At 35.9% G+C, this 60,948-nt stretch overlaps 5 protein-coding genes and 1 long non-coding RNA gene across 8 annotated transcripts; 5 read left to right on the forward strand and 1 right to left on the reverse strand.

Moving 5' to 3' along the window:
• Positions 1-9,104: 9,104 nt before the first annotated feature.
• Positions 9,105-12,025, reverse strand: LOC147532992 (protein FAR1-RELATED SEQUENCE 4-like). The gene is made up of 5 exons (XM_086650002.1): positions 11,973-12,025; positions 11,775-11,861; positions 10,955-11,054; positions 10,280-10,850; positions 9,105-10,144 (listed from the first exon to the last, which is right to left on the reverse strand). The coding sequence occupies exons 1-5, from the start codon at positions 12,023-12,025 to the stop codon at positions 9,105-9,107; spliced, it is 1,851 nt and encodes a 616-aa protein (XP_086506128.1).
• Positions 12,026-13,266: 1,241 nt separating this feature from the next.
• Positions 13,267-14,932, forward strand: LOC147532993 (serpin-Z1B-like). The gene is made up of 2 exons (XM_086650409.1): positions 13,267-13,853; positions 13,964-14,932. Exons 1-2 carry the CDS (start codon positions 13,413-13,415, stop codon positions 14,774-14,776), a joined length of 1,254 nt encoding a protein of 417 aa, XP_086506535.1. The 5' UTR covers positions 13,267-13,412; the 3' UTR covers positions 14,777-14,932.
• A 7,801-nt stretch (positions 14,933-22,733) lies between these two features.
• LOC147532994 (serpin-Z1B-like) lies at positions 22,734-25,017 on the forward strand. The gene is made up of 2 exons (XM_086648302.1): positions 22,734-23,923; positions 24,049-25,017. The coding sequence occupies exons 1-2, from the start codon at positions 23,489-23,491 to the stop codon at positions 24,859-24,861; spliced, it is 1,248 nt and encodes a 415-aa protein (XP_086504428.1). The 5' UTR covers positions 22,734-23,488; the 3' UTR covers positions 24,862-25,017.
• Positions 25,018-36,379: 11,362 nt separating this feature from the next.
• LOC147532995 (metalloendopeptidase / zinc ion binding protein) lies at positions 36,380-45,800 on the forward strand. The gene is made up of 17 exons (XM_086649265.1): positions 36,380-37,181; positions 38,082-38,423; positions 38,522-38,662; positions 39,890-40,022; positions 40,119-40,232; positions 40,349-40,422; positions 40,501-40,575; positions 41,811-41,903; positions 42,021-42,081; positions 42,310-42,642; positions 43,063-43,189; positions 43,269-43,368; positions 43,629-43,698; positions 43,795-43,947; positions 44,369-44,464; positions 44,608-44,927; positions 45,351-45,800. Exons 1-17 carry the CDS (start codon positions 37,095-37,097, stop codon positions 45,558-45,560), a joined length of 2,529 nt encoding a protein of 842 aa, XP_086505391.1. The 5' UTR covers positions 36,380-37,094; the 3' UTR covers positions 45,561-45,800.
• A 2,713-nt stretch (positions 45,801-48,513) lies between these two features.
• LOC147532996 (uncharacterized) lies at positions 48,514-49,430 on the forward strand. The gene is made up of 2 exons (XR_015227729.1): positions 48,514-48,712; positions 48,825-49,430. It is a non-coding gene; the product is annotated as an uncharacterized LOC147532996 (long non-coding RNA).
• Positions 49,431-51,694: 2,264 nt separating this feature from the next.
• On the forward strand, positions 51,695-57,446 carry LOC147532997 (putative amidase At4g34880). Of its 3 annotated transcripts, none has more exons than XM_086648556.1 (7): positions 51,695-51,961; positions 54,914-55,142; positions 55,252-55,692; positions 55,774-55,988; positions 56,092-56,328; positions 56,445-56,640; positions 56,721-57,446. In XM_086648556.1, exons 2-7 carry the CDS (start codon positions 55,047-55,049, stop codon positions 57,078-57,080), a joined length of 1,545 nt encoding a protein of 514 aa, XP_086504682.1. In that variant the 5' UTR covers positions 51,695-51,961; positions 54,914-55,046; the 3' UTR covers positions 57,081-57,446. The 3 variants fall into 3 exon arrangements, with proteins under 3 accessions (XP_086504682.1, XP_086504681.1, XP_086504683.1); XM_086648555.1 differs by having other exon boundaries at positions 51,749-53,559; positions 54,598-55,142; XM_086648557.1 differs by lacking the exon at positions 51,695-51,961 and having other exon boundaries at positions 54,843-55,142; positions 56,104-56,328; positions 56,721-57,244.
• The last annotated feature ends 3,502 nt before the right edge of the window (positions 57,447-60,948 follow it).

Genomic DNA, 60,948 nt, shown 5'->3' on the forward strand with positions numbered 1-60,948 from the left:
TCAGATAACTTAGAATGTAATAAATTTAACTGTTAAATATTATAGGTCATTAGATGAATATATTTAGTAATTTTATATTTCTAAGGATCTTTCTACCTTATAGATTCTAGTATAGTAGTATTTTATTTGTTTAGAATGTCTTTTATTTAGAAGTTTGTATATAATTTTATTCAATTCAATTACTTTTTTTTATCAAGTCACCTATCTGAGAGTTCTATATCTTTATGATTCTCTTTCTTTGAAGTGAGAGACTTATCTAATGCTAGCTTTAGCCTCATTTTTAAGTTTTTTCACTCGATTTTTTGTTACGTCAGTTGACATCTGAAGAAGGATTTGCCTAATTCAGTATAATTAACGCGGATATCACTTTAGAACAGATATATTTGCCAAAGATGCATCAAGTTAATTTAGAGGTAATTGTCTTATTCATAAAAAATCACATTATTTTTTCTCGTCAAATTTGTGGAGAAATTTTAGTATGGTGGTCGAGGATTCAGTACTCTACGAGAAACAGGTGAAGATTAGAGACTACAAATATTTCTAGAACGAAAATGGTATAGAATAAGTGTAGGGAGCCCGTCAAATTGGGACTCCCTCCAACCTGTCTACCCTATTTGGGTTAAAAGACAAACACAATTCTAGAGAGAGAAAGTGGTTTAGTGTTTGTCTTCTAACTTAAATGGGGAAGACGGGTTGGAGGGAGTCCCAATTTGGCGGGCTCCCTAGACTCACTGAATGGTATATTATGTGTCAGTTAAAAGAACAAATTTAAATCTTCATCACATTTGCTTCTATCGTAAATATTTCGAGTGGATCACTAAGTTGAACAGTTTTTCGAGGTAATGGGGATTTTTATAGAGAATCGTCATATGTGCATGTATGGGCTAAAATCCGCTCTCGCCAACGCCCCTAAAACTCTACGTCAAGTGGGCTTAAGTATGGTGGCTAATACGTGGACAACTGTTTTTTTTATATGGACAACTAATTTTCGGGCCCGGTGCGAGTCAATTATGCTTGACTTAGTTGACTTTGATTTAATAAGGGGACAACTCCATAAAGTCTGTAATACTAACAGTTACTAACTTGTGGACCATTAACAAAATAATAGTTCAAAATTGAAAACCTAAGTTGTCTTCTTCATCATCTTCTTCTTTCTTCTTCTTAGTCTTATTCTTATTCTTGTACTGCTACTAAAAGTAAACTATAGTTTCTACCACTTTCTTTTATTTTTTATCATACCCTAGATGAATGAAGAAGATAAAACTCATCAATCTCCACTTCCCTTATTTTTTAGTAAACTATAGTTTCTACCACTTCTCTTTGTTTTTTAGTGAACTATAGTTTCTGCTACTTCCCTTTGTTTTTTATCAAACTCTAGATGGGTTTTAATCAAACCCTACATTGATGAGGTAAAACTCTAACTTTTTTAATTTCATTTTGTATTTTCGTTTTAGTAGTTTGAAAGAATACAAAACGATTTAAAGGCAAAAAATCGAAGTGAAGAAGAAATTCCCAGAATTTCGTGGGAAATCTACGAAAATATGCTAGATTTTCGTGACAAGTTTCCTTCTGTCTTGCCAAATTTTCGTAGGAAATCTACGAAATTGGCAAGTCAGTTTTTTTTTTTTTTTTTTTTTTTTTTTTTTTTTTTTTTTTACAAAAACTCAGAAATTAAGATCTCTCGTGTTTTGTCGATTTTTCACGAAGCACGAGCAACTCTACTTGTTTGTACAAAATCTAGGGTTTTGAAATTTTTGATTTCTAGGTTTTAAAAGTTTAACGGGTTTTAGGGTTTTTAGATCTGATCTTTTGTGGTTAGGAATATCCTTCAACAATTCCCTTCCCTTTGTTTGATGTCATAATATTTTTTTAAAAAATTCTCTCTCTAGAATTTTGGGTTGATGATGAAGATGAAGTAGTAGAAGAAGACCAAACTTACTTAGGGTTTATGAGAAAAGAGGGAGGTGTTAAAATAATACATCTAATTCTAAGAGGACTTGAGTGAAAATAATAGAGAGTTGTCCCCTTAGAAACTGGTGTCCATATAAAAAAAATTAATTATTTCGGTTGTCCACATAAGATAGTTGTCCATATAAGAAAAACAGTTGTCCACGTATTGGCCACCTTAAGTATTAGCAAAGACCACAAAGTGGATAACCATTGTGTCCGACCCAAACGACTTTCAAAGTCTAAAATAGGTGGCAACTGGATATCAGAACACATATACAACCGTTACAAAAAGGAAAAAAGAAAAACATGACACAAGTAGGTGTATCTAAATTTTGGTGTGGAATTAGACTTCTTTTTCTCCTTTTCTTAACTTAACATTTAACTAGTTTAATTTAGAGTTAATTCCTATTTGGTCCCCTACTTTGTGACCAGCTTCATTTATAGATCCTTATTTTCTGTAAATTTAAATATGACTCCCTTTTTTGATGTAAATGTCCTAATTACCCTTATTGTAAATATTTTTTCAAAATAAAATAAAAAAGAAAATTTGAATTTCACCTCACTTCCCTCTCCACCACACATATCTCTCCATGTCGCCTCTCTCTCTCTCTCAAACCCACCTCTCTCTCCAACTCAACTTTCTCTTCTCCGACGGAGGTCGCCGACCGGAAAATTTTCCGGCCAACGACCTAATCGGAGAAGACAGAAAGAGAGGGGTGAGGTGGAGAGAGAGAGGTGAGTTTGAGAGAGAGAGGTGAGGTGGAGGGACGTTTCTAAATGTTTTTATTTTAAACATATAAATTTAAAGGAAGGGTAGTTAAGGAATTTATCTTAAAAATGGAGTCAAATTTGAATTTACAAGAAACAGGAGACCAAGAAGGAAGCTGGTCACAAAGTAGGGGGCCAAATAGGAATTAACTCTTTAATTATTAATTTGTTAGTCTATTTGATATGAGATGCTCGTTTTACATGCAACTTTTTTTGAAGAAGAACAAAAACAAGTGGATTCTTAGACAAAATTGATTACCGATGTTACGTTAAATGGTTACCAGTTGAATATCGCCTATAACTCAAGAAAAGACAAAGAGTCCAGCGGGCCAACCTGTTTTAAGGTTACAGGACCACTGAGCCTAAAGAAGTTTGTCACCTAAGCTCATAATCGAGAGGTCGGCAAGATCGTTTAAGGAGCCCTAACTCTGTCATGCCTCAAATACACCCAAGATACTATTAACAAGATTCGTTAACAAGTAAACTTCTTGTGCCCTTGTTTTCTCTATACCGACGGGTTCCTATGGTAACTCGTTTCCTCTCTCAAACACACTATGACTGTATCTCTTTTTCTTTCTTTATCATACTTGGTCGACCTTCCTGACCTTAGTTGGACTAACAACCTGACTTGTTGTCGAACTAAATCAACAATATCAATTAATATAACCATAGAGAGTGTGCTTTGGGCACTCTGCCAGCCGCACCATACTCCAACTCCCTCATAACGGTGGTATCTTTGTCGTAACTCTATCGTCTTCTTTATTCACCACTCTTTATACTTTTGAAAGTGTGAGGCTCATTTTTTTTAGTTTAGGCATCTTCTTCACCTACATCTAAAGTGTGAGTCCGACCGACCACAAATTCTCAAAGAAACGAGAGTGAGACCCACTATTAGGGTTTAGGGAGCGGCAACGAGACAAAGAGAGAACGAGATACAGTGAGAGAGAGGCAGTGAGAGCGATAACGAGCGAGAGGGAGGAAGAGAGGGGGATAAAGAGAGAGGGAGAAAGAGAGGGAGAGAGAGAGAAAGATGCAAATGATGATGGTGGTGGCCGAATTTTGGCGATCGGAAAAATAGATATGAGAGAGAAAGATTTGAAAAAAAAAACATTAAGGTCGCCGACAATGGCAGTTTACCGGGGACCCTTGCCGGAATGGAGAAGAAATGGTCAACAAATTTTTCCCCCCTAACAATTAGAAAATATACAGGTCAACTAAAGTTGACCAATATTTGACAAAGTCTTTCGAACCCCGAAAAAAATTCTGATTTTCCCAATGCGCTAGTCAAAATTAAACTTAAATAGTACATGGGAGCGGTAAAAGGACTCGAAAAATTGTGGTTAGCACCTGAGGGAGGAGATTGAATAAGGTTCATCTTTGTTGACCCCCAACATCGGTTAACACCCAGGTACAAAGGTCTCAGATCCTCCCGTCTGAAATCCAAAGCAAACCTTCGGACTCGGACCAGTCTGAAATCTTAGGTCAGGTCCCGTGACCAATCCGAGAGCATTTTTAATCGTGGTTTTGATCCCTATTATAACCAGAAGGGGAATAAAGAAGATGGTGTGAAACTGGAAAAGATCAAACCGAAGTAGTAGTGCATTTGGAAATCCATAAAGAAAATAGAAACAGTTTCCTAACATGATAATACTACTCTTGGGAAACAAGTCATCTTAATATCCCGATTCTATTAGAATTAGAAGTCTCCTCAAATTAGTTGTTTCCAAATCAATGACAAAGGGGGATTCGATTTCTATTTAAAGGGAAAAGTTGGAACCATGTGTGAAATTGCATTCAGAAAACCTAGTTAAAACAGGTACGTCTACTTAATCCTCTCTCTTTTTCTCTTCCTCTTCCCTCATCTTTGTAAGCTTTGAGAGTAAGAACATCTCCAATGCAACACTCAAACTTTAAAACTTAAAGTGCCACATAGGATTTTTTTAGAGTTTCTCTCTAAAAACCATCTCCAATGCAAAATTCAATATAAATCTCTAAAATGACATGTCAAGATTTATAATAGAGATCCTTAAAATGCCTGTTGAGGATCTTTAATTGGCACATAAGTAAATTGATTAATTTTATGGTTAAAATGTAAGCTTTTCAGGATCTCCAATGGAAAACTCAAAAAAAAATCTCTATTCATCCTGTGTCAAGTTCCAATTGACATTCTCACTCCTATGTGACGAAAATAGATATCCTCAATTTGTATGTGACTCCAATGCAAAACTCTAAACTTATCTTATTTATTTACGTGTCATAGTTATTTTTGTAAATAAATAATAGTTATTTAGAAAATATAAAAGACTCTATTTCTATTAGTTGAAAAACAAATATTGATAAGTTGGACGATTAGAGCTATCTCAAGAGGACACTTTAGAAATAGAGTGTCCTCTTGAGATATCTCGATTCCACCCTCGACACATCATATTGGAAATCCAAATAGAGTGTTACATTGGAGAGAGTTCTTAAGAAATAACTCTAAAAAGCATATGTGACACTCAAAGTTTCTAAGATTAAGTATTGCATTGGAGATGCTCTTAGAGATCCCTAAATGGCCAAGTAGAAAAGAAACCATTTAGAGATCTAATTTTCACACTTGAAACCTAGGATTTTTAGAGTTTGTGTGTCACACTTGAAACCTAGGATTTTTAGAGTTTGTGTGGGGTGTTGCAATGGAGATGTTCTAAACGATCTTGTTAATTTCAAGTACCAAAAACCAGAACCTAACGATTTCTCACCTTCTATTCGCTGATGATTGCATCATCTTCGGGAGAAATTCGATCGAGAACGTCCACAATCTTAAAGCCATTTTATCCTCTTTCTGCTTGGCTTCTGGCCAAATGATTAATTACAACAAATCTAATATCTTTTACTCCAAAAATTCTCATCCAAAATTTAAACGCATCATTATGAAAACTCTAAAAGTCAAATATGTTTCCACTTCAGAAAAATACCTAGGAGCTCAATTGTTCATAGGTCCTCAGAAGACTAAAGTATTTAACTCTATTCTAGATCAAATAGACAATAAATTATCCAAATGGAATCATGCTTTCCTTTCTCAGGTTGGGCGTACGGTAGTTGTTTCGGCCGTAGCAGCAGCCATTCCCCGATATCAGATGCAATGCTTTGCTCTTCCAAAGAGTATAAGTAAACGCATAGCGACTTCTCAGAAGTCTTTCTGGTGGGGAAAATCTAAAGGTATATGTACCAAAGCTTGGTCATATATTTGTCAGCCGAAAAAACTGGGAGGTTTAGGTATTCATCATCCGCATCTGGATAACCAAGCCCTTCTGAGCAAGCTGGCGTGGCGTCTCAAGACTGATTCAGACGCGATTTGGGTGAAATTCCTCAAAGCGAAGTATTTCCATCAATCTAATCACCCAGGCCCGGTAAAAGCATATCACTCCTGGATATGGAAGAATCTGAGGAGGCAGTATGATCTTATAGATAAGCACATTATATGGGAAGTCCATACAGGAGAGCACATTGATATTTGGAAAGATAATTGGATTCCTGGAGAAATCCAACAACTTCAAAACACTAATAACTCTGGTTTAAATAAAGTGTCTGATCTCATTAGTAATAACAATTGGGATGAGAACATCCTTAGACAAACTTTCCCGGATAATATCTGCAATCTCATTAAAGCAATACCGATTCAGCATGAAGGGACAGATAAGATGAAATGGAAGCTGACGCAATCAGGAAACTTCACAGTTAAGTCCATGTACAGGCATCTTAGCTCAACAGACCAATCTCCTCCTTCAGGAGACATTAACTGGAATTTTGTTTGGACTTTACCCACCATTCCTCGAATCAAACTTTTCATATGGAAAATATGTACGAAAGCACTTCCGGTAAGGCAACGCATAGGTAAATACATCGGAAATATTACTAACTGTCAAAACTATAGAACATGCGCTATTATATTGCCCCATAGCTAAGAGAATATGGTTTCACTTTAACATTATTTCTGAACAAATTCCTTCAGTTTCTGAGTGGATCATGTCTTGGCAAAATCAGGATCACACCAATTGTACGATTGGCGATTTACATTTTGTTACTATCTTATGGTTTATATGGAAAATGAGATGTGATCACTGCTTTCAACAAACGGCTTATGACGTAAACAAGGTAATAGAATCGATTAAATCTTTTCCAAAAATTAGTGCAAGTAAAGTGAATCAAGATAAAACTGTCATCTCTAAATGGCAACCTCCGACTCAACCGTATGTGAAAATTAACGTTGATGCATCTTTTGTTAATGTGGTCCAAATAATAGGAACTAGTCTGATTGTACATGATTACAGGTCTAAGTTTATAGGTGCAAGCGTGAATATTGGTAGAGCAAGAAACAGTGAGGAAGGAGAGGCTTTAGCTATTCTGAACGGCATTACTTGGGCAAAAGAAAACAATTACATGCAGGTCATCATCGAAAGTGACAATATAAATCTTATCAAACATTTGAATAACTCGAAGCATCAGGTTCAATGGCAATCACTCGTTCACATTCGGCAAATCAGAAATGTAAAGAAGGAGATGCAACAGGTTAATTTCCATTACATCAAGAGGGATCAAAATACTAAAGCAGACAAGTTAGCAAAATGGGCGCGTCGAAAGGAAAGAGTAAAAAAGTGGAACTGTATCCCGTATTTTCTTCTTAATATGTATTGTAATGAGACTCTGATTTAGTTTAATAATATATATACTTTTAACAAAAAAAAAAGTACCAAATACAAAGAGAGAGGGAGATAGGTGCGAAAGAGAGAGAGATGAGAAAGAGGGAGATAGACAAAAGAGCTTCCTGGGTTTTGAGTACTAATTTTTTAGCACTCATAAAGGCGCCTACCATTTTTGTCATTGGTGCCACCCTAAGTGTTTAGGAAAGTGCCAACTGCAATAATGTTGGGTGCCCTTAGTAGTTTCCCATATATTTTTTCATGCCTGTCAAACACAATCAAATGAATTTAGGGGGATTGGGCTGGACGTCCAAAAGGAGGCCCAAAATGGGCTTGGCGTCCACGGTTGCCCCTAAATAAACGAGAGGTCCAAAATGTCAGGCCGGGACTTAAAATGACGGAAACAACCCCGAAGTTCATCGAATTTACGCCCCGTGCCATTGAAAATGAACCGGGATTTGGCGAATTTTTGGCGCGATTTCTGACTGCTTCGAGGGACGGAAGTGACGTTTCCTGCAAACGGTCACTTCCACATTAACTCTTCCCACGCCGAGTCCCTCTTCCCAGGTAACTTTGGTCCTTCTCAAGAAATTTCTTGATCCAACTTTTTCTTCATCCTTCATCTTCCTCCTGCATCTTCCTCCTTCAACTTTTACTTCTGAAGGGATTCAAGTTTTTTTGAAGAAAAGGAAGGGATTCAAGTCTGTTTGGAGAAAGAATCGACAAGTTTGTGAAGGGATTCAAGTAGGTTTTACTTCTATCTCATCCCCCTAAACTTGTTTGATAAAAGTTTCTTTAATAAAAGTTTTTTGAAACCCTAAAATTTGTGAAAACCTTAACTTTCTGACGCAGATATGGTGATTGATCTTTCTGACAAAAATATGTACTTGACATAACTTAGGAAAAAATATTCTAAAATCCGGGAAAAATTTAACTTTCCGGTAAATAAAAATATGTACTCGACCAAACTTAGAAATTTTTCGGAAAAAATTCCGGGGAAACAAATTATTTCTGGTAAATAAAAAAATTTACTAGACCAAACTTAGAAATTTAACTTTCAGTACATATTTTTACTCAAAACATAACATGCCGAAGCTTGGGCAGAAGATTTTTTTTCCCAAAAGCTTAGAAATTTTTCCCAAAAAAACTTAGAAATTTTACGGAAAATCCACATGTACTGGACAAAACTTAGAAATTTTGTCCCAAAAAAACCCGGAAAACAAAATAGTTTCCGGTAAATAAAAAAATGTTCTAGACAAAACTTAGAAAAAATCCCTACGAGAAAATATATTCTCAAAACATAAAATAATTTTCGGTAAATAAAAATATGTACTCGACTTGACTTAGAAAAAATAGATTCTGAACACTGGAAAAACTTAAACTTTCCGGTAAATAAAAAAAAATTACTGGACAAAACTTAAACTTTCTGGTAAATAGAAAAATGTACTGGACAAAACTAAAAGTTTCATATAATGCATTATGTTCAGGCACAATACACACTAACAAAATATAAGATAATACATGGATTTTTGAGTCAAAGGTCCAAAATACATTAAGTTCGACAAAAGATACAAAAAAAATCAAAGCAGCACTAGGCTAAAATGTGACTCTCTTCAAAAATTTGAAAAGCTCACAACACTGTAAATGCTTTTCAAAGTTGTAGAGTGCCCCTAGTTTTTGCTGCTGATATAAAAACGATTTCAATCACTAAATCGCTTCGTTGCACGAAGCACGGTTGTGATAAGAGAGCTTCTTACACCTACCGCATATCCGCTGCCTCTTTCTAAAGTTTCCAGAACTTTCAATTCTTACAGAACGTGGTCTGCCCGGACGTTTCTTGGTTAAAGGAGGAAGTATCTTGCTGGCTTCCTCAAACGTTGTTGGTTGATCGAAAGATGGGACAGGATTTATGGAATGACTATAAGTCTTACAGTATGCATCCGTTGTAACAGCGGGATCAAAAAAGGATGATGAATCACCTCCATGCACTTTAATACACAATATGGCATGCTCACAAGGGATACCTTGGACTTGCCACTTACGACATGTGCATGTAAGAGCCCCAAGGTCCACAGAGTGACTCGGCATGGACATTACTTCATACACAAATTTACCTGATTGTATGCACTTCCAGCTACAGGCAACGTTGAATCTAGACTGCATTTTTTCGTTGACCTTAGGGCACAAGAAAGAGTCCCAAGTTGCCGACTCAGATCTTCTGGCATTCATCATGTTCATAATTTTGATCCTCAACATATCTAGCATTACGGTTATTGGAAGAACTCTCTCATCCCTTATCCACGAATTGAAGGATTCCGAGAGCGAAGAACATATTAAACCGTACCTTTTTCCTGGAAAGAAAACATCAGCCCAATGTTCCGGATTTACAGAGTGAAGAAATGCATCCACGGCATTGCCACCCATGACTACGAGTTCAGAAGTGTACTTCTGAAAATCCGATATAGTAAGGGCTCTAGCCGCCTTAAACATGAGGGATTGGAAATAGTCCGACTTCTTCGCACCATTCTTTACACGTACATTCAAATTGTTTCTTAGATGCCAAACGCAGAATGAATGGTGCGCGGTTGGGAAAATGTTCGAAACTGCATTTATAATACCATTGTGTCTGTCCGACATAAAAGTCAAAGACTCACTAATATCAACCATTTTCGCCAAGTTACAAAAAAACCAGGTCCAGTTTAGATCATTTTCTACATCAACGACAGCATAGGCGAGAACAAAAAAACCTGCAAAGTACATATTGCAGTACGAAGAACAGGAAATTAATTAATATTTCAGCCTAAATCTTTAGGTTAGGAAATAAAAAAAAAGCCAGTAAATAAAATTGTGTACCGGACGGAAAATATTGGTAAAATACTTACCATCATTGCCATTCTTCGCTACAGCGGCAAGAATGCACCCATTGTATTTCGTTTTCGCAAAAGTACCATCAACAAATATCAATGGGCGACAGTGCTTGAAACCTTGGATGCATGGTCCAAGAGCAATAAATATTCGAACAAAACGGTGGGAATCTTTATCAACTTGAAGATCAATTACACTATTAGGGTTAGAACGTGATAGGGCATCAACATACCAGTTGAGTTTGGCATAAAAATCAGCTTCCTCCCCATAGGCCAAAGAAATACTCCTGTTTCGAGCCTTATATGAATAGTAGTAGCTGAGTTGAATTCCATAGTCTTTCTTGAAAGATCTGACAATGTCTTTAGTACTTTTGGTCGGATTCTCCCTAATGTCATCGACTATTAATAAGCTAACACTTTCGGTTGATAATCTTGGCTTATTCTCTGACATTATAAAGTCTTGACATGTGTGCACAGGGTTGTAAGCTTTTAGAACAAACATTGACCTTGACTTCAGAGGAGCCACAACGTGAATGGTCCAAGAACATTTTGGGGATTTGCATACGCAAGTAATACGATCAAGATCATTCTTCAAATAATTAAAATTGTACCGTGCTTTATTGAATATCGTCCAAGCGCATTTCGAAAAGCGTTGGCGCCTCCAGGGAATTCCTGCCCCAAATGTGTAAACACCTCAGGCCAGCTAGCAGACCTTAAAGGTTCAGCCCTGACAATGGCAGTACATGCATCCTCAACCAAGAGAGAGGAATTTCTTGAAAAATCCCGTAGAAGACTGCACAAAACAAAACTCTTTACTTAGAAAAAAAATTGTTTTCGGATAAATCAGAACAAGAAAAACATAAATATGTACTGACCATATTCTTGTTTACGGTAAACATAAATATGTATTCACCAAAATTTTAAGTATTCATGTATACTGAACCAGTAAATTTTTTTATTTACCGTAAAGTAAGAGATGGTTATAAGTACACAACAAACAACAATATGTAATGACTTCCACACATACTTATTAGACATTTGTTACTCACCCAAATTCTTGTTCACGGTAAACATAAATATGTACTTACCCAAATTTTAAGTATTTATGTATACTGAACCAGAAAACTTTTTTATTTTCGGTAAACATAAATATTTACTGACCATATTCTTGTTTACGGTAAATATAAATATGTATTCACCAAAATTTTAAGTATTCATGTATACTGAACCAGTAAATTTTTATATTTACCGTAAAGTAAGAGATGGTTATAAGTACACAACAAACAACAATATGTAATGACTTCCACACATACTTATTAGACATTTGTTACTGGTTCATGTAAATGGCACAGGTAAATTATTATTAGGTAAGGAAACAGTTTTGTTCCTGGTAAATAAAAATATGTACTCACCAGAGTTTGGATTCCGGTAAATTAAAATGTCTACTCACCAAATTATAATTTTAAGTAAAACAATAACGAAACAGTAAAGTTCAAATTAGTTCCAAACTTACTTATTAGATACGTGATTGTGGTTCATCATTTCAGATGATGATGCAGCAGAAGTAGATGAAGTATAGCCGAAAAAATCACGCTCCAACCTGGATAGAGAGAGAAAATAAAGAAGGTATGAAACGATAATTTAAATAAAAGAAAAAACAAAATTCAATATCCATTGTATACTGTTACAACTAAGTTGAAGTTTGTTTCACCAGAGAGGACGGCGTGCAACAATGTCCCCAGAAAGCATTCCTTCAATATCCATTGTATACTGTAAGGAAAAGCAAAATAAAGAAGGTATGAAAAGATAATGTACAGCAACGAAAAAAAAACCTTTCACTTTGTCTGTCATTTTGGAATGTCAAAGTTTCAACATAGATTTAGATGAGTACTTGTTCATTTACAAAAGGCATTATCATCTTCCTTAAAAGTCTATCATTGAAAACAAAAGAAAAAGGCATTATCATCTTCCTTAAAAGAACAAATGGAATATTCAGCTTCCTTAAAGTCTATCATTGAAGACAAATAGGATTTGCTCATTTAAGAGGCATTACCTGAAAAGGTTGGAAGATAAGAGCAGATTCTGGTTGGAAGATATTAAGACAGTGGGTGGTATAAATAGGTTGGAAGATGAAATTTGAAAACTTTTCAAAGATTTTGAGACTGATCAATAAAGAAAGAGCGGGATCCCAAAATTTTCGCCAAAAAATTTGGCAAAAGGGGGGGAAACTCGAGATTAATGGAGGATAATTTAGAGAGAGAAAGAAAAGGAAAGAAGGAAGAAGTTGTTGGCGCAAATGGAAGGGAGGAAGGATGTGATTGTCTGTGAGATAGGGACGGGTATTTAATGATCCCTCAAAAAACGTGGGAGAGAGGAGGGCTGGGTCAAGTCGAGGGGCAAGAAAGGAAGAAAATAAATAAAAAAAGGTAAACAAATAGTTTCCCTGACATTAGGACCTGCACCTCATTTTTAGGCAACTTAGGATTTTTTTTCCATTTTACCCCCCACTTTTTGGACCCCTGGCTCAAAAATCCATGAATTTATGATGAGAAAACTTGGTTCTCTCACGGATGAAGGGCCTTAAATTTAGTGTTACGAGGTGTTTGCAGTGTCTCATGAAGGGCCTTAAATTTTGAATTTGTTTCAAACTACTAAAATCTTAGGGGAGCCTTGGTGTAATTTTAAGAAAGAAAAATGTGATTTGGCCGGCAAAAAGTGGTTTGAATGGTCCGGACAAGGCAAATTGGTAACATAATGTTGTCAGCGAAATTTGTCTTGTCGGGTTATTTGTGAGCACCTTTTGTCGGCCCAAATAGAATTGTTGTTTAAGAAAACTTATGATTGGAAATTTGTGAAAAAACTTCTCTTGAACCAGCCAAAAACCGTGTAAAACTTGAGAAAGATCAAATTTAGAGATTTGGTTTCATCAAAAAAGAAGTCTAGATATTTGGAAATTCCTAAATACATATTTTGGTAGTTTCCCTTCTTCCTATGATACAAGTCTTGGGAAAGAAGTATCTGAATTAGTGCTAATAGCCGACTCTAGTATTTCTATTTAAAGAGGGAACTAGTCTTAGAGGTTTCAAATTGCATATTGCTTTCCCTTCTCTTTTGTTTCCCTTATCTTCTTGAGCTTTAGAAAAGAGTATTAATGGAGTTAGGTCATGACTCTAGCCGTCAGCCACACAAGAGGAGGAGGAGGAACAGAAAGAAGACTAAAAAAACTTCATCTTGGGAAAATATAGTCAAGCATGTATGGTTGAATGAAGCTAAAGATAACAACTTTGTATTCTCTCCCTTTTCAATCTACTCTGCTCTATCCTTATTAGCTTCTGGATCAGATGGTCAAACCCTAGAACAACTCTTGGGTTTTCTCAAGAGCAAAGATCTCAATGATCTTAACACTTACGTTTCCGAAATCGTTAACTCGTTAGATTCAACCACACACGACGTCACAAACAAAGGCGGTCCTACTCTCTCGTTCGTAAGTGGGGTTTGGGTTGATAATTCATGCACTCTAAAACCTTCTTTCCAAGAAACTGCTACTTCAATCTATAGAGCTAATGCTGAAGCTGTCGATTTCAAAACTCAGGTACGACTTAATTAAGACCGCTTAACTACAATTAATGAATACTTGTCTATAATTTTATTTAGTTTTATTATATATGGTTTGATAATAACTAATGACTTGATGATATGAAGGCAAAAGAAGTGACATTTAAGGTGAACAAATGGGCTGAGGAGAACACAAAAGGCCTAATCAGAAATCTACTTCCGGACCGAGCTATCAATGAAGGCACAAAGATGGTATTGGCGAATGCACTCTATTTCAGAGGTTCATGGAGAAAAAATCAGTTTAATCCATTAAGAACAAAACAATCAAACTTCTATCTCCTGAATAGAGCCACAGTTAAAGTACCTTTCATGACTAGCTGCCTTGATCAATATATTTCTTGTTTTGATAGCTTTAAAGTACTTAAACTTCCTTACAAACAAGCTACCAACTGTCAAAACCAACGCCTATCTATGTATGTATTCTTACCTAATGAGCGAGACGGACTTTTTGATCTGATTAAAAAGGTGGATTCAGAATCAAGTTTCTTCGAAAATCATCTTCCAGAACAAAGGGTTATAACAGGAGAATTTTGGGTTCCAAAATTTAAAATCTTATTTGATTTTGAACTATCAAGAGTTCTAAAGGATGACTTGGGTCTGAATTTGCCTTTTGACAAAGTGAAAGCAGACCTGACTAAGATGTTGGATAGTCCTCCAATGGAAAATCTTTGCATATCCAAAGTCATACACAAATGCTTTGTTGAAGTTGATGAGCAAGGAACTGAAGCTGCCGCTGCTACTTCAGTTGGAATGATTTGTTGTTCGGCGGGGCCGCCACGTTATCCAGTACCTCAAGTGAACTTTGTAGCAGATCATCCTTTCATGTTCATAATCAGAGACGACATCAACAATGTGGTGTTATTCATGGGTCATGTCCTTAATCCTTCCTTAAATTGTTAGTATTTGATTTAATCGTTAATAGAGTAGATTTACTAGTTATTTGATCTCTATAATTGAAGTATTCAAATTATTTTTCGCCTCCTGAAATTAATGTACTAATATAAAGGTTGAGGGATTATGTTTAGATTTCTAATGCAAATAGTACTTCATGAGTAATTAGATCAAATTGCAGTACCAACTAGTTGGAATATATGAAATCAAATAGTTGGATGCTAGTGCGGGATATGATATCATCTGAGTATCTATACACATTTTTTTCAAATGAAACAAACTTCATACGTGCCTATGTATGGATACATCTATTCCTAGAAACTCCATCTGCATGTACACAAAATCCTCGTTTTTCATCGTCTTCTTTGTCAATTGTCATCTTCTTCGTATTCATCTTATGCATTAACATTATTTTTCATCTACTCCCTATTCATCTTCTTCATTTTAATCTTAACATTCATCATCTTAATCTTCTATATATTCAGTGGATTAATTTAAAAAAGTTTGGTAAGATAAAAGAGCAACGGAGTGCTTTTCAACAAGGTGTGTCTCAGCAATTCGGGATATTTAAGAGGCACCATTAGTGAATATGCGCCTTTAACTAGAGATGCCTTAGAACCATAGATCTTTCTGGGAGACTGACACCGAAGTTGTAAGAGATGCCTTAGATCTTTCCCAAAGATTGACACCAACCAAAGTTCTAAAGGCCCTGTGTAATTTTTCCTATTACACACCATGTTTGCTTCGTATCAATTTGGGAGAAAGAAAGAAAATAAAAAAACATTTACTCCAATAGACATTTGCTCCATGAAACATTTTTTCCATAAATATTTCCTTAATTTTTACCGCTTGGTTTTGCTAAGGGGAAAAATAGTTTTCTACATTTCATTGTTCGGTTCACACGAAAAAAAATAAAGGTTTAATTTTCACACTTCTATTTTTCCTATACACCCATAAATAAGTGTTAAAATTGTCTAGTCTCGTTTAAAATTGCTTACGCCAATATGGATAACAAGTATCAAAGTTGTTCCTTCGATTCACTTGAAGCAACAATTGATCATTTCTCCAAATTTCGGCCTTATGAGTCATGGAGATAACAAGTACTTGACTTGGTTTCAATTGAGGAATTAGTGTTCTGTTAGGAAAAATAACCTAATTAACTTGTTCAGGAATATGAAGAGAAACGATGTGAAAGTAAAAGTAGAGACACCAAAATAATTTAACGTGGCAAAACCCCCCTCCAAGATAGAAGGTAAAAAACCACGGGAGCTAGTCCAGAAATCTTCTACTATAATGATAATAATAGGTTACACAATTCTTCCCTAAAGCAATAGGAGATTAACCAATTCTTCAAGATGTGTAGAAAGACTCTTGGATAACAACTCTTCACCAAAACTATGGTGGATAAACTGAACAAAGAAACAAAGAAATAGAAATCTCTTACTCCTTAGGATTTGAACAAATCCTAGATTACCAAAGGTTGAAAGAGATAACCACAAACTAAATTGCTTCACAAGATTAATAATCTTCTTTTCTTCAAACCGATATTCTTCTCTTTCAATCTCTTTTGAAAGAACCACTTCAGAAATCTCTCTTTCTCTGACTTCTCTTTGCTCTGAAAATTGTGAATAATCTCTTCCCTTTCATTCCCTTTTATAATGATAAATAAGGAGGTTTACCAATAGAAATAAGAATTCCTTTTTAGGATTAAAAAATAGAAGTTTCTATTTTTTCTCCAAATAAGGAATAAGGAAAATCCTATTTCAACTAGGAGTCATTTTATTATAAGGATGGACCCCAACAAACTCTCCCTCCCGACTTATGAAGAGGGACCTACCATCCCCAAACCTGCAACACTGCTACATAGCTCATGCTTGCCTTTGGGTAATGGTTTTTTCATCATATCTGAACCATTGTCGTCAGTATGGATTTTCTCGATCTTCAACACCTTGTCTTCAAGAACATCTTGGATCCATTGGTATCTCACATTTATATGCTTGGACTTGGATTGAAAACTAGAATTCTTACTGAGGTGGATGGCACTTTGACTGTCGCAATGAATAACATAATTATCCTGTTTCATACCAAGTTCTTCTAACAATCTCTTCATCCATAACATCTCCTTGCAACATTCTGTAATGGCAATATATTCTGCATCTGTAGTAGATAAAGCTACACACTTCTGTAATTTAGATTGCCATGACACTGCTCCCCCTGAAAATGTAAATAGGTAGCCTGATGTGGACCTTTTGGAGTCTACATCTCCTGCCATGTCTACATCTGTGTAACCGACTAATACTGGCTTATCATTACCAAAACATATACGAGCTTTAGACGTACCTCTAAGATACTTCAGAATCCACTTCACTACTAACCAATGCTCTTTGCCTGGATTAGCAAGAAACCTGCTTACTACTCCAACTGCAAATGCAATGTCCAGTCTTGTACACACCATTGCATACATCAAGCTTCCTATAGCTGAAGCATAAAGAATTTTCTCCATTTCTTCTTTCTCACTTCTAGTTGATGGACACTGATCACGAGTCAACTTGAAGTGACTGGCTAATGGACAACTCACTGGTTTTTTCTTGTCCATATTGAACCTTTCTAGAACCTTCTCAATGTATCTTTCTTGTGATAGCCAAAGTTTTCCAGTTTTCCTATCACGTGAGATATGCATGCCAATAATTTGTTTTGCTGGATCCAAGTATCGAAATACTTGTTTAGGTCTTTCTTTAACTTGTTAATTTTGTTAGCATCTTGACCAACAATCAACATATCATCAACATAAAGCAGAAGTATAATCAAATCTCTATCAGGAAATTTATGAACGAAAACACAATGATCTGAAGTCGTCCTGTGATACCCTTGATCCTTCATGAACGATTCAAACTTTTTGTACCACTGTCTGGTGTTTGTTTCAGCCCTTATAAACTTTTCTTTAACTTGCAAACCAAGTGTTCCTTACCTTTAACTTCAAACCCTGTTGGTTGTTCTATATACACATCTTCCTCCAAGTCACCATGAAGGAAAGCGGTCTTGACATCTAGTTGCTCAATTTCTAGGTTCTTACTTGCAGCCAATCCTAATACTAACCGTATAGAGGACATCTTCACCACCGGAGAAAAAATCTCATCAAAATCAATGCCCTTCTTTTGCCCAAATTTTTCACCACTAGACGTGCCTTGTACCGTGGTTGTGAATTTTTTTCTCCGGTCTTGATTTTGTACACCCACTTGTTTTTAAGAATTTTCTTATTCTTAGGTTTTTCAATCAACTTAAAAGTGTTGTTTTTATGCAAGGATTCAATCTCATCTTGCATAGCTTTCAACCACTGTTGTGTACATCATCTATGGCTTCTTCGTAGCAGTGCGATTCTCCACCATCTGTAACCATCACATACTCGTGTGGAGGATACTTGGTAGATGGTGCTCTCTCTCTAGTCGATCTTCTCAATTCAACTGGTGGTTCATGTTGAACTTCCATTCCCTGCTCAACATTATCACTCATAAGAGCATCTTCATGAGCTTCATCTTCATGATTTTGTTCTTCACCTACATTATCATGCATAACCTTAGAAGAGATATGTGGATCTAGATCAATGAGATCATCACTATGATTCTCATGTTTCTCAATTTTCCAGAAGTCCTCAATAGTTTGATCTTCAAGAAATACCACATCTCTACTTCTAGTAATATTTTTATCGACTGAATCCCATAACTTGTATCTGAATTTCTCATCTGCATACCCTAAAAAGATGCATTGCTTGGCTTTACCATCAAGCTTTGCTATTTGATCTTTAGGTATATGCACAAAAGCCCTGCAACCAAACACCCTTAGGTGCTCATAACTGACTTCTTTCCCAGCCCACACTCTCTCAGCTACATCTCCATCTAATGGTGCTGAAGGTGATAAATTGATCAGATAGCATGCAGTACGCATTGCCTCACCCCAAAAGCTTTTAGGCAGCTTAGCTTCTGAGAGCATACATCTGATCCTCTCCACAATAGTGGGATTCATGCGTTCTGCTACACTATTTTGTTGTGGAGTTTTGAGAACTGTCTGTTCATGTCGAATACCATGGGTTTTGCAATACTCTTCAAATGACCAGATGTATTCTCCTCCATTGTCAGTGCGAATGCACTTTAAAATTTTCCTGTCTCTCGTTCTACCATGTTGTGGAAATTCTTGAAAGCTGTAAGTACCTGATCTTTGGTCTTCATAGCATATGCCCAAACTTTCCTGGAAGCATCATCTATAAAATTAACAAAATACAAAGCACCACCAAGTGTTTTGACCTTTAAAGGTCCACAAACGTCAGAATAAACAAACTCCAAAACACTGGATTTTCTTTTAGATGCATTCTTTTGAAAAGAGACTCTATGTTGCTTACCTACTAAACAATGAGAGCAAGTGTTTCAAAATATACCTTTCATGTTCGGTAAATCTTATCGTTTAACAAGGATTTGAAGTCCCTTCTCGCTCATGTGCCCGAGTCTTCTATGCTAAAGATCAGTGGAAGAATCTTTTTCAATTGCATTCAGTTCTCCTTTACACAGTTTTGCTTGAGTCCTGTATAAAGTACACCACTTCTTCCCTCTTGCTATCACCATTGACCCTTTTGTGAGTTTCCACTTTCCATCACCAAAGTGATTGCGATACCCTTCATCATCTAATACTCCTTTAGAGATTAGGTTATATCGAAGATCTGGTATATGTCTCACATTCTTAAGAATCAATGTACTCCCTGTGCTCGTCTCAATTTTCACCTCTCCAATTCCTACGATTTTTGAGAAATTTAAGTTCCCCATCCTGACTTTGCCAAGGTCACCAGTTCTTAAGATCTAAAGAAATCATTACATGGAGTAGCATGATACGAAGCACCTGAGTCAACCAACCATGTTGTTTCTAGTTCTGACTCAGTCATACTTAAGCAAGTGTCTCCACAACCTGAGAGTAAGATAATGTCATCACCTGACGCAACTGCTGCAACATTTTCTTGTTTTTAATCATCCTTTTTATTTCTTTCTTTGGTTTATTCTTCCATTCACTCTTGTAATGACCCATTTTTCCTCAACCAAAACATTTAACTTCTTTCTTTGATTTTGATCTCCCCCTTGACTTATCACGGTTATGAGGTTTTCTACTTTTACCTCTCTTCTGTCTTTCTGTAACAAGTGCTTCTGAATGAGACTCGTCTGACAACGATTTCCTTCTTGTTTCTTCATTCAACAAACTATCTATTACGTGATTCATACGATTATGCCATCAGGAGTAGAATTGCTAAGAGACACCACCAATGTCTCCCAACTATCTGGTAAAAAATTTAGAATAAGTAAGGCTCGCAACTCATCATCCAAAACTAACTTCATTGCCGAAAGCTGATTTACTAGACTTTTCATCTCATTCAAGTGTTGAACAATTGAGGTTCCTTCTTTATATTGTAATTCTCCTAGCTTTCTGGATAAGTAAGCCTTTTTGGCAGTTGTCTTCTGATCATATAATTCTTCTAATTTCCTCCATAGACTAAGCGGAAGTCTCCGTCGATACATGATGAAAAACACTGGGTTCTACCCATTGTCGATTAAATCTAACAACCTTTCGATCTAATACCTTTCAGTCTTCTTCATCCATCTTCATCGATTTTGTACCGTTATTTTCAATGGGTGCAGCTAGGTCTTTGCAGTATAATAAATCTTCCATTTTTGCTTTCCACATCAAATAGTTTTCTCCAACTAAACTAATCATACGATTAGTATTCACTTTCATATTTCTGAACAATAAATCCAACCTGGCTCTAATACCACTCATTAGCAAAAATAACCGAATTAACTTGTTCAGGAATATGAAGATAAACGATGTAAAAGTAAAAGTAGAGACACTAAGATAATTTAACGTGGCAAAAAATCCCTCCAAGATCGAAGGTAAAAAACCACGGGACCTAGTCAAAAAATCTTCCACTATTATGATAATAATGGGTTACACAATTCTTCCCTAAAGCAATAGGGGATTAACCAATTCTTCAAGATGTGTAGAAACACTCTTGGATAACAACTCGTCACCAAAACTATGGTGGATAAACTGAACAAATAAATAGAAATCTCTTACTCCTTAGGATTTGAACAAATCCTAGATTACCAAAGGTCGAAGAAGATAACCACAAACTAAATTGCTTCACAAGATTAATAATCTTCTTTTCTTCAAACCAATATTCTTCTCTTTCAATCTCTCTAGAAAGAACCAGTTCAGAAATCTCTCTTTCTCTGATTTCTCTTCGTTCTGAAAGTTGTGAATAATCTCTTCCCTTTCATTCCCTTTTATAATGATAAATAACGAGGTTTACCAATAGAAATAGGAATTCCTTTTTAGGCTTGAAAAAATAGAAGTTTTTATATTTCTCTCCAAATAAGGAATAAGGGAAATCTTATTTCAACTAGGAGCCCTTTTATCATAAGGAGGGACCCCAACATGCCTCTTCATATCTTTTGCAAAGTTATAGTTTTAGGCCTTTGGCTGTGGTCGAGTGGTTCAAACACCTTGATGAGAAGAAGATTGAGAAACACCACCACTAAAACTTCGCCAGAGATTTTAATTATTCTCATATACTTCCCCATCTTCTATTTTTTTTATACGACAAATTTAAACACCATAAAATCAGTTTGGAGAGAAAATATATTGGGAAATGGGAGATGAAGAACAGGTGAAAATGAAACAGAAAGAGAAGAGAGAGAGAGGGAGAGAAAAAAAAAGTGTGTGTGTCTCTTCGTGGTTTAGATAAAACCCAGAGAGAAAGCTACTTAAACTCTGAAAAAAGATGTGATAAACACGATAACCGCCTGATTTAAACTCTTACAAGAACAAGCCTAAAGCCCAACTAAACTATGACCTGAAGCGCAACAAAATTAAATATACTTTAATCACTCAGGTTTAATAAACCATGAAATCCACCTCCTCTATTAATCGAACCTGAGACCTCTATGACTTTGGAGTTTGGCATCGACCACTTGGGCTACAAATCCACCTCCCATCTCTCTGTTATTATCTTTCTCTACAAACAGCCAGTCCAGATTTTTCAAGATGAGTTTAGAAGCAGTGATACCCGTAATTTCAGTGAGATTTCCCTATAAACTCAGTGTTCAGAAGCAAAGATAATACCAAGTGAATGAGGGGGTAGAAACTTGAATGTCAATGAACCCTAACTTCATGGCAAGAATGAGACGAACGATTAGGGTTTTATATGCGGTTGTCATTACTTCATGAACTCTAACTTCAAGATTTTGTTTAGCTTCCTGATTTAGTAATGATTTGGTTCTTATGAGCCCTAACTTCAAGATTTTGTTTTGCTTCCCATGATAGATTGTAAACTTGGAAGTTTCTTGATGGGTTTTTGCTTGAATCTCAATTTGCCCATTAGGATTTGCTTGAGATTAAGAGCATCTCCAGTGCAACACTCAAACTTTAAAACTTAGAGTGCCACATATGATTTTTTTGAGTTTCTCTCTAAAACCATCTCCGATGCAAAATTCAATATAAATCTCTAAAATGACATGTCAAGATTGATAATAGAGATCCTTAAGAGGACTTTAGATGATCTTTAAATGCCACATAATAAATCGATTAATTTTGTGGTTAAAATGTAAGCTTTAGAGTTTCTCTTAGATGTTGCATTAGAGAAGGTTTTCTAATAGAGTATCTCTAAATGGCCAAGTAGGAAAGAGACCATTTAGAGATCCAATTTTCACACTTGGCACTTAGAATTATTAGAGTTTTTGTGGAGTGTTGCATTGGAGATGTTCTAAATGATCTTGTTAATCTCAAGTAGCAAATTCAAAGAGAAAGGGAGATAGGTGCGAGCGAGAGAGATGAGAAAGAGGGAAATAGACAAGAGAGCTTTCTGGTTTTCGGTACTTACTTTTTAGCACTCATAAAGGCGTCTACCATTTTTGTCATTGGCTCCACCCTGAGTGTTTAGAAAAGTGCCAGCGGCAATAATGTTGGGTGACCTTCGTAGTTTCCCATAATATCTTCTCATGCCTGCCGAACACAATAAAATGAATTTGTGATGAGAAAATTTGGTTTTCTCACTTATGAAACAGACCCTTAATAACTTCTTTTGCATCAAGTGTAATAAGGTGTTTGCAGTATCTCAGGCAGGCCCTTAAATTTTGAATTTGCTTCAAACTACTAAAATCTCAGGGCAGCCTTGGTGTAGTTTTAAGAAAGAATAATGTTATTTGGCCGGCAAAAGGTGGTTTGAATGGTCCTAACAAGGCAAATTAGTGATATAATGTTGTCTAGATGACTGGATGTGCGAAATTTGTCTTGTCGGGCTATTTGTGAGCACTTTTTGTCGGTCCAAATAAAATTGTTGTTTAAGAAAACCAAGGATTGGAACTTTGTGAAAAAGCATCTCTTGAACCAGCCAAAAACCTTGTAAAACTTGAGAGAGATCAAATTTAGAGATTTGGTTTCATCAAAAAAGAAGTCTAGATATTTGGAAATTCATATATACATATTTTAGTAGTTTCCCTTCTTCCTGAGATACAAGTCTTGGGAAAGAAGTATCTGAATTAGTGCTAATAGCCGACTCTAGTATTTCTATTTAAAGAGGGAACCTAGAGGTTTCAAATTGCATTGCTTTCCGTTTCTCTAATCTCTATCTCCCCTTTTTCTTCCTTCTTCTTTATCCCTTTTCTTCTTGAGCTTTAGAAAAGAGTATTAATGGAGTTAGGTCATGACTCTAGCCGTGAGCCACACAGGAGGAGGAGGAACAGAAAGAAGACTAAAAAAAGTTCATCTTGGGAAAATATAGTCAAGCATGTATGGTTGAATGAAGCTAGAGATAACAACTTTGTATTCTCTCCCTTTTCAATTTACTCTGCTCTATCCTTATTAGCTTCTGGATCAGATGGTCAAACCCTAGAACAACTCTTGGGTTTTCTCAAACGCAAAGATATCAATGATCTTAACACTTATGTTTCCGAAATCGTTAACTCGTTAGATTCAACCACACACGACACAGACGGAGACGGTCCTACTCTCTCTTTAGTAGGTGGGATTTGGGTTGATAGTTCATCAACTCTCAAACCTTCTTTCAAAGAAACTGCTACTTCAATCTATAGAGCTAATGCTGAAGCTGTCGATTTCAAAACTAAGGTACGACTTAATTAAGATCGCTTAACTACAATTAATACTTGTCTCTAATTTTATTTAGTTTTAGTAGTATTATATATATATATATATTGTTTGGTACTAATAATTAATGACTTGATGATATAAAGGCAAAAGAAGTGACAATTAAGGTGAACAAATGGGCTGAGGAGAACACAAAAGGCTTAATCAAAAATCTACTTCCGGCCGGAGCTATCGATAAAGACACAAAGATGGTATTGGCGAATGCACTTTATTTCAGAGGTTCATGGGAGAAAGATCAGTTTAATCCATTTAGAACAGAAGAATCATACTTCTATCTCCTTAATGGAACCTCATATAGAGTACCTTTCATGACTAGCTGCCTCAATCAATATATTTCTTGTTTTGATAGCTTTAAAGTACTTAAACTTCCTTACAAACAAGCTACCAACTGTCAAAACCAACGCCTATCTATGTATATATTCTTACCTAATGAGCGAGACGGACTTGTTGATCTGATAAAAAAGGTGGATTCAGAATCAAGTTTCTTCGAAAATCATCTTCCAGAACAAAGGGTTATAACAGGAGAATTTTGGGTTCCAAAATTCAAGATTTTATTTGATTTTGAACTATCTAGAGTTCTAAAGGATGATTTGGGTCTGAATTTGCCTTTTGACAAAGTGAAAGCAGACCTGAGTAAGATGTTGGATAGTCCTCCAATGGAAAATCTTTTCATATCCCAAGTCATACACAAATGCTTTGTTGAAGTTGATGAGCAAGGAACTGAAGCTGCCGCTGCTACTTCACTTGGAATGGTGTGTTGTTCGATGGGGCCGCCACGTAATCCAGTACCTAAAGTGGACTTTGTAGCAGATCATCCTTTCATGTTCATAATCAGAGACGACATCAACAATGTGGTGTTATTCATGGGTCATGTCCTTAATCCTTCCTTAAATTGTTAGTATTTGATTTAATCGTTAATAGAGTAGATTTACTAGTTATTTGATCTCTATAATTGAAGTGTGCAATTATTTGTCGTCTCGTGAAATTTAATATTCTAATATAAATGTTGAGGGATAATGTTTAGATTTCTAATTCAAATAGTACTTTATGAGTAATTAGATCGAATTGCAGTATACCAACTAGTTGGAATATATGAAATTAATTAGTAATTAGATTGAATTGCAGTATAATTATTTTAAACATACATGTTCTTTATCACTGCTAGTATGAGTCTCAATGTGTCAATACAAATATTTTGAATGAAATTGAATCCAAAATATCATTATGCTCAAAAGAAAACTTTGGAAGTCTGTTAACGTTATCAAACGTTCGATCGCAGTTATAGATGTTATGTCAACTGGATTGCACACTAAATTTACATAAGTTTCCATATAGTATAGTCAGACCTGCAAGTCTTCCATATATGTTTGATGAAGGCAATTGTTTTGTAACCGAGATAAGTGAGCTATCTCATGACCCGTTTAATGGTCGTGTCTACCCGACGAACCTTAGAATTTTAACGCGCCAAACTACTTAGCTTACACTCGATATTACCCGGAGCAGCAAACAACTTCAACATGACTCATTTTAGACATACGTAGTAGGGGTACACGTGGTACGGATAACGGATACTAGTGCACGATATGCTATCATCTGAGTATGTGGTACACTAGGGGTACATTTGTTTTGTTTTGTTTTTGAGAGAGGGGTACATTTGTTGGCTATTTTTCAAATGAAACAAACTCCATACATGCATGTGTGGATACACCTATTCCTAAACATTCCATCTGCACAAATACACAAAATCCTCGTTTTTTATCGTCTTTGTTGTCATCTTCTAACGGTAAGTCTTTGTGAAATAACTCCGATGAGAAGAAAAAAAGAAGACGTTAAGATACCCTCCTGGCCCAACCCTAGACGCTCTAGGAATCCTTTTTCAAACTTGCTCTCATTTTTCAAACCTACTCCCATTTCGAAAAGAGACATCTTCATATTCATCTTATTCATTAACATTTTTTTTCATCTACTCCACATTCATCTTCTTCATTTTGATCTTCACAATCATCATCTTAATCTTCTATATATGCAGTGGCTTAATTTTAAAAATAATTTTTGGGTTCCTAGTCCAAAAATTTACACCTAAACACACATTTAGTCAACCCTAATATTAATATAAGATTTTAAGCCAAAATAATAATTATAATGGATATTTAATCCAAATTGACCCATCTCTATAGAAAAAACAGATCTCTACCATTTCTGTTTAATCATAATACCCTTATAAACTTTTATATAAGAAAAACCCCACTTTTGAAAAACAATCCCCAAAATTCTCTTTTTTTTCTCAGATTTTATCGATTAATTTCAAACTTACTATATGTTTCGCAATATACACGTTATTTGGTATCAATTACGTATATTTCTACAATAAAACACATTTAGTATAGTTAAAGTATGTCCAGATGTCAAAGTTACAGTGTTATCTGTTTATTGATTCTTGTTTTGTTTCATAAATAACGTGTTATTTATTGTTAAAGTTTCATACTTTATTTCATTTTTTTTATGTGTCGTACATAACACATTATGTATCAACAATGTTTCTTCCAAAAGGGAAAATGACTAAAATCCTATTTTCTGGGAAGATTGGATCTTAATCTCTTTTTGAATTTTATTTTGGGCCTAAAACCCGTGGACCCTTTTAAAAGTTAGGTATGAGAAAAGGTCAAGGAAGTGTTTTCAACGAGGTGTGTCTTAGCAATTTGGGATATTCAAGAGGCGCCTTTAGCAAAGAGACGCGTTTAACTAGGGATGCCTTGAATCCTTCCCAAAGATTGACACCAAATTTCTAAGAGATGCCTTAGATCTTTCCCAAAGATTGATACCAAAGTTTTAAAGGCACCGCGTCATTTTTTGTATTTCACGCCCTATTTCCTTCTTTGTAGCAATTTCGGAGAAAGAAAATTAGAGAAACATTTAAGAAAAACAAAGATGTTTTGGTAACCAACCTGGAGAAAATGATACTGCAAGCAAAGTGAGCAACTAAACCTGGAATGAGATTATTTATTAAGAAAAACAAAGTTGATGAATAAGACATCAAAAACATGAATATTGGTCTGTTATTTTCCATAATTACAATTTGATTTGGTTTTATATGGGCAGTCATTTAACCTAATTGTTTTTTATTTAATCCTACATCCTGCAAATGTTCTCCCCCAAAAGACTATGTCTGCCACTTTATTATTAATTTTGAGTAGGAGCTCGAAATAACTTGTTTAATATAATTTACAAGTAATATTCCTCGTGGGGAGGGGGTTAATGTATTTTCTATTTAAGAGGTAGAAAGATTACAACTAGTCGCAAAATAAAAGTAAGGACTAAATTATGTGTAAGTTCGAGTCTACATTAGCAGGATGCACTGATGACAAAAAGATTTGACCTACCACACCTACATGATATACAACCGTGATGCTATGCCTCACATCTCCCGGTGGAATCCTGTTGTGTCGGGCATTGATCTAGAAAGAAAATATAGAATTTAACTTCCTCTCTTAAATCAATGTCCGACACATCAACTGACCGCAATTCAGCCGGAGGTGTACCGGGCATATGGTCATTTATCCATGATATATCCTCCATTCAGTTATATAGTGAAAGGCTGTGCTTTTACCTGAATTGAGGGGGCGGATTGGGCACCACTGCACTAGGCACCGGTCAATATAGTATTGCTATAAATGTTTAATATAGTATTGCTATAAAGTAAACATAACCTAATTTAGTATTTATCCACTCCAATTATGGGGACCCCATATATTCTCATTTACTTACTTTAGTCAGCTTCTTTTATACTATAATTAACATATTAAAGTCTACCAAATCTTGGATTAGGTCAAGTGGGTAAGGATTTTTGGTAGATTTCACTAGATAAAAGAAAATCTGACTGAAAACTAAATTTTGTGTTCGTCATCAGGGTCAGTCATGCGGCCAAGCGAACAAACCCTTACTTCTCACCAGAACCTAGCCAGAGAACTACAAAAGAAAAAGAGGTCCCAACTTATTAAATTTTTATAGAAAAATTATCAAAACCAGCAGGCGCTCTACTCTAGCTCAATCTCCAGAAAGCATATTAGAGAGACCAAATGGCTGAACTTCAACCTAAGTAGAAACATTTTACTTCTTAAAAATTGTATTGTTTTAAAGGCCATCGTTTTGGGGATAAGAACAAAAAAATATATTTTTTTTTGTTAAGGAAACAAAAAAAATATATATAGTACAAAATTTTAGGTGTAAAATTTTGGACAAATTTTTTGTTTCCCTTTCGTATATCCCAAACACCCCTCCACCATTTATTATCTACACTGCTAAGAGTCGCGGAAACTGTCACTGCCAGGACTTTTTATTTTCAGATTTTTCTCTCTCTCCTCCCTCTCTCTCTCTCATACCGAACTCTCGCTCTATCTCTTATATCTGTTAAGTTTGTGATCATCCAACTCAAAACCAACTGGCAATGAGTGGAGATGACCTAAATGTTATATTCTTGGTTGATAGATAGTCATTCTCCCATGTGGGACTATTCTCACACACCCCTCACATGTCGGGCGGTTAGCTTAATACGTGTTTTTAGGCGCGTGGAGCACGTATGACTTTTAAGCCTATCACGTGTAGTCCTAGCTCTGATACCTTGTTAAGTGTGTGGTTATCAAATTCAAAACCAATTGACAACGAGTAGAGATGATCTAAACATTGTATTATTGGTTGCTAGATAGCTTTTCTCACATGTGAGACTATTTTCACATAAAATCTTCAAGTTGCTTGCAAAGAGATGTTGGGCCATTAGATGTGGCTTTGGAGTTCCACTTCAAATTCATCAGTTACTCGTAGATAGATTGCTTTGGCAATAGGGATACCCCATTTTTTCCTTTTATTTTAAGCAACCAAATAGCTTTTACCTTTTATATATATAGGTTGAGATTTTCAGGCCTAACTAACCACTCCCCACTGCCATGGAATTGATTAGACAACTATAAAGTGTTTTAGGTTTGATTAGCTAATACGCTGCCGTTTTAAATCACTCACTCCCCCAAAAAGGGCAAAAAAAAGTTGCTTTCCATTATGTGGATTTTCACCAACTCCTTTTGCCCCTCTATTATTTCCTCAATAAATCTTTGAGAACTAACCTAAAGAAATTAAGAATCTCTTCTAAGATCCGAGAACTAATCAGACAACACCACTTTTATGATAATTTTCCCCTTTGAAACGGAAAGTTAGTGCGAAGAATCGAATCTTATTGTAATCTTAACAGTGGTACAATTTGTTTCGTTTTAATAATTGTAATAATCTAATATCATTTATGTGCAAGTTTAACAATACTATGAAAATTTTATTGAATTTTAAAAAGCGAAAAGAAATTTTGTTCAACTTCTTGTTCGATTTTACGAAGAGATTAAAACAGAATATGTTTTTCTATTGTCTGAATTTGTCTAAAAATCTGACATCGTGTGATTCAAATAAACTTAAAATCAACAAAAGTTTGTCATTTAGATGTTACGAGTTAGACAATTATGAGACCTCACTCTCAGTCAATTCATTATTAAGAAAGAAAACTCGTTTTCGGAGTGTCTACACCTCATCCTGTCCCAAAAGTACTCGTCTTGCTGTTATTTTTTCACCACATCAACCATCATCAATGTGCAAGTCCAACCGTTTTGGAGTGTCTATCCATCTCATTAATGTTATGTTATTAGAGCGTAGTCACAAGAGTTGTTTTCATGCAATAAGCATCCGCCCTCTGTATTTAAAACTTGATTGAGGCCAACCTTTTGGGTTTCCTAGTGGATAAGAGTCATTGATATGTACCTCTTTGAGGTAGATGATCTCTCGCTTTATCATAATTCAGTTAGACCATCCTTTAGGGTTTAGACTACCTTAAATGGTGGAATAAGATACTCCACTAAATTCTTACTTTTGTTAATCATAATCGTAGCAACATAAGATATGATTACATTATTAAGTTACTACTTTTATTCTAAGTCGTCCACTACATCAATTTTTTGATTATAATCGATCAATGACACCTATTGGTATATATTGTAACTGACCAATAACAACTTCTGGTGGTGAACAACATATTCACAGTCCTGCAGACGTACTTCCTCCATGTTCAAAAAATAAAACTAACGTCTAAACAATTGAAATCATATCATTGTACTCTTATCTCTTACACTTTGTTTATACTTGTAAGGATCGTTATATATATTGGTAGATGTATATTATACGATCATTTTACATAAAGATTGTCTCGTAAGAAAGATCTCTAGTGAAAGAAATTTATAGATCCACCAGGGCACCTTAAAATGAACCTTTGTATATCCACTTCTTTTCTATTTTCTATCAATCTCTCAAGAAATTAAGGGTGGGACCAATGGTCCAATAGAAAATTTTTTCCCTACACTTTATTAATTAATAATTCCCCTTGTCTAAAATCTAAGCACATGTAATGTTTCCACCATAAAACAAATTCTCAAAAAATCATTAAACTTTGTATATTTGATGGTAGATTACCTGTAATGGGACTACATATATATTTGGTAAACAAATCCTAGACAAACTAGTATGGATCAAATATTCAAAATATTGGGATAATATAATCAATGAGATAAATAAACAAATTGAGGAAAAGAATAAGAAACAAAAGTCAATCAATTACCAAAAGCAATAAGAAATATACTTGAAGGCTTCTTTCTTTGTAGGTTAGGAAATACCAAATCTTTATCCACTTTCTAAGGTCATACCCTAAAAATAATGTAGAGTGATGTGTGGGTTTTTTCTTCCTTTGGTTTTGGTTCAAGATTTATTTGTTCCTTTATTTTTCAAATAAGAATGGTTCCAAACCATATACTTCAATCCAAGTTTTGTTAACTCCTAAGGAAGTGTTTAGGTTTTTGTTATGCTTCTTTTTCAAGAAAAGTAGGTGGAACAATAGCCTTGGAGATTAACAAAATTGCAGAAGTACCATTCCAAAATAAAAATCAAATAATTTTGAAATTTAGAAGTAAATATTTTGGAATACAATATTTATTTTGTTATATTAGATGTTGCTATAAAATTAATTATTAATTATATACATTTTATTCACATTATACTAAGATAGAAACTCAAATAACCAATTAGAATATAATTAACATAAGATACAGTATGTGAGATCTTAAAATTCGCAAATAAATCAATTAATCACATATTAAAGTCGAGTATCGGATATCTGACATATATTCGTTTAGTATACTCAATTAGTATTGTAATCTTATTAGTTTCAATATGGAGATATTCGTTGAGTTACCAGATTAGTATTGTAATCTTATTGGTTTCAATCGGGTACTAAAGTGTTATTGAGTATGAAAATAATGACCTATGAGGCGTAAACACTTATGCTTCTAACTCGGTAAACGAATAACTATTACCCTCACTAATTATTATATATGCAAAGGTATGTACAAACTAAAATTATGGTCTATGCACCTCCCCTGAGTGCAGTGGTTGGACAACTCTTCTTAAATTCATGAGATTCAGAAATTAAACCTTGGTGGGAGCGGTTACCTGCAAGATTTTGACATGTAATGCCTTATTAGTTTAATGTGTTTCATTTATCAACTCTTTTAATCCGAACTAAAGCATTATTAGCTTAGGCCTTAGTGAGACTGGCCCAAATATGAATTTCTTAATTACGTTCAACTACCCCACCAGAGATGACCTTACTTCACCTAAATATAAGTAACTAAAGTCCATGGATATCATATGGCATATTCAGTTTGTACTTTTTAAATTTTGACTATCTCACTTGTTCTAAATGTCGATCTCTGTATATTTTCTTTGTTTTAAAATGACCTGATAAGAAATAACAGATGCTACCGCTACAACAATATGAAAACAACCATGTTTTCGGCCAAAATAATAATACACAGTTGGTAAGAAGTGAAAAGATCTTAGATTATATATTGGGTCACTTATCGTAGAAGAATAAATTAGTTTTCTCTTGCAAAACATTCTTGCGCTACCATATTATTTGGTGGCGATTCAAACGTACCCACTTACTATGTGTTGTAACCTTAGTTTTTTTCTTTTTGAAATGATATACTGAGAGATAGTTCAAACCTAAAAACAAAGAAAAAAATAGACAAACAAAAATTAACTTCTTAATTATGATCTCTAGCGAAGGTAAATCTGTCTGCCAACTAGCTAGATGATCAACCACCCTGTTTGCCTCTCTATACGCATGCTCGACATAAAAGTATCCAAAATACTCTATGAGTTGAGAAATGCTTCTCCATATTCTCCAACAGTGCCATGGAGGGTGAGCATTAGTAGAGTTGAAGTAGGAAACTATCGTCTTTGAGTCTGATCTCACCTGAATTCGTTGTTCATTCATCGAGCATGCTAGTATCAGACTGTCGCTAAAGTTACCACCCCTGCAATTGCACCTTTGACATTACCACGATGGTCTCTCCTCAAAACTACAAAACCTGCCTATTCGTTCGTAAAGAGCTAGTTGTGTTTATCTTCATAAATCCCAGTATCGGCGGCTCCCATTGGCATATAATGCTACTAGGTTGAGTATATGAGGCCGGAATGCCACTGTTGTCAAAGAACCCCCTATTTTCTAAAGTGTCTTCCACAACCAAATTCATGCAAGCTGCTTTTATTCTCACTTCATTTTTTATGCTCCATGTAAGTACTTCAACAATTTTAGTTTTACCTCTAAATATTCTAGCATTTCGTTCGCCCCATATGTGATAAAAGTACGCTCCGAGTATGATCTTCTTGATATAATCATCTTTGATGACCCTCGCAAATTTTTCATATACCAGTCGATCTCCTCCTCCATGTTGAGAGTTAGTTTCTGAATTCTCATGTATTCTAAGAGTCATCGCCACGTTGCCAAAGAGTAAGGGCACCTGAAGGTTAATCTATGTATTATTGCTTTAGGTATTATTACTTAGCCGTGTGTCTCACTCTTATCTATGTGAGATTATTCTTACAGGACGCTTCAACTCTCAAGATCAATATGTGTCCGCTAATCATTGTTTAGCCTCTAAATCTGAGCGATAGCTTGTCTCCTCTTATACTTGACCATCTTTCGTTTTAACAGGTTAACCCTATATTTGTTCTTTCATTTGAAAAAAAAATCGATTTTGACTCTTGTTTTCCAATTCTGCCTGGGTCATAATTTCCTTTGTTTTTCTCTTTTCTTTATGTCTATTCCTTTGTTTACCTAACCATGTAAAATCCCTCTTTCATGTGTCTATAAGCTTTATGAGAAGGTTGAATTTGGTGATAATAATTTCCCAAGTCACTTTATTACACTGGTTCTATTTGTGGTACTGGGACAAGGATTGGCAACTTATTCAACTAATTAAGATATGAACCATTTAGTAGGATCATTTCTAAATCTTTATATGATGCCAACCAGCTAGAAAAAACTCAAAAAGTCCCCACTTTCATTCTCACTTTGAGATTATTATTTTTTGCATTGAACACTTTGAGATTATTTGTAGCTTCTAAATGTTACTACTAAATTTCATATTTATATATGAAAATAAAATTACTTCATTAAATTAGAAATAAATTTTAAACTTAACCACTATGTAATCGCTTTATTATTTGAAATTTATTGGAATAAATAAAATACAGAGATGCCAATGAAGAGTGTTAAAATTCAGCTATAAGACTGTCCCTATTGTGAATGATGGTCGAATGATGGTGGTGGTGACAGAGGTATGCTGAATTGCTGATGATGAAGGTATGGTAGCAGCGGTAGTGCTAAAGGTGTGTTCCTGGTGGTGACGGTGGTCGCGGAGATATGATGGTGGTTGCTGTGTTGTGGTTTTACGCTTGTGGTGACTGTTGTTGGTGGCAATGTAGTAGTGGTGGTGGGGGTGCAGTGGTGGTAATGATGGAGGGGAGACGGTGGTTGGTGGTATTGGTGGTAGTGATGGTGGTGGTTGGTGGTAGTGGAGGTGCTGTGGTGGTTGTGATCGAGGTGCGGTGGTGGTGGTAGTAAAGATGCGGCCACGGTCTTTGTGAAGGTATGGTAGCGGTGGAAGTTTTGTTGTAGAGGAATGAAGGTAACTAGAAAGAGAATTTTTATCAAGTAAAATTCGTGTATAAATTGATCTGAAGCCATTTATCTTTAAAGTAACACTAAAAGTTATATTTAAGCTTTAAAAGAAAGTTAAATTGTAACAGAAGCAAAGTCAGAATTTTTCGCATCACCGAACTAATTTATTCAGCTTTGTATTCAAATACGTAGAAAAAGTTACTTATTTATATTGGCAAACAACAGTTTCATGATAAAAAAATTAAAACATGTTTAAGATGTTTTCAAAATTAATCTGGTTGGAATCTTACTAACAGAGTACTTTATAGAGTTATATTAGCAAATTTATATGCATGTGACTGGATTTCTGTATAACACTATAACATCTTATAGGGTTAATTTTTTGGCCCTTCTTTTGTGGTTAACTGTTATTGGCCCCTGCATAAATTCATAAAACTTTCTTTTTATTAAGGTTACATATAAACTTGGCTAAAATTATTCATTTATTCCCAAAGTACTCTTACATTTATAACTTATAACCTATTATTTATCCCTTATTTTAATTTAAACAATACGGATCCTAATTATTAATTTTTTTTTTGTTGAAAGTACACGGATCCTAATTGGTAACACAAATTTGAATCTGCTTTTTTTTTTGGCCAAAATTGGCTTAATATTACCTTAACCTACATTTTTTCCCCCTTTTGTAGCTTTTTTAGCTTCATTTTTTCTGTATTTATTTTCATTTTCAACTAAAATGAATTCTCATTAATGGAAAACCCATTTCTGTTTTCTATTTAAAAAGCAATCGACGAGTATGAGGAGAATGGGAGAGAGAAGACAAAGAGATAAGAGAGCAACCATCTGCACGATGGGGAGGTCGACCGTAGTTAGAGTTCTATCTTCCTCTACCCCCATCTCTCTTCAGTCTTACCCTCCCTTCTTCAATTTAGTTGCAATTTTGTACGCCCGATATTCACATTATGATTCAGTTAATCTTCACTCTTTAACTAAGTTACGTGAACCAGAAGAAGTGTGTCTGATTCATATCCTGACGCTGAATATAACACCTTCAAATCCAATAATTTTTTGGGAAGTTTTATAAGGCCTCCCCATGAACCATTTTACTTGGTAAATTATCATTGGGGGGGGGGGGGGGGGGTGGGTCTTTTAACAAAAATGAGGGGGCCTATAAAATCTCCCTAATTTTTTTTTTTGAATTGTTTAGCGTGCCTCGAACCCCTAACTTCTAAGGTGGGAAGACTATACCTCTAACCACTCGGACCAAGGGTTTTTGGCTTCAAATCCAATACTTGGTTTATCTTTCCTCTTTGTTTTTATCTACACGTAGTTAGCTATTTATTATTTGTTGTTTTTCCTGTTTTTAATTCAACTGGTGATTGTATGACTTATGTAAAAGAAGATTTAATCCTGCCACTTCGAGTAAGAATCTCGTTCTTTATTGAAAGAGTTGAGATATATAGAAGACAAGAGATGTCTAATGAGGCAAAAACAAGATGGATGAAGAACAAGAAGAATATGAAAATAAAAAGATAAAAGAATAGTTAAGGGCAATGACAGAAAATTTTGGTCAGTATTGTCGAAAAATTTGGTGAAAGTTGTGTTGCTAAAATCTGAGTTGTGAAGCTGAATTTGTCTACCGAACAATTAAAATAAGAGGGACTCCCTCCATCCCATTTTGTTTGGTTGTTATTCCTTTTATGGATGTCCCAAAAAAATGTTTGGTCATTTTCTTTTTATAACATTCACTTAATTATTAACATGATAAAACTTCCAAAACTACCCTTTAGTTTTGAATGCCATTGAAAGGTTCTAATTGGTTCTCCATTTTCACCAATGTCCTATTTACAAAAATACTTTATATTAAATGAGGATAGTTTATGAAATCTCTATAGTATTTGTCAACAATAAATAACATGTCTTTAATAATAAGAATGCTCCGAAACTACAAATAAAATGGGACAGAGGGAGGGAGTATGTCTTAAATGTGAAACATAAGGGCGGGGACTAAGAGCATCTCCAATGCAACACTCAACAAAAACTCAATTAATCCAATGTGTCAAGTATGAGCTGAGTTTCTCTTTCCTAGGTTGCACTATTGAGATACTCAATTCAAAATTCATCTCCAATACAAGACTAAAAAAACTCAACGTTTACTTTAAATTTACTCTTATTTCTTATTTTAATATAGAAAATGATGATATAGACTAATTGAGATACAACAATAAAAGTTGAGATACTCAAAAGAAAACTCAAAAATTGAGTTTTTTTAAGTATCTCAATATTTATTGTTGCCACATCATATTGAGACACTAGTTGAGTATTGCATTGGAGAGTGTTTTTTGTCAGAAACTCAAGTAGTCTTATGTGTCAAATTGAGTTTTGTGAGTTGAGTGTTACATTGGAGATGCTCTAATGTAAACTCGTAACAAAATTCGGATGAAACTTTAGTACTATTGGCCATTTGTTAATTTCTGAATATAGGGTCAAAAAGGAATTAATCCTTTCAATATAATAGATTAATAATTACTAGTAGAAAAAGCAATGAGTGGTCATTTGGTAATTAAACTAAAAAATATGGTTAATTTATACACCATTAGTGATATTAAAATTCAGTACATATTTGATATACTAATAATCTCCTCCACGTTTCTCTCAATTTACTTTTTCTGTCTCCTGTTTTATGATCTCTCTTTCTCTCTCTAAATATTTCACTGATTTATGCTCTTATCGGAGTTTTTTTCAGTTCACTGAAAATCTGTTTGTTGTTATTGTTTTAAACCACTAAAAGGAAAGTACTCACATTTCTAATCAGTTCAACCAACAACAATAACAATCATAGTCTAGAGAGAGAAAATTTTCTAGATTTTGTACTTCTTACGTTTTTTATCTGGCCATTTCTTATCTGGGTATTAATCAATTTGTTGAAAGAAATAAAGGGTATCGATTTTCTCTCATTTTTGAAGGGTTGGAATGCGGAAGAAGCAGAAATTTGTCATGGTTTTGAAGCAGATCGATAACTTTATCATGTTTTGATGGAAGAAGAGGTGTTTAAGGGTTTATTTACTCCAACAATAACATTTCATGGAGGTGAAGGACTTTAATAGATGTCTGATTTCCTCCAAATCAAGATTTACAAGTTCCATTTTATTTGTAGCAGTTGTTTTTGAGGTAATCTTTACTCTTTTTTTCACTAATTTGTTTGATTTTCTTCTTTTACTTTACTGGGTATGGTTTTTCTGAGTGAGGGTTTTCTGGGTTTCTGAGTTGAGAAGTGGTAGAAGATTTAGGGTTTTTTCTAAGTGGGAATTTGATGCATGGATTTGCTAAGATATGGAGAAAATGCAATCATCTACTCAAGTTTGTGACTTTTTTAGGGTTATAAACTGTGGAGACTGTGTAGATTTGGTGTTTTGCTTTGTAGCAGATCAAAATTCCCGTCTCTTAGAGCAAAAGTGGATTCTTAATTTGGGATTACTAGCCAAATTTTGGATCTTTACAGATAGAGTGTGCTTTTGCCTTTTGCTCAATTTAGGATTTTTTTGGGTATTTAGGTTAAAAATGTGAGGAGAAGTCTCCTTCTTCCTCCCCCTTTTAGATTTAGCTTGTAACTGGAAGTAGGTTTGTTTGATAAAACTGTAAAAGCTTAGCTGTTGTATGCTTTATTGGATTCTTCTGCATATAATCAGTGGGCAAAGGTAGTTTTTATTAGTAGGTTTCAACTTGCTCTGGAAAACCCAAATTCTTGTTTCGGGTTTGGATGAATAAATGAAAATGACACAAGTATATGTGTTTCATTCGAATTAAGCTGGATTTACTGCTCAGGGTGGGATACAATTCCTGTAAAATTCATATTTTTCTTTCACTTGTCCAATAGTTTCTTAGGTATGGTGAAAATTCAGATAGGAGAACACTGGTCCTTCTATTTGGTTTTATTATCCTTATTCATGTGTTTCTATTGGGTCAGTTGGAGATTTGATTTCTTTATACATTTGTTTCTAATCGAGTTACTTGCTTCAATTCAGAGCAAAGTCCTAGAACTTACTCCTTTTCTTTGGTTTGGCTCACTAGGTTGTATTATTTTTTATCTGGGCTGAAGCTGCTAGAGCTGAGTTTCTATTGCCAGGCCATGAAGTAGTGAAGAAAGAAGTTCTCTCACATTCCTGCATTCATGACCAGATACTCGAACAGAGACGCCGTCCTGGTCGGAAGGAGTACTCGGTTACGCCACAAGTCTACAAACGGTCTGCCATGTCAAGACCCCTTCACCACAAAGGGAGGTCACTGCTTGGCATCTCTAAGTCTCGAAAATCTCAGAAGGATATCAGACAACCCATAAGAATATATTTGAATTATGATGCTGTGGGCCATTCACCTGATAGAGATTGTAGAAGTATTGGGGACACTGTCAAGGTTAGTAATACAATCAAATATTTGATGGGATTGGTAATATTATATGGTGTGGAAGGTTGTTTAAATCAATTTATTTCCTACGATTTCCCCTTCTCCAGCTTGGGGAGCCCCCAGTGACCTCCATTCCTGGTACACCTGCCTGTGATCCTCGAGCAGATCCCCCTATTTTCGGCGATTGCTGGTATAACTGCACTTCAGATGACATTTCTGAGAAGGATAAGAAGCGTCGTCTTCGTAAGGTTCATTTCTTAACTTCAAAAATTTGTCTGTGTCACCACAATGTGCATTTCAACTTAACGTAGAAAAAGATCAGCTAGCTGATGTGTTCATTTGTAACTAAATCTATCATCCTGGCATAGAAATGAGTTTTCGGACTGTAAAGTTAAGTTCTTCAAGTTGTGGAATTTCAAGAGTAAAAATAATGAGTAGGATGTATCTAATATTGTTATCTGTACGTCAGATTAATTATTCAATAACCATTTGAGACACAAAGATATCCTATAGACACTCATATATTACATGAAGTGTTATCTTCTAATAATTTCACATTTCCGGTGTAAGTCTTTTCATCAGCACGGTCTACGAAGTTACTTTTAAAATAAATATTGTGTCTAATAAGTTATTTCTTTCTGTGAAGGGTTTATATATATGTTGTTTCTAGTTCAAAAATGTCATATTCAGTTATAACATGAGTATTTGCCAAGATGGACTGGTTTTTGGCCTTTTAGGTTGCCAATACAAATTAACTTCTGGTCTCTGTAAAATATATCCAATCTAAAGCTATATAACATGGAGATGGATACAAGTATCGAGATGGGTATGGGATGCCAGACATGGAGTAGGAGAAACGCCATAATAGGACACCAGTAGTTACAATTTTCTTCTTCTGATTAAACATTACACATGAAAGACATTAACCTCAAGGACTACTGTATGGCCTTAACACTATTGCTTATAAAAATCACTGAAAAGAAGTGGAAGTGCCTGCAAGTGCCCGATAAGGTAAATGACTGAAAAGAAGTTTCATCAATGTTTATAAAAAGCTAAGTATGAGACGATACTCTATCAATGTTTGTAAATGAAGTTGGAGGCTAACACTTTGAGGCTCGCTTAGATTCTGTCACTTGACACCTTAGCTCTACCGCGCCGATAAATTTCCGTTTTGATGGTCTTTTTCTCCTTAAGTTGTTAATTTATGTTTATGTGGTTTCCTTTTTCATCTTGCGTTAACATCATAAAGCTATTGAAGCAATGTACTAAATGAATGAGGAGTTTTGAAGGTGTCAGATATGGACCACGTCTTCAGCGTTAATCAAGAATTGCACACACCTTGCCTCAAGAATACATTTTACGTTTTAAAGCAAACCACCTCAAGGCTTAAGATTGTCATGGCTTAATATTGTAATGACCTGGAAAGCTTGGTAGCCACCTAGCCGCCAAAGTTGTTAACTTTAGCTCTTTTACAGGCTCTGGGAAGGACGGCAGACTGGTTTAGAAGAGCCTTGTCTGTTGAACCTGTGAAAGGGAACTTGCGATTGAGTGGATATTCGGCATGTGGACAAGATGGAGGTGTACAACTTCCACATGAATATGTAGAAGGTAGTTCTGAACTATGACCATCTATAGCTTGCTCATTTTGCGTCCTCGTCTTGTTCCTGATTAACTCTTATTTCTTTTTTTGATGTTTCTTGGCAGAGGGCATTTCTGATGCGGACTTGGTACTCTTGGTAACTACCAGGCCTACAACAGGAAACACTCTGGCCTGGGCAGTGGCATGTGAACGTGATCAGTGGGGTCGTGCAATTGCAGGTACTTTTATTTGGAAATGCTTGTCATGGACTGTTCATCTGCTTCTGTACGGCTATGACTCTTTCTGTATTTTAACTTAACTTTGAGCTTATGTGACATTTTTATGTTTATTACAGGACATGTGAATGTGGCTCCTCGCCATCTGACAGCTGAAGCAGAGACATTGCTTTCAGCTACTCTTATACATGAGGTATGTGGTTGTCAATTAACTACGACCAAAAACTGGAAATTAAGGTAATTTTTTGATACGACAATTTCCTTATTTCAGGTGATGCATGTACTTGGTTTTGATCCTCATGCCTTTGCCCATTTTCGTGATGAGAGGAAAAGAAGGCGTAGTAAGGTATTTACTTGTATAAGATCGTTTATATCTAGAACTGACCAAGGAATGAAATTTCGGTTTCGGTGGAAATTTCGGTCGGTCCAAAAGTGGAAACGTTTCGTAGAAATGTTTCGGTCAGTGTGGAAATCTTACAAATCTACAGAAATGATAGAAATATGATGCAATTATGTATAACAAGATTATTAAACCATAATGAAGCATGAAAATGATGTTTAACATTATCTATTAGTTTGAGGGAGTATTAACAATTACACAGTTACTTCCGGGGGGTAAATTGAATAATTTTTTGGCTATAACACCCAAAAGATAACATTCTTACTAATAACAATTAACAAACTATGTTAGTTTGAGAAGGTATCATCAATTACACAGTTATATTAGAGGTGTTACTAAGATAAAATCAATTTAGGCAGTTAAGTCAAGTCGTAAATCATTCAAATAGATTTAAGAATCATGGAAAACATAACATAAAAATCAAAAAAGATCTAAGAGAAATGAAGATGAAAAAGACGAAGAAATGGATATTTTTCTAGTATTAGTTTCTCTGAATTTTTTTCTAGACTTCTACTATGTCAGTCGAAATTTCCATCATGTCGGTGGAAATTTCGATATTTCCCACAACTTCGGTGGAAATTTCGATCATGTCGGTGGAAACTATGCAGGAAATAGTTGTAAGTGTTATTTCGTGCACCTAATCCCATTTTAGGAAACGTTTCGCGAAATTTCGGTGAAATTTCGGGAAGTTTCATTCCTTGGAACTGACAGGGACTGATGAACGAAGAACGATATCCTTATTTTCCTGAAACACTGAATATCAACAATTATTCTTACATTGCCGAGCATCTCCATTCTGTTTTATTTCGTTCTGAACCTGTGCTTAGGGAAAAGTGCTCAATGCAGAAGTATTAAATGTACTTACTGATACATTCATTTTGATGTATATTTTAGTGCCTTGTCGATAGGATTAGCTATCTTTGTGTCATGTGATCTTTTCCTAATCCAAGTAGCTTAAATGGTAAATAGTAATTGGCGAAACTAGTAGTAGTAAAGAAATGGGAACCTGCTTCATTGACCTCATCATTTTCTATTCCATACTCATGGATTTACCCGTTCAAATTTGGATTTCTTTGTTTAGTATCTCCTCATTATTGCTGCATTTCTAGCACATGCATGAGCACTTTGAAACACCCAGATTTTCCGGGCTCTGGAGTGATGCTTCTTCATTCTATTTGCAGGTCACTGTACAAGTCATGGACGAGAGACTCGGAAGGATGGTGACTCGTGTGGTGCTTCCACGTGTTGTGATGCACTCACGACATCACTATGGGGTGAGTTCATACGTCTGAAAGATGTAGAGATTGTCACTACAGAAAGAAGAATGGATTAAGTGTTCTTGATTTATATGTAATAAGTTAAAGAATACGTAATGACTCTTTCTTGGGCAGGCTTTCTCACGGAATTTTACGGGTTTAGAACTAGAAGATGGAGGAGGCCGTGGCACATCAGGTACGTTCTTTCTTTCTACACAGTTCTATAATAAGTTGGTATAAAGTGGAATTTGAACCTTAAAGCTTCTAGTCATAATCTCGAATATTAGGAAATTTTTTTAAGAATACGTTTTATGTCCGTCCTGTCCTGCCGAATGCTGTTCACAGTTAGCAGGGGGTTTATCTTGATGTTATTAAAGAAAATGTGAGTACTAATAATTGTTCCTGAACACCGTTACGTGTGCAGGATCACATTGGGAGAAAAGGCTTCTGATGAATGAAATTATGACAGGGTCTGTGGATACCAGATCTGTCGTTTCTAAAATGACGCTAGCTTTATTAGAAGATAGTGGATGGTACAAAGCTAATTATAGTATGGCAGACCATTTAGATTGGGGTCGCAACCAAGGGACAGAGTTTGTTACATACCCGTGCAATCTCTGGAAGGGAGCATACCACTGCAACACAACACAGTCGTCAGGATGTACCTATAACAGGGAAGCAGAGGGGTATTGCCCTATCGTAAGTTACAGTGGAGATCTTCCTCAATGGGCGCGCTACTTTCCACAGCCCAATAAAGGCATGTCTATCTCTTCTTGTTGTATTTTGACTTTATTGATGTATATCTTCTCTGAGGTTCCCGTCTACATGCGCGTAAACCGTGGTTTTGTTTTCCGACAAATTATGCAGTACGATATACTTCGTTAAGTATGCAATGAATTCGAGAATGTGTAATACTGTAATTACAGTTTCTTGTTAATCTGTTTGTGTGATGACAATGTTTCAACTGTCTCTGTTTAAATACAAAATATCTGGCTGTGATCCTCGTCCCGTGTGCAATTATTAGAGCCAGCGGTTGGAAAGCCTCATTTACACGAATAACCTGGACTATCAAAGATTCTTAGAGTTTTTAGATATTGACATAGCTAACGTTAGGAAAGGACTGATGGTTATTGAAATCTCAGAATCATGCATAATAATTATATTCTTCGTTATGCAGGTGGGCAGTCGTCATTGGCTGATTATTGCACATATTTTGTAGCCTACTCTGATGGTTCATGTACAGACACAAATAGTGCACGAGCACCTGATAGAATGCTAGGTGAAGTAAGAGGGAGTAGTTCCAGGTGAGATATGATCTGGTAAGGTTACTACTTGCTTAATATTTCGGCTTCAGCTAATGGTAATTCTCGTTTTCTATTGCAGGTGTATGGCCTCATCTTTAGTGCGTACTGGATTTGTCCGGGGATCTACAACTCAAGGAAATGGGTGTTATCAGCATAGATGTGTAAACAACTCATTAGAGGTACATTATTTTTATTTATGTAAGCGTATAGCTTCTTCCCATGTGGATGATCTGGTTTTATCTTTTGAGATTTACATACTCACGAAATGATCACTTTGTGCTCACGTTGTAAAAAAAAATGAAAATATGCTCCTTTTACACTTGGTGGCCTTCGAGGAATTCCACTACAAAACCTAAATTTTGTGACATGATATTTTGCATGTTCTGTGTGGTTCAACCGTTCAAGTGTTTAATAGGAAGCTTGTTTCTATGCTATATAGGTTTCCGTTGATGGGATGTGGAAAGTGTGTCCTGAAGCTGGGGGGGCTATTCAGTTTGCTGGCTTCAACGGTAAAAATAGCTCTGCCATCTTTTAGTTGAAATTTGGCCATCAACATTTATGAGTTTCCTTTCTTCTAATACTAAGTTATATGTACTTGTCTGCAGGGGAATTGGTCTGTCCAGCTTACCATGAACTCTGTAATACCTTGCCGGTTCCCGTATCTGGTCAATGTTCCAATTCCTGTAATTTTAATGGAGACTGTATTGCTGGGAAGTGCCACTGCTTCATTGGATTTCATGGCCATGATTGTAGCAAACGTGAGTGTAAAAAAAGCAACATTATTTCCTTGATATCGTTTGGCTAAGTTAAGAATGTAAATATTGCACGTTTTGATGGTACCTATACTGCTAATCTACTGAAGGCAAAATGTTACAGCAAGACAATTTAATCATGCACATATCATCGGTTGTTATAAAGCTTTCTCAAAGTGCAGACAAAAAGAGAAAATAATACAAAAATAATGACGGGGGTAGTTGTTCTTGAAGAGATCAATCCGTCAGGTTTAAGGAGTTTGGATAGTTTTTCTACTAAAAAAATTCTGGAAATTAGCTACATACATTCTTCTTTATTCTCTGTGTGTAATTTATGTGTTTACTCGCTAGCTAGCTTTACAAGTTTCTTCAGAAAGTTTTGGCTTTTAATATTGTCTAAGACTGAATTATGCTTTCTTATGTGCAGGTTCTTGCCCAGGTAATTGCAATGGGCATGGAAAGTGCCTTCCAAGTGGGACATGTGAGTGTGAAAATGGACGAACTGGTGTAGACTGTTCTACAGGTAAGTCTTTCTTTTGAAGTGTCTATCTGAGTTTATGATGTCATACACTTCCCCGTACCAGATAATACTCATTGCCTTCTTGTACTGAGCAAGTTCTTGTGGAAGGGCTAAAAATAAATTCTAACACCACTCTTGTTATGCAGCTGTATGTGATGAGCAGTGCAGTTTACATGGTGGTGTCTGTGATAATGGAGTCTGTGAGTTCCGCTGCTCTGATTACGCGGGATACACATGCCAGAACAGCTCCAAACTCCTACCTAGCCTTTCCATTTGTAGAGATGTTCTTCTGGCCAGGGATGCAGTGGGCCAACATTGTGCCCCTAGTGAATCAAGCATATTACAACAGTTAGAATCAGCTGTTGTTATGCCTAACTACAATCGGTTGATCCCAGGAGGTCGGACCATATTTAATATATTTGACAATGGCTACTGTACTGCAGCGGCGAAGCGGTTAGCTTGTTGGGTAAGTTCGTTTTTCTTTGTTCTTACGTATTTGGTTCGGGTGTATGATATATTAAGTCATGATCAATGCAGTAATTTTCGCCTCTTGCTGTGCTTTGTCAGATTCAGATCTGAAATCTTACTCGAGATCTGAATTGCCTCGAGTAAGATTTCAGAATCTTTTTATTTGTTTGACTGTCTGAAGGACTAAAATAGGCTGGATTGTAATCCAATTAAACCAGATAGAGAACAAGTCAGAATTAGGCCCCCCATTGGCTGATATTATCTGAAAAATGATAATTGTGCACGTGACCAAAACAAGTCCGACTGAGACAAGTCGGACTCAGACGAGCCTGATTCATACAATAACACATTTCACCTCAGTTTCCAGTATTTGATTGGTGTTTTCCTGTGAAATTTAAGTAATTGGGTTGGTTAATTACAGATCTCCATACAAAAATGTGACAAGGATGGGGATAACAGGCTTCGAGTATGTCATTCGGCGTGCAGGTCGTATAATGCAGCATGTGGAGCATGCCTTGATTGTTCAGACCAAACCCTATTTAGTAGTGAGGAGGAAGGAGAGGAACAATGCACAGGTTTTGGTGAGATGAGACCATGGTGGCTTCGTCGCTTCCGAGGTTTTTACTCCTAGAAAGATTATTAGCTTTTAGGAAATATCTGTAAAATATAAGCCCTCTGTAGTCTTTTTTTTTTTGTTTGTAATTTCGGCTAAGGTTTTAAATGTCGGAAAGGAGGCACGCTTAAGCCGTGCACCAATTAGGGTTTGTCTTGCACCCAATTAAAAGAAATCCTTAGAGTTGAAGGATTGGGTGTTGTATTTACTAAGTTGGCCTTTCAAAGATGAAGGTCCAAAGTAGAGAAATTTGAAAAATGAAAGTGAAGAGAAAAAAAGGAGAAAATGAAATGTAAAACTATTTGCTTGGCCGAAGGCCATATTGAGCAAAATGCCTTTTTTGTCTTGTTTATATTTGTTCGTCTAGGTATATATACTACTTGCTTTATATTTATGGTGTGCTACAAAGGGAATCAGTTGAACTTTTGTACTGTGAGAGAGAGAGAGAGAGAGAACGAGAGAGAGAGCGAGAGAGAGAGCGAGAGAGAGAGCGAGAGAGAGAGAGAAGAGTTGCCTACAAACATAGCCTCTTCTAAAATTACTCGCGGGACAAAATGTGTCGAGGTAAATTGAACCTTGACTGCATGTAAAGGTGCCATATGCATCAACCGTAGGCACAGCTATGAGCAGAAGGGCAAGCACTCTTCAACATCTGAGTATCTACTTGACCAACAAGTACTTGGCGTGGAGTTCTCTCCTGTGCAACAGAACTGTCTGTAGCTCTACTATTGGCAACCACCACATACCTGCTGCAGCTGCCTGTAGTGTTCACATCGGCTGTGCGACCAGCATATCAGCAATTTGCGGTCGCACTAGATGAAGTTATACCAATAATACACATTCCACAAGACCAAAGTTGTAAAAATCTTCGTCATTGGGTGTGCCAGTGGTTCCAATTGTAAATTCAGCTAGGCTGGCTGCTGGTGCTCCACCACCAATACACCTGAGTGACTCAGTCTCTGGTGGAGCAGACACCACTTTCGTTGTTGTCGGAAGGAGTCACATCGCATTCTAGCCCAATATCGGACCACTACTCAAAATGACCATTATCGTCATCTAATCACTACCACAAACACATTAAAAAGATCAATCATAAAAACAAGGGTTAATTCCATTTTGGCCATTATCGTCATCTAATCACTAGTACTGTACCACAAACACATTAAAAAGATCAATCATAAAAACAAGGGTTAATTCCCTTTTGGCTATTGGTGACCAACTCATCGTTTTGGCCCCATAAGTGTTTGACGGTTCGATTTGACCCCTGGACATCCTATTTTGGCTCTCAAGTTTTTTTGAACTTCCAATTCTACTCTCATGGTATCTCTGTAATTTAACTTTTTTGTCTTCCTTCGTCGGAACAGAGAAGAAAAGAGGGAGGGGAGGGTGAGAGAGAAGAGGAGGGAGGGTGAGAGAGATGGAAGAGAAGAGAGAACAGTAGATAGAAAAAGGAGAAGGGGGAGAGGTTGGGGAAGAAGAAAATAAGCAAAAATTTAAGGTTGCTGGAAAAAAGTCCCCGACCTGACCTTCTCAGGCGACCTTCTTATGTGGAAGAATGTGAGGTGGAAATTGTTGAGGTGAGGTGGACAAAAAGAAAAAAAAATTAATTATAGAAATGCCATGAGAGTGGAAATTGGGAGGTTAGAAAACGTTTGGCTGTCAAATAGAAAATATGGGGCCAAATCGAACTGCCGGACACTTAAGGAGGTCAAAACAATGAGTTGGTCACAAATTGGGAGCCAAAAACATAATTAACCATAAAAATAATTAGGTTTTATAAAAAAGAGAAATGGAGGTCATTGCCCTTCTTTCCTCACTACGAGGAAGGCAATAGATACACAGAAACGAAAGAAGAGAAGAAGAAATCATAAGTTAATGCTCAATTTCGAACAAGAAATCAGAGAGAAGAAGTCGAAACCAAAGGAAAAAAAATCAGGGTAGATAATAGTATTTTTGGGATTGTTATACTAAAAAGAGGTCAAGGGGCACTCGAGGCGCCTATGGTAAAAATGGATGTCGGTACAGTTTGCGAAGAGGAAAGTGTGGCAAGAGAAATTTTTGGAAGCACTTATAGAGTCACCCATTGGGCAATTATTGAGTTGCTTAGCATTTCTCAAAGGGAGCAACAAATAATACCCGATCAAATTACTATTTTGCACCCGTGAGAGGAGATCGACCTTAGTTTATCTCATTTGACCCCAAACACTTATTGACATCGGGGTATAAAAGACATAGATCGATCTGTCCGAGATCTAAAGCAAGGCCTCGAACTCGAACCGATCCGGTAGGTCTTAGATTGGCTAGTCCGAGGGTATCTTAATGGTGATTTTGGATTCTTAGATTTCGTTTCGAGAATAAGGGACTAAGTTTTGGAATCAAAGTTCTTTCCTTGATAGTTACACTTTCTTCTAAGACAAAGTTCATTCTCTCTCTCTGTAACTCCTTGTCGTGAATCAATGATGATGAGTTTGGAATCAAAGTTGTTTCCATGATGGTGTGATGATGATACGAAGGAGGGAGAAAAAATAACTTGGGGCAGTCAAAAGAAGGGGAAGGCGGGGGCCCTCGGCTGCCTCCCCCTGTCCCACTGAGTACGGCCCGCCTCGCCCGGTTCTACTGAGTGTTAATAGGCACCCTTCGAGGGGTGTCTTTAGCCGGACCCTCTCAAACTTTGAGCGCGTCAAATCGAGATCGTTGACGCCTTTACAACCAAAACAGCCACAGCCCTATAACTGGCAACTGATCCGGTAATTTTAGTGGGCCGAGATTAGGGCCTATCCGAAGACCTGCCCGAGCCTTAGAAAGAGGCTGATGACCGGCCCTACAGGCTGTCGGCACTAAAGAATTATTAGGGTTTTGGGAGATTCAAATGCAATCAACGTACGGCGCCGATAATTAATTGTAGCCGTAGGATTTAGGGCAGTTGAAGGAGTCCTACTTCAACCGTTCGATCAGTAGACTAAAGGAAACCCTAGAAACTGCTGTGGTCATCTTGTTCCATTTATATATCGATGTTTCGCTGCTTTCAGAAATCGGGGATCTTTCCTCCCTTATTCGGGAACCTAAATAAAGCTTGCACGGTTCATATCTCTCTAGTCTGAATGTTAGAAGACTGATAGATTTTCCAGTTCTCTCTGATTGAGAGAGTACAGATCTGTATTGTCTAATCTGTAAGCTTCTCTCAATCATTCTTTATTATGTCATCTTCTTTTTCATTTCTATAACATACAAACTTCTTAGATTTTATTAGCTAATAATTCCTTCTTGTTGATAAAATTACAGAAAGAGAAGGATGGGTAATGACATCAGATGTTGGATGGATCTTGTAGACTGATTTTCGATTTAGTGGTGTCATGGGGGACACCAAGTTGGATGGGTGCTGATTGTGTTACTAGAGGAGTCTCTAATCGGTTGAAGTTATAATACTTTTTTTATAAGAATGTAAAAGGGGATTTGAAGGATGGATTGATGTTATCTCTTATACTGTTATTATTCATTGTTTTCTTCTTTATCATAAGGTTGATAAGGCAAAGCACCTTCTTCATGAATTGATTGAAAGAACGATTTTTGTGAAGAAGGTGCATTGCCTTATCAACCTTATGTTATTGAAGAAGACCTTGAAAGATAGTATTATAAGGTTCATTACATTAAATAATTTCTTTGTCATGAGGCTGATAAGGTAAAGCACCTAGTTTATGAATTGATTGAAATAACGAAATTTGTGAAGAAGGTGCATTGCCTTATCAATCTCATGTATTGAAAAATACCTTGAAAAAGAAGTAATGAATTTGATTCCCTGAAATAGTTTCCGTGTGTAATTCCATCTATTTGATGTATCCTTGTAATTTAACAATTTCAACCCATTATAAATGAGAAATATTTGGTGAATTTGGTGTTTTTTTGTTTTCTTTGTTGTTTCGAGTGATGCATGTTTTAATTTGGCAATGTATTTTTTATGACAAGGTAGATTTATTTTAGCCTCTCCATGGAGACCTAAAAACTAACATTTTCTTGATGTGGATTCAAGTTATGGAACAATGTAGTAGTGCATTTGTTGTCTTGTTGATGTTCCTTAAGTATTTGATTTTACCAATTTGTATCATAAGATTCTTCAACTAAGTTGTTTTGAAAAAATCCTCTTCCTACATCATAATGGTCATCATCTCAACTTCAAATTGGAAGTTCATCAAAATCTAACCAATGGAACACTAGAAAATCACTCAGATTCTTCTCATTTGACACTGTTTAATCTTACTCAATGGAACCCTAAAATTTCTCCATGATTGTCACCATTTGAGATGGGGGAAAGAAGAATGGAGCAGAAAGCCAAAATTCTAAAAGGCACCCGTCAGTAGTCTAATCTATATATTACTTTCTAAACGCACCCTTTCAAAGTCCTATTTATATGTTATTTTCTAAAAGCGCCTCTTATCTTCATACTCTTTATCACACTAGAAACATAATTTCACATGTGATTAAAATTTTCACATGGGATTAAAATGTAAATAAGGGCACTTTTGTCCTGATCACCAAATTTTTAACTCAGAGTTACGTTTTCCGTCCACGTGGGGATGTAAATCAAAAATTTCGAAAAATGAGGGTAAAAGGAGTTTTTAGGTCTCTTTCGTGTTGTTGGGGGTTTAGGCCTTCCTCATTATTAGTTTAACTTAAGCGGGTATCGCGGTTTCATGACGTATCAATTCCTTGTAACGACTAAAGTAAATCGTAATCTATTTCTCAAAAAAATAAAAATAAATAAAGGTGGGGGGCGATGTCAAAATTTCCCTTTTATTTAATTCTTTATCATCTACTCCAAACTTAAAAGTTCTTTATTTTGGTCAAGATTTGGTAGCCTAAGTTGTGGATAATGTTGACATAAACTCTAAAATCGTGGAGCTCCTAGATTCAATTCATAGAGTAGGGGTTTCCGTAGTCAATTAAACTTGAGTTATTAAGGTATAAATAATGTTGTTGGACTTTAGATCATAGTTTAGTTGAGCTATAGGCCCGTTCTTGTTAGAGTTTGAATTAGGCTGTTACCATTTTTATCACATCTTTTGACATTTTGTAATATTGAGTTGTCAAGGTCTTAACAAATTGAAGACCTTAATCCGAAAATCGTTAAGTCGGGGAGGGAGGGCCACATTTTGTGTAAAGAATCGAAAGATACTTCTTTTGTGTAATTTTTGTAGTGGCAAACTTGAAATACCTGGAAGTGTTGTAACATGTAATCAATGACCTCTAACCTTATTTAATGAAATTTTAAGTTTCCCAAACAGGAATTTAAATTTGATAATCAATATTAACTTGCAGGTAAACTCGGAGCCCGACTTCATCGATAATCAGCAGACTCGTCCAATCAGTCGATCACAATGAACATGTGTCAAACGATTATGAATTTGACCAGACCGAGTAATTGATGGTCATGGATTGTTTCTACCTGATCGAGACCAGACTATAAGACATTAAGATTCACAAATAACTCGACGACTAGTTCCCATTGTGGCTATAACCCCATAGCAATTGTCTACTACCCAACCGAAGTGACTGTCTACACAAGTACATTGGTGATGTCTTAATTGGTCATTATTCGACTAATGAGTTTAAAAACATTTTTTCCAAAAAATAAGCTAATTGCGCGGATGTTCCAAACTATTATAAAAACACCAATTACACCCTTCGGCAAAATTCTAACGAACATTTGCTCTCTAAAAACTACCAATTGAATCATTCTTTGTTCATTGGATCTAACCGATCTTCATCTTTTTTACGTTTGATCTTCATCTCTTTTTTGATTCATACATTTTTACCAAAGTCCACTTGAATCGCGAAATCAGAAAATTTTTCAATCTAAATAACCTCTTTTCTCTCTAAACTTTTTAAATTATTTGTTTGATCGAGAAAATCATTAACCTTCGTTTCTTATCATCTTATTTTATGAATGTAATAAGATTTATTGATATGTCGATGAAATCGCTTATTTTCTTGTGTCATTCAATGAAATATCGCTCTGATCTTCTGTAACACCCCTATTTTCTTATTTATATCATATTAGGTGGAAATATAGGTCAATTTGGGTTTGGGCCTAATATAAAGAGTAAGTTAGTGTGGGCTTGAGTATCATAAAATAGAAGTGGGTTAGAAGGAAAAATAGGGTTGCTTGAGTTGATTATATAAAAAGGGGTGTAGAGCCTTTTTGTAGATCTAGAACAAAATTTAGAGGGAGAAAGAGAAATAGTATTCTTTGGAGAAGATTTTGATGAACAAATTGAAGAAATCTATGTATTGTTTATGATATAGTTGGTATATCTTCTTAATCTTCAACAAGCCAAATAAAGAAGAAAAGAGGTAGAGATGGAGTTCTTTAGAGAGAGAAAGAGGCATGATTGTGGTCTTGATGTCATCTAAGGCAAAAAAAGGTATTGATTGTGCACTCATCGTAGGCGTTGCTCGTGGATCCAGTTTGAAGGTCTCAAATCTTCTATTTCAAGGCGATTAGCTTGAGATTTGAGACGCTACAAAATGGTATCAGAGCTCTAGGTTTAGTGGTCCTAGGGTTGTATTGTGGGTTTGATTGTCAATGTTAGTCACGTCATTCTTAGAAACACTTTCATTAATGTCTTGCACAACTGGTTGAATCTAGAATATGTGTTTGAAATTATTTTCTTGTGAAAACTTTAAAGAAGTTTGTTTTGTGTTTTCTGAATCTAAATTGTGGGTGTAAAATTTTCATATGAAGGATGATGCCTATTGATATGATGCGTTTTTGTCTGTGATACGTGTGGTCAAATGACTTATCTGACTGTGATGTCAAACTTAAGGTATGTGATCGTGATTATAGCAATCCATATGTTTATGATGTACACGAGGGTAGTGAAACTCCTTACTTTTATGGGGCTTTGAATTGTTTGAATGTATGTCGTCGCTAGTGTATCAGTTGTTTATTAATTACTTCAAAATTTGATTGAGTGAGAAAATATTAACCCGAATAGAGGTTGCCTCTGACGTAAAGGTTGATACAAACACAGGGCTAATTTGTGGTAGACTATCTAGTGGAGCATTGAGTTGGATGTTTACTCAATGAGCAATATCATAAGTTGGCTCACTTCCTGCTCATAAGAGGTGCGATGACTGGAGGGTCGCATGGTTTATTGGAGAGGATTAAGTTGATGAAAGTTTTGATATCATATGAGTTTGTTATTATGATATAGAGATTGTTCATCGCTTGTGACTTGTATCGAGTCTAATCATGTGTAACTTATGACTTGTTGTATCGAGCTTGTAAATGTTGTTTGCTTAAACTTGTGGGTACAGAGTGTCTTATGTTGTTTTGTATTTCTTGTGTTTGTATAACATTTATGTTCTAGCATTTACTACACTTGATTGGATATTGTTTGTGATTGTGGTATGTTTGATTTCGAGGACGAAATCCTCCTTTAGGGTGGAAGATTGTAACACCCCTATTTTCTTATTTATATCATATTAGGTGGAAATATAGGTCAATTTGGGTTTGGACCGGGCCTAATATAAAGAGTAAGTTAGTGTGGGCTTGAGTATCATAAAATATAAGTGGGTTAGAAGGAAAAATAGGGTTGCTTGAGATTTGGGATTTGGGGCGCTACATCTTCTTCTACAATTCTCTAATCAAGTATGAAAATTCATATTTCAACAAAAAGAAAAGTATGAGAGTTCATAATAGTGTACATATGCTTCATGAAATCTTTTGAACGCCTTATACGGCAATATGGAGTTTTGTCACGTTTGTGGAATATTAATTTGGAGTACAAAATTTTAATAAAAATTATGAAGCATCATAAGAAAAGTTGAAGCTCTGTAACAAAGTATGAAGTTACGATAATACGTAGCTTCACGATGTGGAATGAAACTTCATAAGGTAATTCAAAATATATTAGGTTTCATAAGCTCTGTAACTCAATCTCAATGTGTTTAAGTTTGGAAAAAAGAAGAAGTTGTGTGAGTTTCCGGGAGCCTTTGTTTCAAGAGAATAACATAGGGGGTGCTTCTAAAGGCACCTGACCAAACAGCTGTTAGCATCCAAAAATATTGTTGACGCAAGTCAATGATTTTTGACTCGAGGTCTCTATAAGCACCAGTTTTTAATGTGGGTGACGTTCACCTTCGTTTACTTCTTCCATCTTCTTCTTCCAACAAAAAAGGAATCCTAATCAATTCTTCTTCCAAAACAAAACCCTAGAAAAGAGTGCAACATTCTCCGGCAACGGCGACGGCAACGTCTCCGACACCTACCGGCGATTAAAGTATTAATTTGACTTTAATCTTGTTGATCAAAACATCCTTCTTTACCCTCCCAAAACAACCCAATTTCATTTCTCATTTATCTGCAAAATTTGTCTAGAGTTTTGGAAACCCTAAATCTCATCCCTTCTTCCTACTGAGTGGAATAAAAAAAGATGAGTTATCAAAAGGATTCATACCCATACGCTCCTCCACCAGGTAACTATCACTCTTCAATTTCATTTAATTTGATTATTTTTCTGTCAAATTTGGGATTGTTGATTTCTGAGTATAATTTGTGACAGGTTATGGTTCTCCATATCCTCCACCTGGGTATTCTTCACAACCACCACCGTATGAAGGGTATCCACCACCCAATCCTGGGTATCCTCCACCGCCACCAAATCCTGGTTATCAGGGTTATTTCAATGATGATTACCAACAACAACAACAACCACCTTCTTATTATCACCACCACCATCATCGTGATGATTCTTCTTGTTCTTCATTCCTCAGAGGCTGGTATGTGATTCATTATCTGTTTTTATACTTGATTTATGAGGATTCTCCATGGGTTTAAACTCGGTTTTGTAAGAGCTCAGAGAGAGAAAGTTTAAAATCCCCAATTTTGGATGGATTTTGTGAGAGATGGATGGAGGGGTTAGGGTCAACAGATAATGGACCGGTGCCTACATACTTGAGTGGTGCCAACAGAGAATAGAGCGGTTGGGCGTGGTGCCAACAGAGATGGATGCTAACAGCTGTTTGGTCAGGTGCCTTTAGAAGCACCCTAACATAGGTTATAAATCTGTTTGGCCCGAGAAGCAAAACAAACAAAAATATTTCAAGGCATTAGGCAAATATTCAACTGTATTAACTAACTCAGTTATAACTAGTTTCAACTGTATTAACTAACTCAGTTACAAAATCTAGCATTTCAAAAGTTAGTTAAGACAGTTACAACTGTCAACTTGTTGATGACTCAAAACTAACAAAACTACCGTAAATTCCTGTTATCAAGAATCGTTCTGGTAGTTTGTAATTAACAACCCAGATGATAAAACTGATCATATTTATTGTCATCTTCTTTAACACTTCAACTCCTTTCCTTTCAGATTCAGTTCAAACTCATGATCTGATCTGACTGACTAACAGTAGAATTAATCCGACCAAGAAGAAGAAGAAGAAGAAGAAGAAGAAGAAGAAGAAGAAGAAGAAGAAGAAGAAGAAGAAGAAGAATATACTATCATGGATTCAAGAGAAACATGTGAGGATAAAAAATCAGAGGGTATCATTGCTATTCCTAACAAAACAATCTCTGATTCCTCAAGAACTACATTTAAGGTTGGTATTTAGGTTTTGATCAAAAGTTTTTTAGGTCATCAATTTGTTTTCATATTAATAATCACTATCACTAATCTGACATTGTTCTTGATGTGTTTCTTGCTAAAAGATTGATGAAGCAACCATTGAGGAGATCCAATTAGCATTTCAAAGAAATGAACTCACCTCGAAAGAACTAGTCCAATATTATTTGGATGCCATTGAGAAGCAAAAAGACATACTTTTTGCAGTAATTGAGGTGAACCCAGATGCCCTGGCACTAGCTGAGAAGGCAGATAATGATCGGAAACTTCCAGGAGGAGGAGGAGGTGGGATGCTTCAAGGAATTCCAGTTTTGCTTAAGGACAATATTGCTACTAAGGATAAACTCAACACAACAGCAGGTTCCTATGCACTTCTTGGATCCAATGTTCCTCGAGATGCAGAAGTTGTGTACAGGTTAAGACAAGCCGGGGCGATTATATTAGGTAAAGCTGGGCTTTCTGAGTGGTCTAATTCTCGATCCTCACGATCCCCTGGTGGCTGGAGTGCAAGAGGTGGTACTGTTCAAGTGAGTAAAGTTCGATACTAGTTTAGTTCATTCGACCACGAATATCTTGGATTCTTACCTTGTTTTTATATTTTTTCTCAGAACCCATATGTGCTTGAATTAGACGCCGGTGGTTCTAGCACTGGATCAGCAGTTAGTGTTGCGACAAATCTTGTAACGGTTTCTCTTGGCACTGAAACCAACGGCTCAATCTTGTCACCTTCGGCCGTTAATTGTGTTGTGGGTATTAAACCAACCGTGGGTCTAACAAGTAGGTCTGGAGTCATACCTTTTAGTCTTAGACAAGACAGTGTTGGGTAAGCATCATTTTCTTCTTGGTTCTTCTTCTAATATTTAGCTCTGCTTTTTCAACTTTCGTATCAAATGAGACTAGAAGTTTATAAATTTATTATTCGGCAGTCCTATCGGCAGGACGGTTTCCGATGCTGTCCATGTATTGGATGCAATTGTGGGTTTCGACCCAACGGACCAGATAACAAAAGAAGCTTCAAAATTTATTCCATCTGGTGGGTACAAGCAGTTTTTAAAAATTGATGGACTCAAGGGTAAGAGACTAGGACGTTTGTTGAATTACTCCCAGAACCTTTATTCGGATAATGAATACCGTGCATTTCTTGAACATTGTTCTACTTTCAGGTAAAACTAATCTTTCTTGGCATTTATACATATTTATTTATCTTTATCGGTATTATTAGTCTTCGAATGGCGTTCAATAGAAATGATGTTTCTTACTTTGGGTAACTCTATTATAGACGAAATGGAGCTGACGTTATAGATGTTAAAATACCCGATATCCGTCACATCGAGTCTGAAATTGTTGCGAACATGGGAACTGCTGTTGTACATGAGCTCAAACGCGATCTTAATATTTACTTGTCCAACTTGCCTCAATCTGAAATCAGAACGTTAGCAGATATTATCGCCTATAACAGAGCTCATCCTGAAGAGGTAACTTCACAGTTACATATATGTATTTATTTCTGAACTTGTGTTCTTTTTTACAAGCAAATGCTTTCATGTCTTTGCAGGAGAAATTAGATGAATATGGTCAAGACGGGTTCGAAGCAGCAGAGGATACAACACTTCCGAATACAAAGTACGAACAAGCGATCGAAAAATTGGATGAGATATCGAAGGAGGTTTTTGAGAAGTTAATAAACGATTATAAACTCGATGCAGTGGTGGCTCCACCGTCCAAATTAACCCTTTTCTTTTCGATCGGAGGGTACCCTGCAATAAGTGTGCCTGCAGGTTTCGAGGATGACATGCCATTAGGAATTTTGTTTGGTGGACTAAAAGGATCAGAGGCGAAACTGATTGAGATTGCCTATGCATTTGAACAAGCAACCAAGCTTAGAAAGCCACCACCAAAATTTGCTGACAAGTGAAGTGAACTTGTCCATATTGTAGTGGGTTTGTAAGTACATACATGAATTTGAATAGAACTCTTGTGATCTCTTCATGAAATCTTTTGGATGCCTCGTACCGCAATATGAATTTTCGTACCATTTATGGAAGTTTTGAAGTACAAAATATAAATCTTTATGACAAAGTTGGATGTTATGATAATATGTAGTTTCATGATGAGGAATGAAACTTCATAACTTCATACATTTTGAAGGTTCTTACTTCATACACGTTATAAAGGTTCACAATGCATTATGAAGATTATAAATGATTTGCAAGGCACTTGTAATCCTTTATTATGGCTATGTACTGTATCATTTATGAAGGGTTCGTAATTTGTTTTGAAATTTGGCACCTAAACTTGAAAATGTTTGGAATCAACAAGGTTAAAATTCATTGGGAATAACACCAAAAATAATTTGTCTAAGCAACACATAAGTAGGGATGTCAACGGGGCGGGTTTGGGAAGGTTCATCCCCTTCCCAACTCCGTCCCGTTAGTAAACAGGTTTTACCATAACCGTCTCAATAATTAATCGGGGTGGATATTCAATTACCATACCCGCCCCAATAAAAATTGTTAAATCATTACCGCCCCGCCCCGTTTAATATAAAATGAGTTGGGTCGGGTCCAAACTGTTGTGAAAAATAAAAGAGGGAAAAAAAATAATGGAAATATGAGCCAAGAGATATAGACAAGAAGAAATTAGATTGTATTCTTGTGTTTGTAGAAAATTTTCTACTTCGGTATATTGATACTATAATACATTGGTTTGATACATCCTATTCATTAGCAAAGAACCTCTTTATATAGGCATGTAGCTAGATGAATTACATAACCAATAGTGACACAATAATGATGCTTAAATACAAAGTAATGGTGGAGAACTTATGGTGGTGAGAGTTAGTGTGGTGGTCATCCACCATAAATCTAATATTTATAGCATTCCCCCTGGATGCCACCGCATAAAAAATTGCCTCATTAAAACCTTACTAGGAAAATCCAATGGGACAAAATCATAGTAAAACCTTGTTAGGAAAAATCATGTGGGAAAAAAATCTTAGCGAAGGAAAAAGAGTATAGTTTGAAAATGCAGTATACAATGTCTTCATAAATTTGCTCCCCTTCATGAAGCTTCAGGGCATTGTTCAACTTTTTATCGTCAACTTCTTTTTTGTATATATACACAAAAATATATTAAGTAGCATTTGACATTTGAAGTTGCATTTATATAATGCTTTAAAGTTTATGCATACTTTAAACCTGCAGGGATATCAATTGAAGTCACTATTTAGTGATTTTTGTTTGTGTATCATGTACATCAGTAACATAACTATAACACCTTGTGAAATTGATGTATTTATCACATTTCGTTGTACAATCCACTTGACACGCATAAGAGGTGTTAAATTCATCATTCGATGACTATTATTTTTGTCTAGCCAAAACCTTCTCAGGAAAATTCAGTAAGACAAAACCTGAACGAAGGAAAAATACTACAACTTTAGTACGCATAGTTGCCTCATTAAAACCATGACAACAAAAATCATATGAGACAAAACCTTGACGAAGGAAAAAGAGTACAATGCGATTGACATTTTATACATGAGTGATGGTTGTTTTCTGAAACCAAATTACAACACACATAATGTATTGTATGTAGGGGTGGGAAAAGAGCCCGAGAGCCCGATATCCGAAGCGTTCACCCGAGTCCCGAAGAAGCCCGTGGGTTCCCGAACCCGATGATGGGTACTACCCGCCCAGCCCGCTAAATTTTAGTGGGCGGGCTCGGGCATTTGACTCCACCCGTGGGTCCTTAAGCTACCCGAGAAGTTAGTCTGACTTTACCTTTATAGGCACTGGCCTTGTTTTATTCATTCACCTGCGGTCCTCCACCGTTGGATGAGGGATCTTTAAAATCTCCCTCATTCGTAAGATTTGAACACAATTATCCCTAATATAAACCCTAAATTCCTTGACCTCTTCATTTCTACCACAATCCCAGCCCCACTATCCCCTTCTTGCTCTCACCTTCCCTCTTCCTACTCTCTCTTCTGTCACCTCTCTTTCTTCTCTTGTTGCACCTCTCCGCCTCTTTCATACACTCTACTTTCTCTTTTCATCGGCTCTCTGTCTCCCTTTAATTCTTTAATATCTATTATATAAAATAGAATGAAGAGTGCTGACTGGGACAAAGTTTTGGACAAACCAAAGACAAACCCAGAGATAAATCCAGCCGTTCGTTATCCCGTGCTAAATCTCCACCATCTATGTATTTTAAGATTAACAAAGAAAAGCATACAAATCGTTGGATTCAATACATATCAACGGTTGGTTCATTATGTCTATTTAATTTTATTTTCAGCAATAATATAGCATTTAATTTCTTCCAATTAATATAGCAACATGCACTCTTTGGCTCTTAGCATAACAACGGTTTCTTGCTTTGGTCCAATTAAGTGAGATTCAATATGCATTTTAAGATTAACAACCGTTTAATTTTAATTTATGACCATTTAATTTTAATTTCAGCAATAATGTATCAATTAATTTCTTCGAATTAATATGGCAATGAGCAGTCTTAGGCTCTTAGCATAACAATCTGTCCCTTACTCCTCTCTCATCCATGCTGAATTCTTGAGAAACCTATATCTCAACGCTGAATTTCTGATTTCTCAACGGCCATATATTCTCGATTCCCAATCAAAACCAACAATTTCATCTCCCTCACTAAAAATTGCGTTGAAAAGGTCGGAACACTTTTGCTTAATTATTTTTTTTGATGATTTCATTTTGTTTTCTCATTTGCCTCATCAATTTTTTTGCTTCATTGTTCAGGTGTTTAGAACACATTTTGATAGTTCAGGAGTTCAATATTTCATCAAAAGGTTAGTATTTTCTTTATTTTTTGGTTGATTGATTTATGTGAATATTTGATATTTGATGTTGTCATATCTATGTTTGATGAAATGTCTAATGGAAATCACTTTCTATTAGTCAGTTTTGAATACGAAATCTATTATGAAAAAAAAAAAAGTTAGTTCATATCAAGAGTCACTAAAAAAAATATTTATTTGGGAAGCCAATGAATTTTTTTTTTGTTTGGGTAAATTCGATTTGTTTGTGTACACAATTTTTTTTTGAAGATTTAAATTTTCAAATATTTAGTATGGTTCGTCTCTGATAAAAAGAGATCTAATAGATGTGATAGCAGGAGGTTTATTTCTGCAAATTTAGAGTCATTCATTTTCATAACGAGTAGCCAACTACTTTATGACGTATGAAATACTCAATATAATAGACCGTGCCGGAGGCACGGGTTATACCTAGTTGATTTATATTATGTGAGAGTAGGAGATGAGAACTGCAAGAAGATAGATAGTAGAAGACAAGAAGAGGGTCAATCTTTATTTAAGTCATAGTTAAATTTAACTTAGATCTATAGAATGAATCATATGTGATGAAGATATCTTTTCTTTTGTACATTGATTTGTTTATTTATTTCATGATGAGCAAATCCTTTAATCTGTTATGTGTATTGTCAAAAACAAATCTGATGTGAACTTCAGATCTTGATAAGAACAAACCTAATGAAATCTTAGGTCTAAAAAAAAATATATTTGAGATGTTATTAGTTAGTGAGATATGCCCGACACCGGACTTGCCCGTTACCCGCTTGCCCGAGTTCTTTGGCGGGCTTGGGCGGGCTTTGAGCATCACAAAACTGAAATATACCCGCCCGAGTCCGTCCATCTACCCGAATATCCAAAGAGAGGAAGTGCCCGACCCGCACGAGCCCGATCACTGTAGAGCCCGTGGGTACCCATGCCCGCCCGTTTCCCACCCCTA

Source organism: Eschscholzia californica, unplaced genomic scaffold, assembly GCF_041429995.1.
Source record: "Eschscholzia californica isolate CP2 unplaced genomic scaffold, dmEscCali1.0.p SCAF_6, whole genome shotgun sequence".
NCBI lineage: Eukaryota > Viridiplantae > Streptophyta > Magnoliopsida > Ranunculales > Papaveraceae > Eschscholzia > Eschscholzia californica.

Excerpts from the sequence above, each read along its gene's own strand:
- LOC147532992 (XM_086650002.1), bottom strand. The coding sequence starts at position 12,025 with ATGGATATTGAAGGAATGCTTTCTGGGGACATTGTTGCACGCCGTCCT. Across the intron at positions 11,862-11,972 it reads GTTGCACGCCGTCCTCTCTG|GTTGGAGCGTGATTTTTTCG; the intron begins GTGAAACAAACT and ends CTCTCTATCCAG. Across the intron at positions 10,145-10,279 it reads AGCGAAGAATGGCAATGATG|GTTTTTTTGTTCTCGCCTAT; the intron begins GTAAGTATTTTA and ends TGTACTTTGCAG.
- LOC147532993 (XM_086650409.1), top strand. The coding sequence starts at position 13,413 with ATGGAGTTAGGTCATGACTCTAGCCGTCAGCCACACAAGAGGAGGAGG. Across the intron at positions 13,854-13,963 it reads CTGTCGATTTCAAAACTCAG|GCAAAAGAAGTGACATTTAA; the intron begins GTACGACTTAAT and ends GATGATATGAAG.
- LOC147532994 (XM_086648302.1), top strand. The coding sequence starts at position 23,489 with ATGGAGTTAGGTCATGACTCTAGCCGTGAGCCACACAGGAGGAGGAGG. Across the intron at positions 23,924-24,048 it reads CTGTCGATTTCAAAACTAAG|GCAAAAGAAGTGACAATTAA; the intron begins GTACGACTTAAT and ends GATGATATAAAG.
- LOC147532995 (XM_086649265.1), top strand. The coding sequence starts at position 37,095 with ATGGAGGTGAAGGACTTTAATAGATGTCTGATTTCCTCCAAATCAAGA. Across the intron at positions 40,423-40,500 it reads CAGCTACTCTTATACATGAG|GTGATGCATGTACTTGGTTT; the intron begins GTATGTGGTTGT and ends TCCTTATTTCAG. Across the intron at positions 42,643-43,062 it reads CTTTCCACAGCCCAATAAAG|GTGGGCAGTCGTCATTGGCT; the intron begins GCATGTCTATCT and ends TTCGTTATGCAG.
- LOC147532997 (XM_086648556.1), top strand. The coding sequence starts at position 55,047 with ATGGATTCAAGAGAAACATGTGAGGATAAAAAATCAGAGGGTATCATT. Across the intron at positions 55,989-56,091 it reads CTTAGACAAGACAGTGTTGG|TCCTATCGGCAGGACGGTTT; the intron begins GTAAGCATCATT and ends ATTATTCGGCAG. Across the intron at positions 56,329-56,444 it reads GAACATTGTTCTACTTTCAG|ACGAAATGGAGCTGACGTTA; the intron begins GTAAAACTAATC and ends ACTCTATTATAG.